The sequence below is a fragment of the Gossypium raimondii genome, chromosome 7 (genome assembly GCF_025698545.1).
Source record: "Gossypium raimondii isolate GPD5lz chromosome 7, ASM2569854v1, whole genome shotgun sequence".
Taxonomy (NCBI): Eukaryota; Viridiplantae; Streptophyta; class Magnoliopsida; order Malvales; family Malvaceae; genus Gossypium; species Gossypium raimondii.
This window is the reverse complement of record NC_068571.1, coordinates 44,236,439-44,308,527: the sequence shown is the minus strand read 5'-3', so window position 1 is coordinate 44,308,527 and position 72,089 is coordinate 44,236,439. Positions and strand designations below refer to the sequence as shown.

The 72,089-nt window shown below is 32.5% G+C and overlaps 6 protein-coding genes across 9 annotated transcripts; 2 read left to right on the top strand and 4 right to left on the bottom strand.

The window, feature by feature from the left end:
- Positions 1 to 15,718: 15,718 nt before the first annotated feature.
- On the bottom strand, positions 15,719 to 27,200 carry LOC105789042 (beta-glucosidase 44). Of its 3 annotated transcripts, XM_012616244.2 has the most exons (11): positions 26,944 to 27,199; positions 25,371 to 25,429; positions 24,343 to 24,418; positions 24,163 to 24,234; positions 19,378 to 19,465; positions 18,928 to 19,180; positions 18,677 to 18,792; positions 18,373 to 18,587; positions 18,255 to 18,286; positions 18,076 to 18,178; positions 15,719 to 16,058 (listed from the first exon to the last, which is right to left on the bottom strand). In XM_012616244.2, exons 1-11 carry the CDS (start codon positions 27,146 to 27,148, stop codon positions 15,787 to 15,789), a joined length of 1,491 nt encoding a protein of 496 aa, XP_012471698.1. In that variant the 5' UTR covers positions 27,149 to 27,199; the 3' UTR covers positions 15,719 to 15,786. The 3 variants fall into 3 exon arrangements, with proteins under 3 accessions (XP_012471698.1, XP_052489649.1, XP_052489650.1); XM_052633689.1 differs by lacking the exons at positions 18,076 to 18,178; positions 18,255 to 18,286; XM_052633690.1 differs by lacking the exons at positions 18,076 to 18,178; positions 18,255 to 18,286; positions 24,343 to 24,418; positions 25,371 to 25,429 and having other exon boundaries at positions 26,944 to 27,200.
- A 696-nt stretch (positions 27,201 to 27,896) lies between these two features.
- Positions 27,897 to 30,935, bottom strand: LOC105789032 (beta-glucosidase 44). The gene is made up of 10 exons (XM_012616232.2): positions 30,651 to 30,935; positions 30,043 to 30,101; positions 29,881 to 29,956; positions 29,713 to 29,784; positions 29,543 to 29,630; positions 29,189 to 29,441; positions 28,990 to 29,105; positions 28,705 to 28,919; positions 28,501 to 28,635; positions 27,897 to 28,420 (listed from the first exon to the last, which is right to left on the bottom strand). The coding sequence occupies exons 1-10, from the start codon at positions 30,853 to 30,855 to the stop codon at positions 28,146 to 28,148; spliced, it is 1,494 nt and encodes a 497-aa protein (XP_012471686.1). The 5' UTR covers positions 30,856 to 30,935; the 3' UTR covers positions 27,897 to 28,145.
- Positions 30,936 to 32,184: 1,249 nt separating this feature from the next.
- Positions 32,185 to 34,519, bottom strand: LOC105789062 (uncharacterized). The gene is made up of 2 exons (XM_012616277.2): positions 34,231 to 34,519; positions 32,185 to 32,884 (listed from the first exon to the last, which is right to left on the bottom strand). Exon 2 carries the CDS (start codon positions 32,875 to 32,877, stop codon positions 32,431 to 32,433), a length of 447 nt encoding a protein of 148 aa, XP_012471731.1. The 5' UTR covers positions 32,878 to 32,884; positions 34,231 to 34,519; the 3' UTR covers positions 32,185 to 32,430.
- A 4,418-nt stretch (positions 34,520 to 38,937) lies between these two features.
- On the top strand, positions 38,938 to 42,183 carry LOC105789072 (probable L-type lectin-domain containing receptor kinase S.5). The gene is made up of 2 exons (XM_012616295.2): positions 38,938 to 40,262; positions 41,142 to 42,183. Exons 1-2 carry the CDS (start codon positions 38,957 to 38,959, stop codon positions 41,972 to 41,974), a joined length of 2,139 nt encoding a protein of 712 aa, XP_012471749.1. The 5' UTR covers positions 38,938 to 38,956; the 3' UTR covers positions 41,975 to 42,183.
- A 16,248-nt stretch (positions 42,184 to 58,431) lies between these two features.
- LOC105789086 (uncharacterized protein At1g66480) lies at positions 58,432 to 61,576 on the top strand. Of its 2 annotated transcripts, none has more exons than XM_012616326.2 (2): positions 58,432 to 59,173; positions 61,141 to 61,576. In XM_012616326.2, the coding sequence occupies exons 1-2, from the start codon at positions 58,535 to 58,537 to the stop codon at positions 61,195 to 61,197; spliced, it is 696 nt and encodes a 231-aa protein (XP_012471780.1). In that variant the 5' UTR covers positions 58,432 to 58,534; the 3' UTR covers positions 61,198 to 61,576. The 2 variants fall into 2 exon arrangements, with proteins under 2 accessions (XP_012471780.1, XP_012471773.1); XM_012616319.2 differs by having other exon boundaries at positions 58,443 to 59,173; positions 61,138 to 61,576.
- A 5,305-nt stretch (positions 61,577 to 66,881) lies between these two features.
- Positions 66,882 to 69,223, bottom strand: LOC105789079 (U-box domain-containing protein 4). The gene is made up of 2 exons (XM_012616307.2): positions 68,829 to 69,223; positions 66,882 to 67,944 (listed from the first exon to the last, which is right to left on the bottom strand). The coding sequence occupies exons 1-2, from the start codon at positions 69,119 to 69,121 to the stop codon at positions 67,128 to 67,130; spliced, it is 1,110 nt and encodes a 369-aa protein (XP_012471761.1). The 5' UTR covers positions 69,122 to 69,223; the 3' UTR covers positions 66,882 to 67,127.
- Between the last annotated feature and the right edge of the window lie 2,866 nt (positions 69,224 to 72,089).

The window sequence follows — 72,089 nt, the reverse complement described above, 5'->3', positions numbered from 1 at the left end:
AAAGCAAAGGGACCTTACGCGCAAATGACCCATTTTAAAAAAACACGTGGATCCTCCAGGCGGGTCGGGTCAAAGTCGGATCAGCCTCCCCAAAATGACGTCGTTTCGGCGCCTGGGGAGGCCAAGTGAAACGGTGTCATTTCAGTAGGCTATTTAAGCCAAAAATCCTTTAAAAATTTTCATTTTTTCTTCCTTTAAAAAAAACTAAAGAAACACTCTCAACCCTCTCTCCTTCTCTGGGCACCAGCCCAAAATCCGGCCACCGGCGACGGTGCCGCAGTCCGCGATGGCCAAAAAAATAAAAGTTCCCTTTTTGAAGTCCGCCACACTTGGAGCAAGGATCCTAGGCCAAAACTCCCGAAATCTCAACCAAACTCGGTGGAACAATGAAAAAATGTTTCGTTTCTTCTCCTTTTCAGCGTGGCCTTCGACGGCGAGTAGATCGGTCGACTAAGGTGAGTCTTCCTTCCCTTTTTTACTTTTGTTTATATACCCAGAGAAGAAAATAAAAAAAATAAAAAAGAATATCTAAAACAGAAAAATAAAAGTCACCTTAAACGCTTTTTTTTTATAAAATGTTCGTCTAAAAGGAAGAAGAAACTCTTCTTTACAGCATATTCAGCTTTATAGCCGAAAGAAAAGAAGAAAAATTGAAGCAAATCCTCCCCCCGATACAAAAAGTATTCATTTTTTTATTTCTTTCTACTCTTTCTGTCCTTGCTTTGGTTGCTTTGCAGGTACTTGATAGTGGCAAGTGGGCATGGCGATGGGACGTGCGGCGGTGGCAGAAGGGCAGTTGGCTAGAAGGCCCTAGGTGCGGCGCACCTAGGGTTAGGGTTTCTTTTTTTTTATTTGTGTTTTGGGCCATTTGGGTCGTGCATTGTAATTGGGCTTGGGTTGTAATTGGGCCTGGGGTATTGGGTTTGCTGATTTGTAAATTGGACTGGACTTTAATTTATTTTGGTTTTATTTGTTCTTTGGTTTAATTGGGCCCGGGAAAAATGGGTTTGTGCAGCTGCCCCTCTTTGCTCTGTTCTTGTTTTGCTCGTTGTCATGTAACGAGAACAGAGCAAAGACTAGGAAAGACCAATTTTGCCCGGTCGTGCCGATTCTAGACTTGTTCTGGTGCTTCTCTTCTTCAAGTAGCCTCCTTCCAGTCCTAATGTGTCTTGTTGCTTCAATCTACGCTACTGCATTTCAGAAAGAGATATAACTTGTAGCTTTAATCCTCCTCGCAGCAACTTCAGGGGGACGAGATTTGTGGTTTTAGTCTGCTCCACCGCAACATCAAGGAGATAAGACTTGTTGCTTTAACCTGCTCCACTGCGACCTCAGGGAGATGAGGTCTAACACGATAAGATCCACTATCAACAGTCTGCTCCACTACAACTTTAGGGAGATAAGACCTGTGGTCGGTCTTCAATCTGCTCCACTACAACTTTAGGGAGATAAGATTTTATTATGGTAAATTTAATCCGACCTACTGCAACTTCAGTGGTATAGGATTCATCATTTTAATCCACTCCACTGCAACTTCAGGGATATAAGATTAGCAGCTTCAGTCTGCTCCACTACAACTTTAGGGAGATAAGACTTGTAGTTTCAACCTGCCCCACTGCAACTTCAGGGGGATAAGGTTTATGACTTCCATCTGCTCCACTGCAATGCCAGGAAAACAAGATTCACTGTTGTAGCTTCAATCTGTTTAACTGCAATGTCGGGGAAGCAAGATTCACCGTTGTAGCTTCAATCTATTTAACTGCAATATCGGGGAAGCAATATTCACCGTTGTAGGTTCAATCTGTTCCACTGCACCGCCAGGGAAGTAAGATTCATCGTTGTGGCTTCAATCTTTTTAATTGCAATGTCGGGGAAGCAAGATTCGCCGTTGTAGCTTCAATCTGTTCCACTGCACCACCAGGGAAGTAAGATTCGCCGTTGTGGCTTCAATCTTTTTAATTGCAATTTCGGGGAAGCAAGATTCGCTGTTGTAGCTTCAATCTGTTCCACTGTACCGCCAAGGAAGTAAGATTCGCCGTTGTGGGTTCAATCTTTTTAATTGCAATGTCGGGGAAGCAAGATTCACCATTGTAGCTTCTATCTGTTCTGCTGCACCATCAGGGAAGTAAGATTTGCCATTGTGGCTTCAATCTTTTTAATTATAATGTCGGGGAAGCAAGATTCACTGTTGTAGCTTCAATTTGTTCCGCTGCACTGCCATAGAAGTAAGATTCGCCGTTGTGGCTTCAATATTTTTAATTGCAATGTTGAGGAAGCAATATTCACCGTTGTAGCTTCAATCTGTTCCACTGCACCGCCAGGGAAGTAAGATTCGTCGTTGTGGCTTCAATCTTTTTAACTCCATTGATTTGCTCTCTGGGGAACGTAACCTGTAAAGTCCATTTTATGAACCTATTTATGCCTAGTGATTAGGATGTTATGATCAGAATGAATCAAATGCTCCGAACTAGGTGTGTATGAATGAATGTAAGATGAAAATGATCCCTTAATGCTTGAGTTGTTATTGCTTATTGTTCAATAAGACTTTATTGCCAACACGTCAGAATGCTATCTTGTCTGGTTGGTAATGCCCATATCTTACTTAACCGGCTTGCCCTCATTGTAATCTTCAAGGTCTGATCAACTGTAATTTTCAAAGTTAAATCCACTGTAACCTCTGGGGACCTAAAATTTGAACCATCTTCTTTCCACTAAGTATAAGATCTGGCTCTTTCTCAATCCTTTCCCACTGCAATTCAGGGATACAGGACCTAAATCTCTTTGGTCCCCTGCACCATTCCCAGGGTGTCGTACCAAATATTTATGCACAATTGTAGTACCCTCTCTTCTGGGGAACCTATTCTTATCACTCGGTGATCATTGTTTATTTGTTCATTGAAGTTTTGTCACCAACACGACATTTTGTCGTTTTGTTCAATCCATGTGTGGACAACAAAATCCGAAAGGATGGTCTTAATTTAGACTTTTCCTCCTTAGACATTTCGACCTTTAAACTTGGTGTGTTCCAAACAATAGTCCTATTTAAGGTTCCTGTATTATTTAGAAGCTTTCAGAGTAATATGCAAAACTCCTTTTGCTTGAATATTAACAGCCCATTAATCTTTATTTCAACGGAAAATGCTTGAAAAAGATTATCACAATGTACAAGATGAAATTTTATTGAAAGCAAAGCTCTAAACAAATAAATTAACCAGGATAGCAAATTTTGCTAAGATTCAAAATGAATAAGATGAAAAAGATTATCACAATGGACAAGATGGAATTTTATTAAGAGCAAAACTCGAAATGAATAAATTATCAAGGATAGTAAGAATAAAAGAAGAATCGATTGAGAACACGTATCTTGAAAAAGAATGAAGTATTCCAAGACAACAAATTCAATATAAATAGTATGAAGATTAGGTGCCCCAGATATCGTAGCTTAAACTTCTCTGTACTAACTCTTTGAAAGACCATTCTGAGTTTGACATGTGTTTAGGAGATTTACAGGACTTTGTCGATGCCCCAAGACGTTGCCTACCCTTTCCTGTTGATTCAGGTATAACAAGATCACGACATGCCCCGATCTGATCAAAATTTGAGCCTCTTTAATCACCTCATATCCCATTCTAGTCAAAATTTGGGCCGCTTTTTTTTGGGTTTTCAACTCAAATCCCATTTGGTCTCAAGACTCCCTTTACAGGTTTTCACCTTGGCCTCTCCATTTTACTTTTCATTTCTTCATATTTTATTTTTTGGACTTAAAGCGCCCTTTGCGGGTTTTCACTTTGGTCTTTTTTCTTTTAGAACTTAAGGCGTCCGTTGCGGGTTTTCACTTTGGTCTCTTTTTTTTAGGACTCAAAATACCCCTTTGCGGGTTTTCACTTTGGTTCCTTTCTCTCTCCTCAAGTGAAGTATTTCTTGACTGAGTCTGAGTTTACAGGATTTGGCAGGTTTTTACCATCCATCTCGCTCAAAATTAAAGCTCCTCCAGAGAAGGCCTTCTTTACAACACAAGGTCCTTATTAATTTGGCATTCATTTTTCTTTAAAATTTTTTTGTATAAGAATAATCTTTTTCAACATCAGGTCCCCCTCGTAAAATTCTCTAGGATAAACCTCTTTGTCGTAAGCTCGTATCATCTGACCATGATGGATAGCTCTTAACATTCCATAAACCAATCGGCCAGGTGTTGCCCAGGCAAAGGTCTTGGTCGACATTTGATGAGCATAGAGGGTAAATGATAACTTCTTTATACCAATCTTTACCAGTCTCAGTCATCTTTCCCACGATCCTTGTTTTATTTTTTTTTAGCTGTCTGTGGCGTTTGATCTTTGAACAGACTACAAACTTTTGACATTGTCTTTTTTTTGGCATTCTTCATTGGCGCCTGATCATTTTTTTTGAAATTAGAATTTAATGACTTCGACCTTGTAACATTGGTATATAAAGCTATTTCCACCCTCTTAGTAAAGTAATCGAAGACAACAAAGATGAATCAATGCCCGCTAGAAGCTTTTGTTGAGATCAGCTCAATGACCTCCATGCCCCCACATAGAGAAAGGTCATAAAGAGATAAAGGAGGCACATAAATCTTGTCTCCATAAATTTGGCACTTATGAAATTTCTTGGTATAACTGATGCAATCCCCTTCCATGGTGGACCAGCAGTACCCATATCTCATGATTTACTTGGTCATTGCAAAACTATTAACATGTGTTCCTCAGACACCCTTATGGACCTCTTTCTAAGATTTTCTTTGCCTCAACAATTTCCACACGTCTTAATAGCTCAGACATATATTGAGACGATTGTGCGAAATCATCTTTGAATTCTTAGAATGACGTTTCACTTTGCTTCGATGGCGAGACAAGATCCAATCTCTTTCTTTTCTCCTAGGCTCACTGCCCACTGACTTTTGTAAGGTAGGGTGTATTTTTTCATTTTGTTCTACCATCCTCAACAAGTCCGAAGATAGGCTACAATCTATGTCATTTTCAAAGTAATGAGATCCCTTTAAACACATGTCTCGCTCAAAAGGAAATTCTGAGTCTGTAGCAGTGTCACTCATGTTATTAATATCTAGGGACCCATTGTAGGTACAAAAGAATATATAAAGAATGTATGAATTTATGAATAATTATTTGTACAATATAATTATGAATGAAAGAATGATGTGGAAGAAAATCCAAAAGAATGAAAGAATCAAACATAATTATTTGTAAAGAATGAAAAAATACTAGCTCAAAATGATCACAATAATGTATTTCATGAAAATGATAATGTTCAGACATGAGCATATTTCACATAGACATTCTTACTGCCTCTAGGCCAAAAGCAACAAAAGTGTTTTGAACATTACTCTAAATAAGCTCTAAATGCTACAGATTTCTTCTGCAGTCCGATTTATTTAGAACACTTCCAAGTTTAAAAGGGTGGATATCTAACAAGGTCCCTTCTTCAGTTGTTTCTTCGTATACGGCGTTGATGTGAACGTTTCCCAACATTTCTTTATTCATCGCATTCACCCCGATTATCAATATGATTGCGCAACAGATTTTCTGTATCGAACTTGATAATGCCCATACTGATGAGTCTTTCAACCATCTTTTTAAAGGCAGTGCAATTTTCTATAAAATTCCCTGTAATTCCCGCATGATAGTCACATTGCACATTTGTGTCGTACCATTTGGGGAACGGAGGTTGTAAAGGCTTTAAGTAGAAAGGGGAACAACGTGTGCATCAAATAAACTCTGATACAGCTCTCAGTATGACATTAGGATTGGTGGAAATTGGGACTTCTCAATGTTTTGCTTTGTGCCGGATTCTTGTCTCTGATGGATCTGATGGCTAGAAACAACCGTCCTTGGCTGGCTTGCGGTAATCGGCTTTGAATAACCCTCGTTATACCTACTTGCATCATTCACCTCATTTTTCCTCTTCCTCGGGACCTTCAAAGTATTGATTTGGGGCTCTACTCTTGCCCTTTCCGTTTGTAACGATCTCCAAATTGTTTTGAGAACTCCACTCTGGCCTGCTTTGTTCCCGCTAGATCATCAAGGACAATAGGATTAGTTAGATTGCCCCTAAGGTTGGAACCTGAGCCTGTTTCGAAATTCACCGGTGTCAAGGTACTAGTCTGGTATTATGGTCGGATGTTAACAGTTACCCTTTGTGGATATGTATTCGGTTGTGCTTTGATGTTTGTTGGGGTAAAGCCTGAAAAATGAGCAGGGTTTTCATTATCATCTCTAAAGTAGACCGCTAGGTTTTTTCCTTTTTCTAACCCTTTATCCAATAACTGGGTTAACTGGCTCATCAGATTTCTTTGGACTTCTAGCATCTAATCCTTCATATTTTGTTGAAATTTGGTCAATTGCTCTAGCATCTGTATTTGCATCTGCTCTAATCTTTCAAACCTTTGGTCCATTCATTTAGTTTCTGTTCGAGTACCTTAACGGTGTTGGTTTTCCATATTAACTGAAATAATTTTAATCAATTAGGCTCTTTGGTGGAGTTTAATGCTTATGATGTAATGTAATGCAAATGCATGAAAAGAATGTAAAAAGAAAGAGAGGCATTGATTCTGAATTCAATTCCATTAGAACAACTTTTCTAGAGAACAAATTTCTTTACATAAAATGGATTACATATGCGGCTTTGCCCTCATATTCTAGGCGAAGACATCGATCTTTTCTTCGTATCCGGATGTTAGGATCAAATCTCGCAAATTTCCCAAAATCTATATCTACTATCTCTTTTTTGTTTGATCCGAGCCATGACCCATTGCTCCCCTGCGATGCTCTTTAGTTTCGTGACAGCTCTCAAATAATCCTCGTCGGTTTGAATCCTTAGGCAGCGAAGCATAGTCGTATGTTCCTCCACGAACTTCCAGCCTTCCTTCGTTATGTTTAATCAGTCCATATTCGGGCAGTCGCATTATATTCTACTTTATCAATAAATTCTTTTTCTATGACAAGATTTTCTATTTAGCAATCAAATTTGAATCAACACCTCTTTTCTATGTTGAAAATGCAAAGCAATCATAAACAAAACAAAACAAAACGGGTTAGTACAAAGCAAAAGTAAGCAAGAAAGAAACAAAAAGAGCACCTATTCAGGTGACCACTAGGGTTTGGTGTGGTTCTACTTAAGGTAGGCTCTTAGGGCTCACCATATGCAGTTTGGTTCTAAAGTAAAGGTACTTGAACCAGCAGATTCTTCAATCCTCACCCATTATAAACTCATATGGACCGAGTTCAGTTCAGGGGAATACATTTCCCTATGGCTGCATGGAGATGAAAATGTCACGAAGACATAGGTAGGGATGTATCCCGAAAGCGATCCACTATCCTGCACGGAGGTGAAGACCTCACGAAGGACTAGTTTCTCACTCCCACTTAAAAGGGTGCGACCAACGGTCATGCAATGCAGTGTGCAGAAATATATCAAAACTTAAACTAACACAGCAATTATAAACCACAATGATAAAGACCGAAATAAAGACGAATGAAATGCAATGAGGGGATCGTAAATTTAAACCAAATTATCAACTTTCGACAAAAAGACAAGAAATAATCAACTCGTGGCTTGACTCTCTTATTTTAGGTCCCCAGTGGAGTCACCAAGCTGTTGACACCATTTTTTTGTAAAACGGGGCCAACTTAAATTTTAAAAATGAAAACAAACACGGGAGTCGCCACCAATCCTTTTTTGATAAGGTGTGATTGGGTCACCTTGAAAAGTGGTTGTTTTGAATAAATAGTTCGATTTATTAAAACAACGTTTTTTGGTCTACGAAATTCAAAAAGATGGGTTCGGGAGTCTGTTACGCACGAGGAAGGGTTAGCACCCTCGACACGCCCAAAATTGGTACCTTGTTGATTAATTGGTGTCTTAATATAAAAAATGTGCAAAGATTTTAAAATACGATCCTTGTATTAAAAAACTTGTACAAATCAAATTACCCGTTAAGACCCTCTCATTTCGAAAAGAGAAAATGTCACACCCAGATATTTCACCTCCTAAAAAATGAGCTTGTCCAAAAAAACTCGTGCAATAAAATTTAAAAGGATATTCAATTGTTTAAGTCAGATGAAGAAATCGCAGCCCAATACGTTAGGGCACGATTTCTCAAAAGTCTAAACATTGAATATTGCCTTTATTATTTTTTTAGAAAAAATCTTCTTCTCGAGAAAACAATGTGCCATATCTAATGTGTTAGGACATAACGTATTGAATTCCCGATAATGAGCTTTTTATTTATGTTTTTTGATTAAAGAGCATTCTCGATTATTTAGATTCAACGAAAAAATTGAAACCCAATACGTTAGGGCTCAATCTTCTCGAAGATCCCAAATACCAAGTATTACCTTTATTTTCAAAATTTTCTTTTTTACTTAATTTGGGTAAAAATTGATGTAATGTTAAATTATGATAATGTAAGTAAAAATAATACGAGCAAAAAAAACGATAAATAAATAAGAAAAAATCAATCATGTATACACAATAACAAGTAATAAACAAATTAAAGCTAAAGCATTAAAAATAATAATAATAATAATAATAATAATAATAATAATAATAATAGGCATGTAAATAAATAAATAAATGAACACCAAGTGAAACAATTATAACAACAAAGAATATAGATAAAATTATAAAATATAAATATATATATGTACATATAAGAAAAATATATATGTATGTGAATTTTAAATATATATATATAATATACATATTTTAAAATATAATATATATATAAGTATGTATATAAAATTATGAAACATAGAAAATATATAAAAGTATGTGTATATATATATTTATAAAAATTAAAAATATGTTCGTACATGTATATATAATTAGATCTAAAATTAAAAAGTATGAATGAGCAACCAATAATAATAATAATAATAATAATAATAATAATAATAATAATAATAATAATAATAATAATAATAATAATAATAATAATAACAACAACAACAACAATAACAATAATCATAATAAAATCTAATTTGCTTACAAAATAACTAAAATAACAAAACAAATAGGCTAAATCGAATCTTGGAACAAAATTCCGGGTTCAAAACGCAAATAAACAAAAAAGGGATCCCCAGGGACCAGAATATAATGCGCCCAAAGAACAGAGGGTTGATTGAGCAAATATCCCCAACGTTATGCGCAGCGTTTTTGGCGCGGGCTAAAATGAAAAGCGCAGAAAATTACGTGGCCAAATTTCAAAAAAAACCGAAAAGGACCCCATTGCACGACGGCGCGAAAGCAAAGGGACCTTACGTGCAAATTACCCATTTTAAAAAAACACGCTGATCCTCCAGGCGGGTCGGGTCAAAGTCGGATCGGCCTCCCCAAAACGACGTCGTTTCAGCGCCTAGGGAGGCCAAATGAAACGGTGTTGTTTCACTAGGCTATTTAAGCCAAAAATCCTTCAAAAATTTTCATTTTTTCTTCCTTTAAAAAAAACTGAAGAAACACTCTCAACCCCCCTCTCCTTCTCCGGGCACCAGCCCAAAATCCGATGACGGTGCCGCCGTTTGTGGTGGCCAGAAAAAACAAAAGTTCCCTTTTCGAATCCCGCCACACGTGGAGCAAGGATCCTAGGCCAAAACTCCCGAAATCTCAGCCAAACCCGGTGGAACAATAAAGAAACGTTTCGTTTCTTTTCCTTTCCAGCGTGGCCTTCGACAGCGAGTAGATCAGCCGACTAAGGTGAGTCTTTATTCCCTTTTTCACTTTTGTTTATATACCCAGAGAAGAAAATAAAAAAAAAGAATATCTAAAACAGAAAAATGAAAGTCACCTTAAGCGCTTTATTTTTTTATAAAATGTTCGTCCAAAAGGATTAAGAAACTCTTCTGTACAGCATATTCAGCTTTATAGCCGAAAGAAAAGAATAAAAACTGAAGAAAATCCTCCCCCTGATACAAAAAGTATTCATTTTTTTTGTATTTCTTTCTGCTCTTTTTGTCCCTGCTTTGGTTGCTTTGCAGGTACTTGATGGTGACAAGTGGGCATGGTGATGGGACGTGCGGCGGTGGCAGAAGGGCAGTTGGCCAGAAGGCACTAGATGCAGCGCACCTAAGGTTAGGGTTTCTTTTTTCTGATTTGTGTTTTGGGCCATTTGAGTTGTGTACTATAATTGGGCTCAGTTGTAATTGGGCCCGGGGTATTGGGTTTGCTGATTTGTAAATTGGACTGGAAGCTTATGCGAGCCAATAACAGGTAGCTTCGAAGAGCTATTAACGGGAAGCTCCAGATAGCCATATATCGAGAAGTTCAAGCGAGCCATATCGAGAAGCTCCAGAGAGCCATTAATCAAGAAGCTTACAAAGAGCCTTTAATCGAGAAGCTCACGAAGAGTCATATATCGAGACGCTCATAAGAGTTGTGGTGTGTTTACAACACATGCAGAATCACAACCAATTGAGATGCTCCGAAGAGCTATTAACGGGAAGCTCGCAAGAACCATATAACGAGAAGCTCAAGAGGGCTAATATCGAGACGCTCTTTGGAGCATGTTGTGTACACAACATATGCAGGGCCACTACCAATACGGGAAATCCTGTATCCATCAAATTTCATTTATTCAATCGGGACTTGATGTTTGTCAGGGATTGTCAGATATAATATTAATTTCATATTCATAGCAACAATACAACCACATACACAACATTCAATTTAAGCATATAAATATACACAATTTAGTTACACAAACTTACCTTGACAAGTGTTCGTGAATTATAATCCACTAATCTGATACTTTTTCTTTTCTTTGATCCAATCCTATATTTGGTCTATCCGGATTTATATGAGTAAATTTAACATCAATTTAATATAATTCGTATTCAATTCAATCCTATTCAAATCTTAGGCAAAATTACCTTGACAATTTTGCAATGCGGTATTGAGGTCTTCTATCTTTTCCTTCAACTCTTCAGTCTTATTTAGGCTTGCTTTCAACTGAATAGCGGAGTTATGACTACGATATTGATGCAGTGATCTTTCTAATTCTGTTACCCGGACTCTTAATCCAATCTTTTCATTTTGGCTTTCTAACAAATCCTTTTCTAGAGCATCTTTTTGAACTCGAGCATCTTGAAATTTTATTTCCCACTGATCAGCTCTAATCTTTTTTTCTTTGATTTCTTGCTGCCATTATTCTGATGTTTTACCCAACCCAACAGTCCTCATTGACAAATGCAACTTCTTATAATCTGTTTTTAGACTGTCCAAGTCTTCCTCAGCCTTGTTCTTTCCTTTTCTCATTTTCTCGGCCTCTAACTTCTAGACATCGATGTCTAATCCTAGATGCATCTTTTCCACTTCCAACTGTTCTATCCTTTCCCCCAACTCTGAACTCCTTTTTTCAAAATCTTATTTTACGATCTCTAGCTCGGACGGGATCACTTGTAAGTGTTCTTCTTGTTGGGATCGACCCGATTAAGAAACAAGTAAAAAAATAGCGGAATAAATTAAGAAATTGAACACACAAATTTAACGTGGAAAAACCCCCCAAAGAGGGTAAAAAATCATGGGCAAAGATAATTTTACTATAATGGCAGAAGAATGAAGAGTACAAAAGATGAAGATAAAAACTAAACCCCAAAAACTTGAAAACAAAGAACCCTCAAAACGTAAACACAAAATTCTCTAAATGTGTTATGAATTCTAATCTCTAATGGTGTATTTTCTAAGGTTGAAAAAGAACCTATTTATAGGCTAAATTAGTAAGTCAAATAAACTATGCTAATAAATGCTAAATATATTATACTAATAAATACTAAATCTTCTAGAAAGAAAATACATTTTGTTTAACTTGACTTGCAAGCAATCTCTTAGAATTTGGGTCACACAACTTTAACACTTCTATTGGCCAAGTGTTTCCTTGGCTTGACACAGGGACATTGTCATTGACTTTTTTACCCCACCACCAATCATATTTGGGGATTGTCATGGGATTTGCGGCAAATCCTTTCATTTTTTGGGTTTGGTTCCAAGTGTTCGATATTTCACAAACCTTCATCTTTTAATTGTCACCCTCGTACGCATACTCACACTGAGCCAACCCTTGCGTTGCTGGTATAAACTGCCTTGACCTATACTGTCTCAGTTCAAGTAAAGGGGCATACCCAATAGCTCCCCATATCCCGAGTAGAGGGACCCAATCGAAGTCTCTACATCAATACAAAATCTCATCAAGGATCATCCAAGACGCTCTCCATTCAATGTCTTCGTCTTGGAGACCCTAGAGAATTGCCATCCACTTTTCTTTCGAAATATTGTCTTGCCTTGGGGTAGACACGAACTCTTTCAACAGAGAGTAGTTCTAGGAGAATACTCGATAAGAGACCTTTTCTACCCTCCAAAAGTGGGTATAGGACCATGCTAATAAGAGTTGTGCACACCTGATAAGCCTTCCTTCACCCACTCTCCAAAATGCACTCAAAAATCTAAAGGTTTTGGCCAAAAATACCAGGACGGGCGTGACCCTTTTGTCAAGTCAGTCAAATAGATCTAAACCTGCCTCATCTTTTTGCCCTAGTGCTTTGGGGAAGATGACCAACCCGTACATACTCAAGGCGAAAACGTCAACTCTTTTCTTCGTATCCGGATGTGCCAAGATCAAATCCCGCAAAATTTTTCAAAGGATGCATTCGCTATCTCCCCTTTGTTTAATTTGGGTCGCGACCCATTGTTTGTTCATCCCATTTTTACTCATTACCTTTTTTAAGACAATCGGGATGCTAGCAGGTCTAGAATAAGCTTTGTCAACTTGGATCCTCGGGAAACAGAGCAAAATTGTGTATTCTTCTACAGTAGGCACCAAATCTACTTTCCCAAAAGTAAATCAACTATAGGCGGGATTCTAATACTGGGCAAGAGCTCGGAATAAGTTCTTGTCCACTTTGACATCGAGTAAATAAGGCAAATCACTATAGTTACATTAGAATAACTGCTTGGTTTCGTCTTCCATTGGCCTCAAACCTCTTTCAACTCTTGGAGATTATTTTGAGTCACACTGATGCGAGTGAAATTCCATAATTCTGACATGTACCCCTCTGTCAGACTATCACCCTTCTCTTGTTGTTTCTTCTCGGACCATATCCGGACGGCCGCATTGTCTTCCACTTTATCAAGAAATCTGTTTTTCCATGACAAGCTCACTATTTAGCAACTGAACGTGAATCAACACCCTTTTCTATGATGAAAATGCAATGCAATCACAGCCAAAACAAAATGAAAAAAAGTCAGCATATTTCATACAAAGCTAGAATTTAAAGCAAGAAATAATAAATAGAGCATCTATTCGGGTGACCGCTAGAGGTTTGGTATGGTTCTACTTGAGGTAGGTTCTTAGGGCTCATTATATGCGGTTCGATTCTAAAGTAAGGGTACCTAAACCGATAGATTCCTCGATCATCACCCATTATACGCCCATACGGACTGAGTTCAGTTTAGGGGAATACGTTTCCCTATGGCTATACGAAGATGAAGATCTCACAAAAACATAAGTACGAATGTATCCCGGAAGTGATCCACTATCCTATACGGAGGTGAATACCTCATAAAAGAGTAGTTTCTCACTCTCACTTAAGAAGGGAAAAATTGAACGACTGTGCAATATGCGAAAAACACACAAAAAGAGACTTTTGAACCAATAAGACAGATATACTAGATCGATATACAACCCAAGATATCAAAACATGAAGGATGAAATGCAATAAAAGGATCGTAAATTTAAACCAAATTATTAATTTTCGATAAAAAGACCAAAAAGTAATCAGCTCGCGGCTTGACTCTCTAATGTTTATTCCCTAGTGGAGTCGCCAAGCTGTCGAAACTTTTTTTTTAAATTGACTTTTTATTTTTTAAAACAAAAATGGGAGTCGCCACCAATCCTTTTTATGATGTGTGATCGGATCACCTCATAATTTGATCGTTTTAATAAAAAGTTTGATTTACTAAAACAATGATTTTTTATCTACAAAATTCTGGAAATGGGTTTGGGAGTCGATTACGCACGAGGAAGGATTAGCACCTTCATGACGCCCAAAATTGGTACCTAGTTGATTACTCTATGTCTTAGTGTCAAGAATAGAAAATTTGAAGAGAATTTAAAAACACGTTCCCACCTTACATAACATTATTTTTAATTAAAATCACTTGAATAAATCAAAACGTATGTAAAAGGCCTTCTTATCTCGAGGTAACAAAAAGGTCCTATCCCGTAAAGTCACCGGCGATGACATCGCCACCTCCGGTAGCCGAAGTTGCAGAAAAGGGCCCTTTTTCGTCTCCGTATCACGGGGTACCAGATATAGGGCCAAAAACCCTAAAATCCCCACCAAAATTCAAAAAAACAAAAGAACCTTTCAGTTCTCGGTCTTCCTCCGATGCAAACTTTCGGCAAATCTCCTAGGATCCAACGGTCTTTCAAAATGGAGGGAGAAGACGGAGCGGCGAAAAAGGTAAAAAGTTTCCCTTTTTATTTTATTATTTATTTTCGAAATAAAAGATAAAAAAGTACAAAAGAATCACCTTTTTTCTTTGAATCCAATTTCTATTTCTCTCTCTATTTTTTAAAAAAAGTCCCCTAATACAATTTTTTCTCTCGTTTTTATAGCCATTATACATTGTTTCTTTTTACTATTTTTTCTACTGTTTCTTTTGCGTGTTGTTGCTGTTGTCCTTGTTATTTCTTTTTTACAAGTGTCCTTGGAGTCAACGACGGGACGAAGATAGTTGACAGTGGCAAACCTCGGGCGACGAGACCGCTGGCGAGGTGGAGGTGGCGGCGCGCAGGCTAGGGATTAGGGTTTCTGTTTCTAAAAAGTTCTTTTCGGCCACTGAAAGTTTGGGCCTCGGGGTTATTGGGTTTAGGGTTTGTATATTTAGGCCTTGGTTTTTGTGTATCATTAGACTTTGGTCTCTTTTATCATTATTATTATTATTATTATTATTATTATTATTATTTATTTTTGTTTATTTATTTTTGGTTTTGGGCCGGACTAAATTGGGCCTCTACACGGTTAAAACAAAATTAATCGCCTAATTGATCTAATTCGATTAATCGATCTGTTGCTAAATTTAGTTCGATTGAAAGTCGGTTAATTTTTTTAGAATTTCGGTTATTGCTTAATTCAGTTCGTAATCGGGTAATTAAACGAATTAACCGAAAAATAAATCGTATATTGTATATAATATATATTTTTGAACTATTAAAAAAAAAAGAAAATGAACATTAGCAATGTATTTTTTAAAATATATTTTGTACTTATTTTAACCAAAAGACAACAATATATAAATTTCGGTTAACCGATCGAATTAACCAAAATATTTTGATTCGATTAATTTCTTTAAAAAAAGTTTGGTTTGGTTAACGGTTAAAGATTTTTACATTTCGGGTAATTCGATTAATAGTAATTCAATTCAGGTATTAATCGAACCAACCGTTTGAACACCACTAATTCAAACCAAAACTAAGAAAATATGACTCGTCTTGTGAAATTTATACAAATACATGATATATATTTTTTATTATTAACCGCAATAACATTCATTACGTTCATAATCACAATAAAACTAAAAACATCATCCAAAAGATACAACGGTTGGGTTATCATTATGAAACAAAACCTAGGATATAAGCTAATTATTTGTATTTAAAAAACAAACTAAGACCTAAACGAAGATCTCAAAAAAAATAAAACTTGTAGCATTTTAATGCTAATTCCCCTCAATGAACCAAATTTTTTCTACAACTCATTACTTCTTTTCAAGTAATTGTTTGAACCAAAAAGCAGACATCTTGGGGTACCTCTGGAGATTGCTGTAATCAACATAAATGATGCCAAACCTTGAAGTATATCCTAATAACCATTCAAAGTTATCTAGCAATGACCATGCAAAATAGCCAGTCACGTTGGCTCCTTCATCAATAGCTTTCTTCAACTGAGTCATGTAATCCTTGAAAAACTTTATCCTTATTGTGTCTTTCAATCCATTTGGAAGTGTAGCATTTCCTGGATCATCCATACCTATATCACAAAATTCATCAATTTTAGTTCATTCCGCAAAGAAAACAAACGCATAAACCTAAACTCTTCCCATTTTGTTCATTCAATCATCGTTATGAGCCAGAATCTTAAGATCCTTTCTATTGGAAAATATTGCACAAAGTTAATAAACCAAGAATACGAATTGAATAGCTTGAGGTTTATTGGTCTTAATGATATTTCTTTGTATAGTTTATCTCGCAGGATTCAACAAGCTCTTCTGTTATAAAATGGGAACAAGAATCAACAATAGATCACAAAAAAATACTCAATAAACTCAAAAGGAAGAGAGGAGAACGATAGAGTTTTTAAGTGTGTTTAGAGTGAAAGTGAACCATGGTCTATATAGAAATTTTACTGGATAAAAATTGCAAAGGGAAGTGGATTTGACTTAGTGAAAAATAGTTTTAAAAAGGTTCAATGAACCTGGGATTGACTAAATATAGCTTAAACTGGTTAAGCTAATGCTAAATATAGGTGTTACTAGTTAAGTAATTTATTTTTCCTGAACTTTTAAATATTCAGTAAAAAGAAGTCCAAAAACAAAAAGTGGGCTCGATCACCGCGATATATCACAATAGGGAAATCCATCAATTTACACTACACTAGTAATTTAGGCCCAATTCTCACGTGTGTGAGTCCACCTTCTCTCGACTTATAAACAATGGTCTCAAAGTTTTTCTTAAAGAAGTCTAAATTTTTTCAACTACCCCCCACATATTTCAAAAGAACCAAGGACAAAATTTTGTTGAGTATCTTTTATTTATATATAATGCATTGGCTTTGGTATCTTTTAAACTATGAACCAAAATTAGAACGAATGAAACATAATTTACAGAGTAATTGGTGAAACAACAAGTTTCTATGAACCAATAATTCTTCACATAAATTAAAATTCTCATAAATCACATTATACATATACTATTGTTGTTTGACGTGGTTGTGGACTAATAGGCTATGTGCTTGCCTGGTTTTCATGAGTGCTCTAGAGACTCAACCATAAATCTCATATATGCAACCCCACTTCGCACTCATATAGGTTAATCCATGAAGTGTACTATGCAAATTAATACACCACCTATAATAATATGGATTTGATTAAGAGTTTTTACTCATCCTCACTTTCTTTATAGTTTTAGCATTATTTACACCATAGGAGGGACATAATTTCTATAATGTTAAACGAATCAACTAATGACTTCATTATTATACATATAAAACTAGTCCATGGGGTCTTCAATCACATAGGTTGGGTTTCTATCACTTTTGATATCACTATTTGGTTGTAGTTATATCCCCTTCAATATTTCATTTACTAGTTTCTTCCCCAAGGGATTTAGTATGAAAATTAGCTAAATTCACTTCTAACTACATAATCAATTGATATAACTCCATTGTGCTTTATCTCATCTCTATTAGACAAATGTGTCTATTTTTACCATGAAAAATTTGATTCTTTGCAATGGTTCTTGTCGATCAGTAGTCACAATGCATAGACACAGAAGTTGTTAGCTTTGTGCCCAATGAAGTACTTACTAAGAAAATTTTCAATGAATCATCCTCATTACCAATTCTATAGCAATAAATTGACTCCATGGTGGATTTTGCTCTAATAGTTGTTTGACTAATCTCCACAATATTGTGCCACCATCAAGGGTGAATATATAACCAATAGTAAATTTTATTTCATCTAAATTTGTAATCTAGTTAATAGTACTATATCCAAACTTCTTTAGAAGTTTCTTATCTCATTTGAATTTGTAAATCCACTAATTTACACTACACTAGCTATTCGGACCCAATTCTAATGCATGTCAGTCCACTTTCTCAACTTGGTTTTTACTAGCCCTATAAAATATAATGACTTATAAACATTAAGAAATGTGAGATTTGGTTCCTTTGAAATATTTCAATTTCCTACACCTTCTTCATACCAAGAAAATAGACTCTTATAAAATAATCATAAACTTTGTATATACCATTCCTAGTATATACTTACCATTTTCTGAGATAATAATATTCAGGTTCCCGTACTGCTCTTTTACATAAGTCATGGCTTTGTACATACCCCAAGGTACAATATAAAGCCACCCAGAATTTGCCTACACGGAGAAAGTTAGAGGCCATAATAAAAGGGAAATAATGAAGAGTGATGGGTTCTAATCCTATTGAAATTACCCTTAGACCAATTTGCACTCCATTCTTTGTGGCTATAAATTGTGAACACGATGTAAAACATCAATTGCGAATAATTAAATAAATAAATTTGTTCACTAGTTATGATAGAAAAACTAACTAGCAAAGGTTGCATTCCAGTCTGTCTGGTAGCTTGTGACATTTGATGGTGTTTTAGGGCTAGAAATATAACGAGTAGTATATTGGTTAATGCCTACATAATCAAATGAGCCATTCACCATCTTAACCTCTTCCTCAGTAAACTTAGGTAACCTTTCTCCAATAATTTCTTGCATTGTTTTTGGATATTCATCGTATCGAATGGGATGTAGAAACCTGTTCGAAAAGTGAATTACATTTAAGAATTTTTAAACCACGCATAAAAAGTCTATATAATAGAATTTTTAACATAATATTGAACATACCAACCAACATGAAAATCTCTAGCTCTTTGAGCTGCATAGTTATCAGCTTTTGATCTTGTAAGAGGTTCATACCAATTAAAATCCAAGAGAATGCCAATTCTCCCTTTCTGCTTTGCCTGAAGATATATCTAACTTTATATAAGTTTATAATCCTTAGGATTATCATAATCGAACAATTATGATATATATAAATGGTGAATATAAATGAAACTATCACCTCCTATTTTTTCACAATGGAAAGATGAATAGACCTGATATTTTTCACGATATTTTTTCACTGCTTTGGCATGGGATAAGATCAAATTATGTCCAACAATGTAAGGTTCAATGGCTGAGTTTCCAGTATTGCAATTTCCAACTTCCTTGGAACACCTTAAGGGAGGAATGACACCATTATCGAAGCCAAGAGCAGCCACAATCCTTGGTTCATTAAAGGTAAACCAATTCTTAACTCTATCACCAAATGTCTTAAAGCAAAACTCTGCATAATCGACATAATCCTCTCTACAAAATCACAAAATTAAATGTTAACCTCTTAGATCAAATTTGAGATTACACAATTACAATATTACTTAAGTTTCATCAACATAATTAATATTCAACTCATTCAACTTTTTCTAAGTTTCTTTTCATATATTTGGATCATCGAATCCCATATAATGAATTTGTGTCAGAAATAGGAAAAATGTTGTTCTACTTACACAAATTGGTGGTTCAAGAACCCATTGTACTTCTCCTGAAGAGCTAGAGGGAGATCAGAGTGGTATAAGTTTCCATAGGGAGTAATGCCTGCAAAAGCAATAAATTAGATAAAGTGTTCAATATTTCATAGAAATAAAAAGCCAAGGTCTAGAATCTAGGTGCTTAAGGTCCCAAAACCTCGACGCAATAAAAGATAATTGTAATGACTTGATTTTTATCGGTGTTGAAAATTTCAGTATTAAATTTGAATTGGTTAAGTCGAGCTGTCTGAAAATTTTAGATGAGAATGTGATGATTCGAACACAAAATTAGGAAATAAAATTTATTAGTAATTAAATTTATTAAGCTAGTATATAAATAATACAATGACTAAATTGCAAGGTGAGTAAAATGTAGGACGTAATTTAAGCTTAGAGCAAGCCTTTGTTGGGCTATTAAACATGCCCTTAAAAATAATTATTCCTTAATTATATAAGGATAAGGGCCTAACAAGATCATGACCATAGAATTTGTTAAGTCGAAAAAACTAAGAAAAAGGTGAATTGGTATTTTAAAAATCTTTGCAAACTTTTCTAAATAATGAGGGAAGAAAAGAAAAGTTTGGACGATTCAATTTATAGTGGTGCTACCTCAATCACTTACTTCCACTACCTTGGTATACCTCAACCAATGATTTACCAACACTTTAGTTGAAATTATTGCCTTTTAAGGAGAAGGTATAACCTTTACAATTGTTATTTTTTTCACAAGGATAAGATAGAACCTTCCCCTTAATTTTTGTGGTTAAATTAGAACCCTCTAGTTTTTACAAGGTTAAACTATAACCCTTTACAAATTACTTAAGGTTTTATACTTCAAAAATTTTAAGTGGCTCTTGCAATACAAAAGAAAGATGTAAATAATAAAAACCTCTCAAAGGTGTGTGTTTACAAGTATTAAGTTTTCTCCCTTAAAGAATTGAAATGACAATGATAAAAAGATCTAACAATAAGCACCTAAGAGATATCTACAAGAGAAAATGAAGAATTTAAGGTTTTTCTCTTGATTTCTATGTTTGAATGTTCATCTCTTGTACCTTGAAGTGTTCTTGTGTGTATATATAAAAAGGGAAAAATTTGTGACCGTTTATAGCCGTTACGGATAACTGATCTGACGTCAAATGTAGTAGTAATTTTAGTATTTTTTTTGCACTTAAAGAGCTTGTTTTTTAGCAGTTTTAATATTAATTATTGCATTTTCAGCAATTAGTAGGCTAGTAGTAAAAGCTAATAAAATAAACATTTTTACACATTTTCTGATGTGTTGATAACTTGTAAGGTCGATTCGGGGCTCAAGAAGTTCTAATAGGTTAATTAGGTGTGCAGGAAGTCATTTTGGGCCCAAGACTGCATGGAATGAAGGTCGACACAAGCATCCTGTGGCGCGACACGACAACTGCAAAGCATCCGAGGTCTGAATTATGTGCAACATCCCGATGAGGTAATCCTTGGCATCCTGATGTGGCATAGTAGCTTGTGCGTGGAATGACATCAATAGCCTTATTTGTAAGCAGTCAAAGGTACCGTTTGATATCAAGCATTTATTAGTATTGGAGGCATATCAAGCATAAAGTGCACATATTTTAGCCTATAAATAAGAGGCTTCTATACACAAATTAGGGCATCAAACACAGATATTTCTATATACAATTTTCTTTCTTCAGTTCTTTAGTTTTAGTTTATTTTTATTCTTCCGTAGTCGGAAGATTCTATTCCGATGTGAAACGTTTGTGAGTGGAGATTGTTCAGAACTCGCAGTTCAATATATTTATCCATGAGAATTCTCTTAACTCTTATCTTCTATTATTTTATTTATCTTCCGTTAATCTAGCTAATTAATGTTTATATGAATATTAGGATAGATTATTGTGATTTATTTATATCTTGCATGATTCGGTTATTAAACTGATTTATCTGTTTAGTGATTATTTATTTGAAATTGGTTGTTTATTCAAGAGTACTTAGTATATTAGGGAGTGACACTCCTAGTAGAATGCTGAAACAAGTGAGACCGAAAGGGTATCCTGTCAAGTATAACTTGTGCCAAGTGGTGAGACCGAGAGGGCATCCATATGCCTAGGAAGAGACTAGAAGGTTGACTTAGGTGGTAATCTTTAGTGAAGATGAGACCGAGAGGGTATTCTTAGCTAAGGGTGGTAAATAACTCAATCAATGATAATTAAATATTTAATTAGATAATTAGGAATTTAATCGATCATAGGCTAGAGGCTCGCATCACTGACACTAGGAATAGGAAATTCTAATAGGTTAATTCAAGTTAGTTAATTTAATTATTTTAATTAATATATTAATTTGGATCAACACTACTAATTCGTGACTTGATTAGATTAATAATTATTTTTTGTAATTAATTTAATAATAATTTCTCCAATCTGTATTCCTTTAGGTACGATCCTCAGAATACTTCTCACGTATTTTATTGTAAACAAAACGATATTACAATTTGACTTGTACGCTTGCAAATACCGCACTTAAATATTTTTATTTTTATTTGCACGATTTTTACTCTAAACATTCACACATTTGGAGGCGATCAATAGTTTCTAGCCATTGGAAGCATTGCAGATAGACCCGTATTAATACAACTCACAAGAAGTATAGATAGAAGCAAACTTGTATGGGTAGAAGTCCCCTTAAGTATCGGTAGAAGTATGGAGGTATGCTTGAAGTGCTCTCTGACTTACTTCTACTGGTAGAACTTCCCCCCAAGTATTGGTACAACTTCCTAGATTTATATAAAATGAGTTTAAAAACATTTTGGGTTGACTCAAAAGAATTTAGATAAATTAAAACACATTTAAACATGTTTTTAAGTACTTTTACAAGTCTTTGAAATGATTTAAAAATGTTTAACAAAATTTCTAATAATTATTTTCACCAAATGACTCGAAAATATAAATAAAATTTTATCTTAAATGTTGTTATATCAAAATCTTGGACGTCAAAACTAATAGGATTCCACTAAATAATGTCACATTAGTTGATGCCATAGGATTATTAGATTTTTCTTAATTTAATTAATTTATTCATGTTAATATGTTGGTGAGTGGGAGAGAGAACCAAATTAACTCATTTCATCTTCTCTCCCATCGAACCAAAAGAGAAAGAAAGGAGAAAAACTTTCCCAAATTCATCTTTATTGTCAAACCAAATTATTGAGACAACGCTGGGACATTAAAGGTTAAAGGGAAGATGAGGGTCGTAGACAGATAACCTTAATTCGGTATGTGTTAACTTAATATATTCTTATTCCATGTTTAACTTGATGTTTAATTGTTGATTCAAATTTATCATAAATGAAAGCATGACTTAACTTATATGTTTGTTTATGAACATAGTTAATGACAATCCAAGGTATGATAAGTGAACAGGTAAGTTACTATGCTTTATGCTATGTTTCAAATAAGATGGTTATTAAGTGCTATAGTTATTAAATCAGTGATATAAAGTTGTGATGGAAACTAAAGTGATGCTAATTAAGCTAGATGTTTTGAAGAATAATTGATGTCATGAAAGAATAGAAGTGAAATAAAAACAACATCATGAAACATATTAAATTACTTGGGACATGAGATTGAGATGCAATTCTGGAAGGCACATTGATATATGGTAATGTATGAAGTAGGAATTTTAATGTGTTAAGTCGAATCAGTTCGATAATTAGACTTTAATACTATTGTTATTTGTCATTGTTTTATGTTTACCTCTTTAATTCAAATTATGATAACACTACTGAACTTCTTTGCTCAACGTTCAATTTTGTTTATCTCCGTATGTAGGTTTTGACTAGATCTCAATAGTGAAGAGGTCGGCAGCATTCAGGACTCAAATTCCAACTCAACAAAGTTTTTTTTATAGTTTTGTTCCATTTTGAAGCAAGTTGGCATGTACCTAAAGTTGTTATTTAGTCTGGAGTCCATATTAATTTTTTAGTACCTATAAGCTAATGGCTTGTGATTAAAGTGTGGTTATATTTGTATAATGATAAGTAATCATGTAATGCTATACCTATGATGAAACACATGACCTTAATGACATGTTTAAGTTATGTTTGGTGTCTTACTTACATGCCAAGTAAATGGAATTGATGCAATAAATTGTGATGTTGAGTACAGGATTGTAACCATGTGTTTGAATGCGGTTGACTATGCTTAGACGGTGTTTATAACTTGATTTTAGTGTCTCCTAATGTTTGGAAATGATTTGGTATTGTTTTGGTTCAAATTAGGTGTGTTTTGGGGTCATTTTTGGGTCTTGACAAACTTCTACCAATACAAGTGGTCAAATGTATCGGTACAAGTCAGTAGCCAAAAATGAACAATAGCAGGGACTTCTACCGATAAAAGTCTAGACTTCTACTTGTACAAGTATGTCAGAACAGGGTTTCTCCCTGCTTTGACTTGTTTTGACCTAGGGATACCCAAATTTGGTCTAAGATAATCTCCAAACACCTAGAACTTGTCTAAAAAATTATTTTAAAGTGTTTGGAATGACTTGAATTTATTTATAATTAAAATGAATGGTTCATATAATATGATAAATGCTTGATGCTTGTGTTGACATTGAAAGAGAAGTTAGTCCGAGTTGCTCTAGTAACAAATGTGGTGCTTCACATTCAAACTCAACAACTGAATTGATGTAGGGTGTCACAATAAATATTTGATACGATTACTTTATTATAAAATTGAAAATTGCTATCAAATAATGTAAATTCATTTCATTTACCTTTCTTAACCAAGTAATTGATCATCCTATTGTAATAAGCAACTCCTGCCCAATTCACTTTTCCAACTCCCTCTACAAAAATATAAAATAAATCATACGATTAATTTAAAAATGGTAATTAAAGAAGAAGAAAAGCAAATGGAACAATAATTAAAAAAAATTGAGCCATTGTTGCAATACCAGGAAAGATCCTTGACCACGAAATAGAGAACCGATAAGCATCAAAATTGAACTTTGCCAGTAAATCTACATCTTCCTATAGAAAAATAGTGGGGCATGAATTAAAGCAAAACATCTTAATATTAATTAGATCATATTATGATTATATTCTAATTTATATTATGTTAAAAAAGAGTGTGTTAGGAATTTTAACTATCTATGCTCGAACAACAATTAGGATAGTTGTTTTTGGGACAGTCAAAAATGACATATTTGGGTATTTTAAATGTTCTAAGTAGCAAAAAGAAAAAAGAACAAAAAAAAAAGAAGAGAATTTTGTGCTACACTATAGAATTATCATTTTATCTTTTAAATGGCATGAAGAAGTAGAGAAGCTTGAGATAATTGAATATGTTTATCCTTATCCTTTCTTTTTTCGTAAGAGAGTATTTGAAGTTGCTAGAAGATTTGTTTATGAGTCTTTTATAAAATAATTACTCAAGATAATTTAAGTGATAAATCCAGCTTTTAGATAAAAGTTTAAAGTCTATCAAAACCTTGTTGAAAGGACTCTTGTATTAATCTATAAATAGACTATTGATTGACTTCCTCTTTAGTCATTTGAGTGTATTTAGACATTCTTTGTTTAGGAACTCGCTCCTTGTTTAGGAATTTTAATAGGGATTGTTTATAAAGAGATATTGGATGTAATGTGAGATATTTATGGAGAGTAATTTATTAAAATTTAGGTTTGGGGCTATAATTATCCATTGAGAGAGAAGATTGAGTTTTAGCCGGTAGTTATACCGAATGAATTGTTAAATAGAATCATTTTTTAAGTAAGGTTCCACAGACGTAGGATTGGTGAATCTGAATTGCATTAATAAAAATTATGTATTGATTTTCTCTTTACTTATCTCTTTGACTCACTTACATTTTAGATTTGTTATGTTTATCCCAATTTTTGTTTCAACAATAGCTAATACAAAATTATTTTAAATGAGTGCAAATGGAAGATTTTTTCAAAGTGAAGCAAAATTTTAAGTTACCTTGTAATGGTGGTACTGATCATCAGCCACATCAGCAGTATCATTATTGGCAATGTGGCCTGTTCCAACATTTGCAAACGAACAAAGTAGTAACACAATTTACCAAAAATATATATTAATTGTAATTAATTGGGTAATGTTTGACATTATAGTGGGTTTTGTAGGACTATAGTGAAAAGATAAAATTGAGGAGATCACAGTCATTTAATTAAGATACATCAAAAATTAGGAAATTGTGATAGTGACTTGGATTGAATATGTTGATTTTCTCTCTGAAATTGATTTAATTAGTTAATAAAAAATCTATATTTTTCAATGCAAATCCTTTTTCTCCTTTTATTTAAACCATTAACTGCCAATTAATTGCTAATTTTCTAAGTAGAAACAATTAATTATATAATAAATGACGCCAAACAGTAGACATCCCACGACCAGTCTCTTGGGCACAAGCATTTTATTTTAAAATTGTGATTTCTTGATAAATTTAGGTAAAAAGATTTTTCTATCTTTCTCAATTTTAATATTTAGTAAATTGATCCCTCTAAAAAGGTGAAATAATTTAGTTACCAAGTGAATAACTAAAGATTCTATCATTTATTCTACTTTTGATCCGTATAATAATAATTTATTTCTCAATCTTTAAAAATTCTATTAACTTGATTCTATTTATAAGAATTTTATGACTAACTAATAATTTTATTATTTTTAGATTTTTTTATAATTGGAATCAAATTGACAAGATATGTAAATATTAAAATTTAAATTTGTTATTACACCAATAAAAAAGATAAATTGCCATAAAAAGTGAAATTATTAATTGTCCTTAGTTACTTACTTTTAAAATTAACGAAATTGCTCCGCTTTTTGTTAGAGAGAACAATTTTCTAAATATCAAAATTAAGAGGGATTGAAGAGGTCTTTTACCCTAAATTTATCAAGTTTCACTTAAATTTCCAAAAAAAAGAAAAAAGATAAGCAACACCCAATGTCACTAAACTATCATTAAGTTGACTTTGTTGTCACTCAATTCTAAAAAGTTACAAAATGATCATTGAACTATTCAAAAGTTTTTTTTAAGTCCAATAACAAGCACCAGGTGACAATTCGATGATTGGTGCTCTAGATCGATACCCATCGATGAGGAGAAGTACATATCTTAGATTCAAGTCGATCAGAGAGATAGTGTTAAAGATTAAAGAAGGAAGTTGTTTAAATTTTAGTTCGTAAATTTGTGACATTTAAAGTTATTGTATAATAATAAAAAAACTGCAATGCAAAAGAGAAGGGAAATGAGAGCTTTTAATTAGTGCAGACAACGTGAATTTGAACTAGATCATACAACAACGATTTTAACAGCTCATTGACTTAAATAAAAGACTTTAGAATAGCTCAGTGACAATTTTGTAACTTTTTGAAATTGAATAATCAAAACATAAATTTACTAATAGTTTAAAAACCTTATGAAAAAAAGAAATCAGCTCAATTTGAATCCACAAAATAGTCATATAAACTCAAGTTGATTTGAATTAGAATCGATTTCAATTTTAGAGGTATTAATTAGTATTAGTATTACCTGGTTGTTTTACATAAACATCCCAAATGCTAGGTCCTCGGCCACCCTTATTAGCCATCCCTTCAACTTGATAAGCTGAAGTTGAAGTTCCGAACACAAAGCCCATCGGAAAGCTCTCTCTGCTAAGCCCTCCAGTGTCCATCACCGCCACATTTCCGATGCCGATGATCACAGCAAAAGCGAAGCATAACAGCATTCGCTTCATCACTGTAACTTTAACTGTGAAAAATCAAAGAAAATGTAGAAAAATAACATTCAATGAATGAATGAACAGCTATTTATAGATAGGATTTTTTTTTAATGGCATAGAATGAATGATGGTCCACACAACATTTAATGGATTTGATAGTTAATTTTCACAAATTTAGATTTTAGTTTAGTTAATTTAAGATAACAATTAATATATTTAAAAAAGTAATAATGATATGATTTTTTATAAGTGAAATTTAATAATTTAAAAATTAAATTTAAATTGAATCGAATATATTTTAAAATATATTCATTTTATTATTTATGTTCGAATTCGATAACAACAAAATATATTTTTAAAAATATTACGATATGACTTTCAATAATCTTCCTTTTATCGGATTATTGCTGATATAATCATAAAAATATGTTTTCAAAAATTTTAACTAAATTTCAGCCAATCTAAACCTAATACTAACCCTTCGTATATTCTTTAAACAATGTATTACATCTATTTTAGAGTCTCTATGTTACAACTGATTATTTATTCAAATGATTAATAATTTTAAAATTACTCTTAAAACCTACCAAATTCTTTCATTTATTCAAATCTTTACTTTCAAGTCATATTTCTTTATTGTTTATAACTAGAAAATGAAATAAAGTTATCAAATTTAATTTTCAATGTACTTCAAAGTTTTTTTTGAAAAATTTTGTCTAGTAAATATTAATAGAATATATTGTAAACCATGAATATCCATATCTATCTCGCAATAGCATTTATTACGTCTATAATCATAATAACCACATCCAAAATACACAACCGTCGCTTTATCATTATGAAACAAAACCTAAGATACAAGCTAATTATTTGGATCTAAAAAGGAAAAAAAAAAAAACTAAGGCCTAAGGAAACAGCTCAAAAGAAAACTTCTAGCATTTTCAATGCTAATCCTCCTACTTTTTATTTTGTTTCCCATTATCCCTCTCAATGAACTGATTCTTGCTGCAATTCATTGCTTCTTTTCAAGTAATTGTTTGAACCAATAAGCAGACATCTTGGGGTATCTCTTGAGATTGTTGTAATCAACGTAAACGATGCCAAACCTTGAAGTATATCCTAATAACCATTCAAAGTTATCCAACAACGACCACGCAAAATAGCCGGTCACGTTGGCTCCTTCATCAATGGCTTTCTTCAACTGAGTCATGTAATCCTTGAAAAACTTTATCCTTGTGGTGTCCTTCAATCCATTTGGAAGTGTAGCATTTCCAGGGTCATCCATACCTACATCACAAATTTCAACTCAGCTCAATTGGTTCATTCAATCACCGTTATAAGCACTTAAAAAATAATCGTATACTTACCATTTTCTGAGATAATAACATTCATGTCCCCGTACCGCTCTTTTATATAAGTCACAGTTTTGTACATACCCCAAGGGACAATGTAAAGCCACCAAGAATTTGCTCTTGGACCAATTTGCACTCCATACTTTGCATCTACAAATTGTGAACACAATGTAAAACATTGGTTTCATTATGTTCTCTAGTTATGGTAAGAAGACTTACTGGCAAAGGCTGCATTCCAATCTGATTGGTAGCTTGTAACATTTGATGGTGTTGTAGGATTAGAAATATAGCTAGTAGTATATTGGTTAATGCCTACATAATCAAATGAACCATTCACCATCTTAACCTCTTCCTCAGTAAACTTCGGCAGCCTTTTGCCGACTATTTCTTGCATTGTTCTGGGATACTCGCCATACCGAATGGGATGTAGAAACCTATAAGAAACTTGATTAATAAAGTAGACAATAATCCTTTTTCACTACAAAAAAGATTCTAGAAACATACCAGCCAACATGAAAATCTCTAGCTCTTTGAGCTGCATAGTTATCAGCTTTTGATCTTGTGAGAGGTTCATACCAATTAAAATCCAAGAGAATACCAATACTCCCTTTTTGCTTTGCCTAAAGATATATCCAGGTTCATATCAGCCTATAATCGCCAAGATTATCAAAATCAATTATTACAATTGGATAGATGAATGGACCTGGTATTTTTCACGATATCTTTTAACTGCTTCAGCATGGGATAAGATCAAATTATGTCCAACAATGTAAGGCTCAATGGCGGAGTTTCCATCAGTGCAATTTCCAACTTCTTTGGAACACCTTGAAGGAGGATTGATGCCATTATCAAAGCCAAGAGCAGCCACGATCCTGGGTTCATTGAATGTAAACCAGTTCTTGACTCTATCACCAAATGTCTTGAAACAAAACTCTGCATAATCAGCATAATCTTCCCTGAAAAAAATCACAACAAAACTTTCAAAATTACACAATTACAGAGTATTTGAATTATCATATCCTCACATAATGAATGTCGAAAACACGTTGTACTTAACACAATTTGACGGTTCAAGAACCCATTGTACTTCTCCTGAAGAGCTTGAGGGAGATCGTAATGGTACAAGTTCCCATACGGAGTAATACCTACAAAAGCAATGAATCAGCTTAAGACAATGCCAAAATGCAGAAATACGAATATTTTATAACTCAAATTCATTTTATTTACCTTTCTTAACCAAGTAATTGATCAACCTATTGTAATAATCAACTCCCTCCCAATTTACTCTTCCAACACCCTCTACAAAAATATAAAATAAATCAAAGGGCTAATTTGAAAAATAGTAATTCAAGAAAAAAAATCAAATTAAAACAAATAGAGCCCTTGTTGCAATACCTGGAAAGATCCTTGACCATGAAATAGAGAACCGATAAGCATCAAAATTGAAATTTGCCAACAAATCTACATCTTCCTATGGAAAAATTAATGGAAACACATCAATGTTTTGTTTTAATTTCTATTTGTTGGAAAAAATAAACAAACGAAATTTGAAGTTACCTTGTAATGGTGGTACTGGTCAACAGCAACGTCAGCAGTATCATTATTAGCAATATGGCCTGAAATTACGAGACAAATTTTAAATACTGTAATAATTAATCACTAATTTTCTGGGTAGAAATAATTAATTATATAATAAATGATACCAAAACAGTAGACATCCCACGGACAATCTCTTGGGCAGGGTGATACTGATATCCCACGTGCATTTTGTTTTTGATAAATTTAGGTATAAACATCTTTTCAATCTTTAAATTTTGATTCTTAATTGATTTAAAATAATAATAATTTTGTTTTTTATTTTTTCGATGCTATAATAATAATTTTAATTTTTAAAAAAATCACAACAAATTTATACTTTTTGGCTTACAAATTTTTAAAATCAAAAATATCAAGATATTAATGTCTAAATTTGTTATCAATTGATGAAAAAAGTGAACACCAGTACTAATCGTCGTTAGTTGCTTATCATTGAAACTGAGTTGTTCCATTCTTTGAAGAGGGACCAATCCACTAAATATCACATTTTGAAGCAATTTTGACTCAAATGCCAATAAATAAATAAATAACGAAATGACTGAAATCAGGTGAATTAGTACCAGTATTACCTGGTTGTTTAACATAAACATCCCAAATGCAAGGTCCTCGGCCGCCTTTATTAGCCATCCCTTCAACTTGATAAGCTGAAGTTGCAGTTCCGAACACAAATCCCTTCGGAAAACTGTCTCTGCTAAGCCCTCCGGTGTCCATCACCGCCGCATTTCCGATGCCGACGATCACAGCAAAAGCAAAACATAACAGCAACGGCTTCATCACTGTAACCTAAACTGCGAAAAATCAAAGAAAATGTAGGAAACTAAACAGTGAATGAATGAATGATTGAGATTGTGAAGAAGGACTCCGCTATTTATAGATAGGATTTTTTTTATTTTACTTGGTTCATGTCAGAGTTGGTTATTTTTCTTTTTCATTATCAATTATTTTAACTTTTTGTAAATTCTTTTTTTATCTAACTATTTAATTTTATTTTTTTGTTGTGCATCCTAATTTTATCTTTTAAAATTTACATAATAACAACTTTAATTCTTAATATTTATAAATTATGTCAATTTAGTATTAATTCTCTCACAATTACATAATATTATTTGTTTATAAAAATATATTATTTAAAACTTAGTCAACAAGCATGGAATCAAAATCACATATTATGATGGTAGTAAATCATAGATTTTCTATTAAAAATAATTTCGAGATTCATAATTTTTAAATATCCTTAAGCTTCTTTTTGTTTTTTTACGAAAAGGAATATTCAACTTCGAAGATTATACTTCATTTGTAAGTGATTTTAGAGTCCTCTATAATATTAATTGATATTGCATTCAAACAGATAAAACAATCGCCACTAAATTCTGTTTTTCATTTGAAATGAAATATAGAATTTAATTTTCAATGTACTAAAAAGATTTTTTATTTTCTAAATATTAACTGAAAATATTTCAGATTCAACTCTCTTTTGCATTTATTTGCCAAGTCTAGGCTTATCCTCAGATTCCGATCCGGGATTTGGTATAAAATAAATCCCACGTCATACTTTCTAAATAAATTTAGGATTAATTTCATCACATATTCCAAACTCTTTAACCGTCGATTCAATAATAATTAAAAAAATTATAATTCAATTTATTCAATTTTTTTATTGATTTTAAATGTCCTACTTAGTGATCGGTTCAATCCCGTTATTCAAATCGGTACACCAGTCGATTCTCAATCCAACTAGTTCGGTTTAATTCCAATTACATTGGTTCTAATTAAATCGTCAAAGTAATAGTATCATATCAAACAAGTCCTTCTAATCATCATCTTGGACATTAAATTCTATCTTTGGATATGATGACATAGATCTAATATGTTAAAAATTACAATAGCTATCTTTTTAAAATTCATTTTCCATCAAGCATAAAAAATTTCAAGAATTGAATTAATTACGAGTGTTGTTTTCTAAAAATTGATTTGTAAATCATAAACTGTTATTTTCTCTAAATTTTTTGTAAATAAAGAGAAGGAAGAAAACAATGGGATTGCTATGAACTGAGGGAATCAAGCCGAGGTATAGGGTTCTCATTCGCTCCTATTTCAAACATATTACGAAAATTATACCATATTTATAGCAAATCTCATCCACAAACTATACCATAACTAGTTACATTTCATAGAAGCAGCTCAACTCTACTATCACTCCAGCCAGACAAACTTCAGTTAGTATAATGTAGGTTACACCTGCACAACAAAACCTGGAATTCCCTTCACGATCTCATGTCTTAGTATTTCCAATTCTTCCCTCGAAAGAACTACGAAAATCACATACACCAAGACTAGTAATGTATCGAGCTAAGCTCCATGAGTTTGCATTTCAGAAGGATCCATTAAACCTTCTAATACGACAAGTTGATCCAGTAAAGCAAGCTTCTCGTCTTCAAGTGCCTTGACTTCATCTTCAACATCTTTAAGCTCTTTACCTAATGTAAAGCTTTCTTCTTCCAATAGCAAGTACTTACGCCTCAGTGCGCGGTACTCATTCCCGGATGTAGAAGAGTCTGGTAATGAATCTGAGTTAGATCTCTCGGGTTGCTGAAATATAGGAGAGATTTCATTCTTCGAGTTCCTTTTCGATGTCTTTTTCCCTGTTCTTAATGGTACAGATCCCTGTACCTGTTGAACCCCTTTGATATCATTCCTTTCCAACGGAAACAGCGGTGCCTTGTTAGCAGAGCTTTTCTTTTTCCGTATCTTAGGATTCAAATCTTCCTCTAACAGCAGCACCCTCGGATCTTGCATTCTCTCACTGATGAAAACACAACACAAGAATTAAAGAACAAGCATATAAGTTTTTCTCTATGGCAACTTAGAATAATTTAAACAAGCATAGCTTTAATGATCCTCACCGATATTGTACTTATCCAGAAACAATTCTAAATGCATGTACGAGCGAGGCACAAAGCATAACAAGCATATAGGCACAACATATGGCTAACGTAGTATCAAACCTTTAAAAAGCTAGAAAAGATCATTCTATTTCAGTTTATGCAATACTACTATGATCATCCAACTCATCCCTGAATCCCATTTCAACTTTCTTTTTCTTGATCATAACCAGGGTATCCACCGCCAGCAGCAGTGACTAATCCCCTCACCACAGGTGCTCTCCGATAAGATAAATGGCTGGCCATGAAATGTGTTCCATTCCCGTGAGTGGGGATCAAACCTCTGACCACATGGTTAAAGGATAAGGTGAGCAACCACCACACCTCATGGTTCCTTTTCAACTTCAACGGTTCAACCCTCGCTACATAGAAGCCATAACACATGATAGAAAAATGCATACGTACATATATATATATATATCTCATCAATGTCCTATACCTTATCGGTTTATCCACCCAGAATCAAGATAGGATTAAGGTTAAATCGTCTCATCTTCCTCTTAACTTACCCTATACTCTTGAGGTTTACGAATGATTCAAAGTTCATAATATCAAAGTCGCCAAGGGGGCATTCAGAACAGTTAAAAACCGATATGTATTAAGTGCCCTCTGAAAGCTACCCGAGATCATACAACATCAGTTTATGCAATATCCCTACGATTAACCAACTCATCCCTGAATCCAATTTCAACTTCAAAGCTGGCTATGCAGAAGCCACAACATATGATAAAAAGATACCGTTAATATCGACCCAGAATCAGGTCTCACATTCTTCCTCAATTACTGGCTCAATGATAATTCAAAGTTCAAACTAATATCGTAGTCCCGAAGAGGGTGTTCGGAACAATTAAAAACAGATACGAACTAGGTTCAAATACAGGGGAACTACAAAAAGACATTGTGAATGAATTATAATACCCAAATTAACACATAAACAACCCAGATTTTAATCTATCACAAATAGAACCATACAACCGCTCAAATCATTTGACTAAACATCCAAAACTCCTCAATTACAAAACAACAAACCCTATCCATCGTATAAGAAAAAGCTAATTACGCCCTAATTTTCAGGTTACAACAGCATAAATACAACAGGAAAAAAAATACAACCCATGAATATGAACAGGGATTTGATCATCAAGAACCCAAGATTCAAAAACAGGAATTCATAAAAAGTGATAATTTTTAATGAGAGAAATATTACCTTGGGGATTGGATTAATAACCAAAGGGAGGGGAATTGGGTAAGTTTTGAAATTGAGGGTTTTGTTTTGGGGGGTATAAAGAGAAATAGAAGAGGGAAAATATGATATAAAGGGAAGTTTTTTTTTAGGACGAAACCGTAGTACCTTGTACTACCAGGACTGTTCGTGTTTGGCTATGTTCTATTTTTCTGAATGTTTTTTTTTCTTTTTTTTAAATTCACAGTAATAATTACAGTAATGGTTGATTTATCTGAATAAAGGCGTTTAAGGATTCGACTATTTCTCTCCTATTTTTTAATATAGTTTTTAAAAAGTAAATAAATTCAAACTGATTATCTCTACATTGCCTTAAACACATTGGAACAAATCATTTCTAAGTTGCTATAACAATAAGCACATTGGCGTGAGCCTACTAATGGGGACCCAATGCAACCATTTTTCTACAAGATGAAAAGACTTGAAGCTGTGTTGAAGGAGATCAATATCCGCTCATTTTAGTAAAGTCTCAAGGAGAGTGATTGAGAAAAGGACTGAGCTGGAAAATTTGCAAATGCAAATGTCAAGTGAACCTACTCAAACACTGATTAAGACACAGAAAAAGGTTGTTGCTGAAATATACACTCTTTTAGTAGCAGAGGAAAAACTTTATAAGCAAAAATCAAGAGTGCAATGGGTGGAGGGGTATCAAAATACTGGCTTTTTTTCATAAGCAAGCCCAGATCAGGCCAAAAAAAATTTTAAGTACTATTCAAACTCTCTGTGACTCTGCTAGAAGGAAATTGGATTCCATAGATGGAACTTCTGAGAAGGTAATTTGTTTTTTCAAGGATAAATTAGGCGCTAAGGATGTAGGAGTTAGTGGAATCTCTATTAAGTTAATGGCTGATTTATTACAGGTTTCAGTGGACGAAGACCATAAGAATGCTCTTGAGGAAATAAAAACTGTAGTTTTCTCTATGCACCCTAACATACCTCCTAGCCCTAATGGTTATTCAGTTGGTTTTTTGAGAGAATTTGCAGGATTGCGGGCTCAGCCTTTGTGGAAGCTATTAACTGCCTTTAATTCCACAAAATCCTAGTTACATGACAGACTTCCTACTAGGAGTAGGCTTTGCTCTTAGGGTTTTCAAATTTGTGTTTTGTGTGGTGAAGCTCATTACGTACTCTTTTTCTAAGCTGCTAAGGGAAGGCATGTGGTTGCCTTGATGTTCGCTGTTCTTGGCAGAATTTGATTCGATGATTAATGGAAAATTGCAACGCGTTGCAATTTGTCCCTTTTTCTTTCTTTTCTTTTATTTCAATTTAGTCTCATAATTTTATTTTTGTTTCATTTTAGTCCCGCGTAAAGTGATACGTTTTTAAGGGCGGGATATTTCCTTTTTGGTCCCCCTTTTTTTCATGTGCATCACAAATTAAACCTTTGCCTTATTTTATTTTTGATTTCTCCCCTGAGATTTTGTTTTGTTTTCAATTTAGTCCCGTTATTATTTTTATTTTTATTATTATTAAACTAATTAGTTTTATTATTATTATTATTATTATTATTATTATTATTATTATTATTTATATACATATACTTACATATATATAAACAAGTAAATATATATATATATTAAACTTTGTTGTATTTATACACATATATTTTTATAATTTTATTTATTTTCATTATTGCTATTATTGTTTTACTCAACATTTATTTATTTATTCATTTACATGTCCATTATTATTATCATAATTTTCGATACTAAGACACTAATTAATCAACTAGGTACATATTTGGGGCGTTACGAGAGTGCTAATCCTTCCTCGTACGTAACCGACTCCCGAACCCGTCTTTCTAAATTTCGTAGACCAAAAAGCGTTATTTTAATAAATCAAACCGTTTATTAAAAATAGCCATTTTCTAAAGTGACCCGATCACACCTCATCAAAAAGGATTGGTGGTGACTCCCGTATTCGTTTTTGTTTTTAAATCCAAGTCGACCCCGTTTTACAAAAAAAAAAAAAAAGGTTTCAACACTATGAATGGTTGATACTATATTTTTTCATTCCATAAGCAACCTTAAAAAATTAACACATATCTAATTTTTTTTATAGAACATTTGTGAACCATTTAACTCTGCTTGTAAAGTCTAAAAACTCTGACGCTGATATACCAAATGTTTTTATATTATATTAAACCAAAAAAATACATACAAAAGTTTTAACTTTATTTGAAAATGAATTTTAAAAAGAAAAGCTGTGAATGTATAAAGAGCAAGTCTTAAATATGTAAAGAAATGAGAAATCAAAATCATAAAAGTGCATGGGCGGTGTGGATTACAGAACAGCATGGGTGTGAGAATAAAACATGATTAGCAACAATTCCTTACAATAATGAATTGATGTGTTCGTCTTAATTATTTTACAAGCATTCCTACTATAATATTATATGCTTTTAATGTTGATAGTCTAATGTGCGAATAAAATGTTTTTCTTAATTAAGTTTAATTATAATATCATTTTTAAAAATATTGAAAGAACTTGACTAAGCAAGTCATTTGGATGAGTTCATGAATAAGTACAAATAAGATGTATGCTTAGTTGCTCTTCATAATTTTATTAGGACAAATTGAAAGTAAGATTTAGTATAGTTGAATAAAAATTCGCAATTAAATTTAAACTGGTGTTATATGTTTTATTATTATTTATTTTATAAGGATATATGTTAATATTCTATTTATGAACCTTTTTATCCCGGTAAAATGTATTGAATAATTATTTTGCATATATGCATATCAATATAAGTAGATGAATTTAAAGGTCGGATATTCTAACTCGATGGTTAAGACAAAAATAATAAGTTTGAAAGATACATTTGGAGAAAGATGAGGTGGGATCATGACTCCAACTTGACTTTGAGACCACAACTTAAGATCCAAAAATTTGAACCCATCATTATAAACACATATTATATAACTTATATATTTTGGTACCAAGTACCGACAAAAGCATACAAATTTTACATTGGGTTGAGGGATGTCCTATTCCATTAAACATTTATGATATTATAGTGTAAGAAATATGTAAAGTTTTTCTATAACCAAAAATATGAGTGGAGGCATGTGTTATCGCTCAGTAGACTTCAGAAGTCATATTTTAGATAGTGTCGGAACAAATATATATAAATATTAATTGGTTTTAAAACTCATGACAACTAGATTTGAAATAATGAATAATTTTAATATTTGAGTATCAACATATGCTTTCTTAAATATAAAAAATAAAATGCAAATCTATAAATCACATATATACTTTTTTAACCTTATTTATATAAACTGACTATATCTAAATTTTTAAAAAATAAATAAAAGAAATCATGGATTGAAAAGTGAACAAAAAAACATGCTAATATGGTAGAAAGCATATTAAATTATGCAAAGATGTAGGGAACTAGAACAAAGATAACTAAATTATGCAAATAAAAATAAAATAAAGAAGAGTTATTATAAGTAGGGTAAACATTATAAACTTATGATATTGATTTACATGGAAACAAATGTAAACATCACAAAATTAAGAAGAAGAAGAAAAGTCTATTAAATATTAGTTTGATTGGTATTATTGTTGTTGCGATGACAAGAATATGAAAAATTTTGGAAGTTCTGAATGGAAATTGATTTCTCAGCAAGATATGATAAAAAATTTAAATCAAATCATTAAATATTTTAGAATTAACCATAAATTGAATATGGTGGTTGCTCACTCATTTTTTATTATTATAGGAATGAAGCACTTTTCATTAGTTATCCAATAAAAGAGAACGTACTCTTTCAATACCAACCGTTAGGGGTTGGATTGACTCCCAACAAATAATTCTTGAAAATATTTTTTAATAAAATTAGTCTTCTCACCAAAATTACTACAACTTTCTTAAAACATCATACATTAATAAATAATTGTTACTAAAACAAATCTTAATCTGATTTCTTCTTTTTATTGATTGAAGCTTTGAAATATGAATTGGAATTTAAAGGTAACATGAATAAAGTAGCGATTATCTAATAAAGCAAAGCATTGAAATTATGAAAGCATAAAGTGACAAATTATGGAGCAACGTAGGTTCTTATTAAATCAATTCCAATGTCATTTTTTTAATGTAAATTTGCAAAAAGACCAAAACACTCAAATCAGCGTTCTTTCTTGATGGAACAATTTATAATAATTTTATTTTTAATCTACATTTATATTTTTGAAAACTCAATTTTAAAAAATTATAAAATAGCCATTAAATTATTTAAATTTTTTCATTCAAATCATTGGGTTGTTAAAATCGTTATGGTTGCCTTCGCTATTCTCACCACTTACACTAATCAAAAACTCTATTTTCCCTTCTCCTTTATAGTTCAGTTCTTTTATGAAATAACTTTAAATGTCGCAAATCTATAAATTAAAATCTAAACATTTTTCTTCTTCGATTTCCGATATTAATCATCAAATCGACTTGAATATAAGATTTGTTCCTCTACTTATTAATGGATACTGATCAATTATATCAATTTTCGAATCAGAGCTTGTTAGCTGAACTTTCAAAAGAAATTAACAGCCTAGTATTTAAATAAAATTTTTAAATAATTTAATGACCATTTTATAACTTTTTAAAATTTAATAACAAATATATATATTTACTAATAATTTAGTAACTTTGTGGAGTTTACCCATATAACAAATAACATTCCAAATATCTATGCTGAATATTTGCATCATCTTCTTCATCTTCTTCTTCATTTTTTATTTCCTCTGTACCTTCAGTTTCAGCAGCTGTGGTTTTTCAATAATGAAGGTTCAAGTGTTAAGGCTTATTGGGTTCTTGATTTTACATTCAATGGCGACTATAACAGCAAAAACCCAGACCCTAAAAACAATAAGCTACCAGTTTGGTCCATTCGACAGCTCTTATTACAACACTTTTGCTGTAATGAAACCAGCTACAATCAGCAACGATGCTCTTCAAGTCACACCTGATTCCATTGGTAACTACAGTCTCAATCACAGGTCTGGTCGAATCTTCTTCAACCAAACATTCAAACTTTGGGATGGAGATATGAAGGTAGCTTCATTTAATACCTCTTTTCTTATCAATGTTTTCCGAGTTAATAACTCAGTTCCCGGTGAAGGTGTTGCTTTTTTAATTGCCCCCGACACCGCCATTCCACCGAACAGTTCCGGCCAGTATTTAGGATTAACAAACTCATCCACCGATGGATTACCGTCCAACCACCTCGTAGCCATCGAATTGGATACATTGAAACAAGATTTCGATCCAGATGATAATCATATTGGTCTTAACATCAATAGTATCCGTTCTAACAAGACGGTCTCTTTGTCTAAATTCAACATCCAAATTGCTCCAAATGGAACCAAATTTTACGTTGTTTGGATCGAATATTACAACAGGTCGTTACAAGTTTACATGGCGGAACAAGCACAACCTTCTTCACCAACACCATCCAAGCCAGTCGTGCCAGTTCTGAACACTGATATCGATCTCAGTACCTTCGTCAAACAATACTCGTATTTTGGTTTTTCAGGATCGACAGGAGACCATGTTCAGCTCAACTGTGTGCTCAAATGGAACTTGACAGTCGAAATCCTTCCCGGACAAAACAAAAGAAATTGGTTCAAGATCGGGTTAGCAATTGGTGTCCCATTGTTACTTATTTTCTTACTTGGAATTGCTGGATTAAGTTATTATTCTTACAAGAAATGGAAGGCTAGATCTGATCCTAATATATTAGGAGCACTCAAGAGTCTTCCGGGGACACCAAGAGAGTTCAAGTTCAGAGATCTTAAAAGAGCAACCAACAATTTCGACGATAAACACAAGCTCGGCCAAGGTGGATTTGGTGTCGTCTTTAAAGGGTTGTTACAGAAGGAGAATCTTGAAATTGCAGTGAAGAAATTTTCCAGAGACATTAAGGGAAAAGATGATTTCTTGGCTGAACTTACCATCATCAACCGGTTACGCCACAAGCATCTTGTCCCATTATTAGGTAACTTTTTTTACATTTACAAACCCTTTTTCTCCATTGTTTTCATTAAGATTTAGACATTGCCATTAACTACTGACTTTTATTCTGAACATTGGCTAAAAGTAGGTAGAGTAAAATACCTTACACTAAAAAATGGTTGGATAAAAAAGTAAATTAGTTATTTCAATTAAAAATTTCATCTGCTTGTACAGTTAAAAATATGTGTGTTTAACAAAATAAACAAACAATTACACATGGCACCTCACCGGATCGTATAAAAACTAGTTTTAAATAGTAAAAATGGCTAAATTTTTTAACAAAAAGACTAGTTCACTCTTTAATCTAATGTACATGAACTAATTTGCCATTTTTTTAAGTAGATAGGACAGAATGCAATCCGATTTGAGGCCCTTGTACTAGCAGTCAGATTGCATTTTGCCCTCTCTACTCAAAAGATGGATAAATTTGTCCATATATATTAGATCAAAAAGCAAGTTAGTTCTTTCTGTTAAAATTTCATCAATTTTTATGGTTAAAAATTAGTTCCTATACATTAGAATAACTAAATAATTACGTATAGAATACTATGCATACCTCATTTTGATGTACAGTGATTCATTTAATAGGAAAAATTGATGAAATCTTTAATAGAAATGACCAATTTATTTTTTGATTTAACGATAAGAACTAATTTTCTTTTTTTTTTAATAAAGAGAAAAAATACAACCTAACTCTAATACAAGAATTAAATAGTACTTTTACCATAACATTGAAACAAGAAACTTTTTTTTTTTCGTTTTGTCCAATGAAACATCACATGGTATAACATGCAAGTGTTAGGTAGATGCTCTTCTACGAACAGAATAGTTTATTTTACTACAATTTTAAATGAATTTGCAGGATGGTGTCATAAAAATGGTATGCTGCTATTAGTATATGATTACATGCCAAATGGTAGCTTAGATGCTCATATCTTTTGTGGACCGGAGAAGACAACTCTCAATTGGAATTTAAGGTACAAAATTATATCAGGGGTAGCCTCAGCTCTACACTACCTTCACAATGAATATGACCAAAAAGTCGTACACCGTGACCTCAAAGCCAGCAACATCATGTTGGATTCCAATTTCAACGCTCGATTAGGCGATTTTGGGTTGGCACGAGCAATAGAAAACGAGAAAACGTCATATGCCGAGCTTGAAGGAGTGCCTGGCACCATGGGGTACATTGCCCCCGAGTGTTTCCACACAGCAAAGGCCACTAGGGAGTCTGATGTGTACGGATTCGGTGCGGTGTTACTAGAAGTAGTGTGCGGCCAACGTCCGTGGACCAAAATAGGCGAGTTCCAACTATTGGTGGATTGGGTTTGGTGGCTACATAGAGAAAGGAGGATACTTGAGGCAGTCGATGAAAGGCTAGGCAACGACTACATAGTTGAAGAAGCCGAGAGATTGTTGTTACTCGGTCTCGCATGTTCGCATCCTAATGCAAGTGAAAGGCCTAAAACTCAAGCCATTCTTCAAATCCTATCGGGGTCTATGGCCGTGCCCCACGTTCCCCCGTTCAAGCCGGCGTTTATTTGGGCTTCGATGCCAGGACCGGATAGTTTCAGCATCTCGAGCAGCTTGACGAACACGGCCGATATCACTCCGGTCTCATCAGGATGGACTCCACATTATATTAATAGAGATGTCCATGGTGGTGAATTCAGTGATGCTAGCTCTCTTATGTGATAAAAACTAATTATGAATTTCATTCAACATTTATGCTTTAGCTTTTCTTTGTATTAGGAAAATGGGGAAAATCCATTTCCTTTTACTGTTTTAAACTCTTTTTTTTCCCTTTTTATGTTTTGTTGATTTATCTTTTGGGGAGAGATTGCAAATGTACATTTTGGATTACAATATAAATTTTTATAATATTTTGATTCTGATTCGATTTATATATTCTTTTTGTTTTTTCCTATTCCGATCTCGATTCGATATTTTCTTAATATAATATGATCTCAATCTAATTTGAAATTAAAATTAATTTATCTCAAATATGACTCAAAAATTAAAATTATACTCGATTTCGATATGTTATGTCACAATTTTTATCTTTTATATTTTTAATCAAAATAGAGTAATAATATATTTTAATAATACTATTAATTATTTTTAGGTATAATTACACTAAAGAAAATATTAATATAAATTTTATTATCATATATTTTAAACTAATATTATAAAAAATATTTTGGTTATTATCCTAGGGGTGGTAAGGTGAGATAGGTTTTTCCTAAACCCGATCCCAACCCAAATAATTAAAAAATTAAACTTACTCCGACCCACTTTGAAACTCAATGTCTAACAAAAATTCAACCCTATCAAATTAAGTTGGGTTGAAAACCGCCAAGCTTGATTTTTTTTTAACCATCTTTAATCAAAGTTATTATCAATAATATTTAAATTCAAATCTCAGTTAAAAATATGTATCCAACATGGGCATACTTGCTTTTTTTTTTAATTTCATATACTTAATATTATATTTGTACCCATACCTAAATATATGCCGAAGAAATATGTGTGTATATATATATATAAATTTGTAGCATAAACATGAAACTGGAAATCTAAGCAACATTCGATTAAATTAGAGATGGATATGGATAGTTGTTGTCGTACTCATGCTGCAAGCTGGATTTGGTCATGTATGCTAACTATATATATATATATATGATTATGTTGATAAATTGCAACTTGTACATGGAATCTCATCAAACATACCAAATCATTGTGCTCATAAGCCAACAAAAAACCAGCAGGATCCATCTTCTTTGTTGGCGAATATATCTTTATCCTTATGTCCCCATGTGCATAATGTGCAAACTTGTTTTCCTATCAAAATTCTGATCATCCCTCACCCATGTCATGTCCATTTTTGCTTGTATTATAGTTCATGCAGTTTCCAAGATAGGGGCGAAGTCAAAAACAGGGCAGCCTTGATCTCTCTTACTTTGACCAAGCACACACTAATTCTTTTTCCAATATTATTTTCTTCGAGAAAAGGTAAAATTTTTATCTTGTCTGGAAATTTAAAGTCAACATGGAATTCTTCACCGGAATCACAAGTTCAAAAAAGACGAAAAAATTTGGTAAAAGTATTATGGAAGTTTCTGTATTAGAAGTTGAATTATATTTTGTTTGTTCTATTAAAAATGGATAAATTAATTAGTTTTTGTATATTAAATTAAAGGGTAAACTAATCCTTCTATTAAAATTTTTATTCATTTCTATTGTAAAGTATGGGTGTGGCTGACGGAACAACTAGATAATTACACGTGGAGTGATGTGTGTATCTTATGCTAACTTGGAATGACTAATTCAAATAGAATGTATGAAGTTTTTAACAGAACAAATAGACGAAATTTTTAATAGGCAATGAAATTGATGGAATTTTTTACATGGAGAGACTAATTCAAGTAACCAAACAGTGACACGTCATCACTTAACAATAAAAATAGTTAAAAAATTTTTAACAAAATGACCATTACTTCGAGAAATGATAAAAAATGGATAAACTAGTTCATGTACGTTAGATCAAAGAACAAACTGGTTCTTCTATTAAAAATTTCATCCATTTTTACTATAAAATATTAGCATGATTGATAAAACAACTAAACAGCTATACATGACACATGTGCCTTATATAGACGTAGAGAGACTAATTCAGGTAAAATTAATAGAGTTTTAGCAAAAGAAATAAATAGAATTTTTTTTTATATGAACGAAGTATTTAAACAATCAAAAAGTAACATATTAATACTTAACAGTAAAAATTAATACAATTTAGAATAAAATACGGATTTAGCCATGTAGTTTTAAGAAGAAAAAAAAAGTAGAATTTCCGTATTAGGTTTCTTCACATCAGGGTGATTTATGTAGTATCAAAATCCAATTTTGTTGTACATTGGTCGAAGGGAAAGCCAAGTTGGGTTGTTCTTACATGTGAAGATTTTTGTCTGGTTACAGAGACATTGAAATTTGAATCCAACCGGTGCTAATTACTGTGTGACCCACCGCAACTTTTGCAAGGACCACAACCCAGAAAGAGTGATTCAATTTAAAGAAAATAGCAAAATAGCCAGCAAGTTAAAGAGAAAACAATAAATGACTGAATCAACGGTTGTGAAAAATGATAGGTTGAGTGGTTTCATTCTTTAGGAGTAGAGAATCAAAAACAAAGAGGAAGAAGAAACCCCCTAATCCCGTGCCTTAAAATTTTATTATATAAATCAGGTTGGATTCCGGGTCAGATCTCGAATTGAATTGTGATTATCATATAACAAACTTCAATAAAAAATGGATAAATTAATAGGAATAAAATATAATTTCATTATACTTTAATCGTCCAATTGTTAGGATACTCCAACATTGATCTCGATCAACGAGATTAAGTCAAGATATTACAAAAGTTGTAATAATTTATATAATTAGATAATAGTTTCTGAAATTTGTGTTTCACAGAACATTATGAGATTTGGATAATTAGTTAATGTTTTATGTAATTAAAAAATTATAATTGTTGTAGAGCCAAAATTTTGCTCGGAGTCCAATAAACAAAATCACTAAATCCAATTACAATAACCCTAACCCAAATTACCAGCCCAAGCCCAAATAAAAAATTACAAGCCTAAAAAACAAACAAAATCAGAAAAAAAAAAAAACCTAAGGTTCCCTAACCCTTTTTGCGCCGCATGCCTCATGCACCCCCGCCTGCTCTCTGCCACAACTCCGTACATGCACACCCTTGCACCTGCAACGACCTACAGCAATCGCAACAAACGCAAGCAGCAGCAAAGAAAAAGAACAATAGCAGAAGACACGAGGACAACATAGAAAAAATAGCAGAAAAAAACAAAAAAAAACAAAAAGAGAAATGTCCTGAATTTTTCTATTGTATTTTCGGCTATATAAAGCCGTTTTCGGTTTTTGTAAAGGGCCCCCTTTTTTAGGCATTCAATAAACAATATCAAAAAATGAATACAAAAAAAAACGAATCAAAAAGAGAGAAAGAAATCGGAAAGCTAAAACATTTATTCAAAAGGTGATTGTTCTTCTTATTTTCTTTTTCGGTTGGGATTTTGAGGCCTCGATATCGGTTAATCGTGGGTAAAAAGAGAAAGGAAAAAGAAAATGGAGGTTCTTACCTGTGGGTACGCCGTCGGAGCTCCGTTTCCTCCGCCCAAATCGGAGTTAGACGGAGTTTTGGGGGTTTGAGGCCGGCGAAACATGAGAGTGCCTAGCGTTTTCCGTTTTAATTTTCGTTTTAAAATGAAAGGAGGCTTTTTTTTTAGATTTTTCTTTAATCTTTGTGCAAAGGAAGAAACGTCACCATTTGATACCGGTCTAATGGTTTCAAAACGGCGTCGTTTCAAGACTTATTGGCCCATACCCGATGACCCGACCCAGAGGAGGCTGTGACCCACGCCTTTTGGGTCCGATGGGTAATTTGCGCTTTCGGTCCCTCCAGTTCTTCGACTCATCCAATGCAGCCTTTTGTTTCATTTTAATTTTGGCCACATAATTTCTCGCTTGTTCCAGTCTAGTCCTGCACAAAACGCCGCGTTTTGGGGATGATAAATACTCGTGATTAGTCCCTCGAACTTTTGGCGTGTTTCATTTCAGTCCTCTGGCACCTTATTTTACTTATTTGCAATTTTGAGCCTTATTTTTTAGCCCGATTTTAATCTGATCATCGGCCTCTTTAGACTTCAATTTTTGTTTTTATTTATTTTTTATATATATACAAATATATATTTAAAAATCAGTTTTATTTAATACTTTATTTAATATTATTTACTTATTTATACATATTTTTTAAATTTCAGATTTTGTCATATACATATACATGCATACATTTTGTAATACACATACATTTTTAATTGATATACATACTTATATATGTTTATATTCTATAATCTATATGCATTTTTATATGTATATACATACGTCTTTTATACTTTATAATCTTTAAAAAATATATATGCATACGTGCGTTTTATAACCTATACATATATTTTATAATTCCTAAATACAATTTTTTATGTTTTATCGTTTTAAAATATGTACATGCATCCATATATTTTATAATATTGACATATATTTTATAATATATATACGCATTTTTATTTTATAAAATTATCCGCATATAGATATACATATATCTTCTCACATTTGTAATTTTATTCATCTTCTTTCTTGTTATTATTATTCATTTACTTATTTACGTTGTTCATTATCATTTCAAAAGGACATTTTAATTCTATCCGTTTATTTACTTGTTATTATGTGATTGATTCGTCTCTTATATTTATTTATTTCATTGTTGATGGTTGTTTGTATTATTTACGCTTAACTTGTCGTATTCATTATCGTTTTGTTATACATATTAACACCATACATCAAAAAGAAAATTTTCTAAATAAGGCAATGTTTTCCGTTTGGAAAATCGAGAAACGTGCCCTAACTTCTTGGGCTTCGATTTTTTTTCGTTGATTCTAAGTAACCAAATACCTTTTTTAATTCAAACATACAAATTTCAAATAAAAAACCCATTCTCGGGAATTCGACACGTTGTGTCCTAACGCATTGGATATGACATGTTATTTTCTCGAGACGAGGATTTTAAAAATAAAGGCAGTATTCGATATTTAGGAATTTTGTGAAATCGAACCCTAACTTATTGGGTCTTGATTTTTCATTTGACCCAGATAATCGGAAATCCTGCTCAAAATGCATAGGTTTTAAAAGTCAAGAGATAAATTTAATTTTGAGGATTTAAAATGTTGCACTCTAACTTACTGAGTGTGGCAATTTATTTCTTTGAAATAAGTAAGCCTTATCATCCAATTCATTTTATTCAAGATAAAAGGATCGTATTTTAAAATCTTTTCAAAATTTCGACATTAAAACATTAAACAATCAATTCGGTACCAATTTTGGGCGTCACGAGGGTGCTAACCCTTCCTCGTGCGTAACCGACTCCCGAACCCGTTTTCTCAAAATTCGCAGACCTAAAATCGTTTTCAAGGTGATCCAATCACACTTTCAATAAAATATCGGTGGTGACTCCCATTTTATTTTCAAAGTCGATCCCATTTTTTACCAAATTTTAAAAAATGGTTTCGACAGCTTGGCGACTCCACTGGGGACGTAAGAGAGTCAAGCCGTAAATTGATTGTTTTCTGTCTTATTATCGAAAATTGATTTGAAAAATTACGATCCTCTTTTTGCATTTGTTTGTATAAATTACTGTTTCATACCTTAGCATCATACTGCATAAGACTTTTTAGTCTTGTCCTTGTAAGTGAGAGTGTGAAGCTACTCCTTCGTGAGGTTTTCACCTCCGTGCAGGATAGTGAATCACTTTTGGGATACATCCGTACCTATGTCTTCGTGAGATTTTCATCTCCGTGCAGCCATAGGGAAATGTATTCCCCTGAACCGAACTCGGTCTGTATGAGCCTATAATGGGTGAAGATCGAGGAATCTGCTGGTTCGGGTACCTTGACTTTAAAACCAACCCTTATATAGTAGACTTAGGAACTTAACCTAGGTAGAGGCACTCCAAATCCCTAGTGGTTACCTGATTAGGTACTTTCTGTTTTCCTTATTTGCTTCTATCTTGTACTAACCCCTCTTGTTGTGTTTTGATTATGATTGCATTGCATTTGCATCTTACGAAAGAGATATTGATTCAAGTCCGATTACTAAATTAGAAAGCTTGTCATGGAATACGAATTCATTGATAAAGTGGAAAACAATACGACTTCCCGAATATATTCTGAGAAACACAAGAAGAGCGATGGAAGAGATCGTGACCTTGCTTCGTGGCCTGAGGATTCAAGGCGATCGTCTGAGAGTCTTCGATGTTCCAACCCTTTAAAGAAGCTGGCGGGATTTATGAAGAGGGGCAGGTGATAGATCGCGACCAAGATCAAGAGAAGGAGCTAGCAATGACATCTATTAGCGAGATTACCTCAAACATACGCATGAAGAAGAAGATAGATATTGTTTCTTCGAATACGAGGGAGAAGCCGTACATGTATCCGTTTTATGTAAAGGAACTTGCTTTCTAGAAAAGTTTCCTAAATGTAATTGAATCAAAATCAATGTCTCTCTAGGCATTCATTTTATGCATCTGCATTACATGCATTAGAGTCCATTGAAATGTGCTAATTGAGAAAATTTATTTCAGCTAATCTGAAAACCGACAAAAGCTTACCCATTAAGCATCAATACGGTACTTGTCGAAAGACTAAAGAAATGGACCAAAGATTAGAGAAACTGGAGCAAATGTAAAAGGATATGCCAGAACGGTTACAAGTGCAAATGCAAGAGCGGTTAGATAAAATCCAAGAAGACATGATGGAAAAATTGATCAAGGCTCAAAAAGATGCAATGGCTGAATTGACCCATCTACTGACTAAGGGAGTAGATAAAGGGAAAGGTCCTATGGTAAATGATGATGAAGAAGACAAGGAAAGACCTATCTATCCTCTAGGCTTTACGCCTCTGCATGCACAGATTCAGACCGAGGTACCTCCGCGCAGATCTTCTGTTTCAATTGAGCCTCAACGGTTTCAAACTGATATTTTAATGCCGATGAACTTTCAGGCTGGATCAGGTTCTAATCCTAGAGATAACCCAGTGAATCTTGTTATTCCTGATTTCGATGAAATGACTGAAAAAGAGAAGGCAAACGTCGAACTGTCAAAACAATGGGAGGACAGTAGTAAATGGTTGGAGGAAAAATTCAAAGCCTTGAAAAGCGCCGATAGTCACCATGGAATTGATGCGAAAGATCTGAGCTTGGTTCCAGACTTAGTACTCCCTCACAAGTTTAAGATGACTGAATTTGAGAAATATAGTGGGACCAGTTGCCCAGAAGCCCATATCACCATGTTCTATAGGAGAATGACTGGGTATATTAACAATGATCAGCTATTAATACATTGTTTTCAGGATAGCCTCATTGGGGCAGCGTCGAAATGGTACAATCAGTTGAGCCGTACCGAGATTGGTTCATGGAGGGACCTAGCACATGCATTCATGAAACAATACGGTCATGTAACGGATGTGGTTCCCGATAGAATCACCTTGCAAAACATGGAAAAGAAATTGAATGAAAGCTTTAGACAGTATGTACAGAGGTGGAGAGAGGTTGCAGTCCAGGTTCAGCCCCAAGGATTGAGAATGCTATAAGAGCCGAAAAAATTGAGGCGGAAGAGAATGATAAGAGGTCAGCCCCAAGGAGAAGAGAAAATGAGGTGAACAACATAGGTTACTCAAGGTCAGGGGTCGCTAGCCAACAAGGTCCATCAAGACAAGAATCTTATGTGAAATAAGGTACTGAGAACCTCCAGTTCACGTCAATTCCGATGTCGTATAAGAACCTGTATCAAAGCTTATTCAACGCGCGCATTGTTGCCCCTCTCTACACGAAACCTCCACAGCCTCCGTACCCCAGATGGCACGACGCAAATGCACAATGCGAATATCATGCGGGAAATATAGGGCATTCCATAGAAAATTGCATTGCCTTTAAAAAACTGATTGAAAGGCTTATCAGTATGGGCGTTGTTAAATTTGATGATTCCTCCAGTTTTGAAAATTCGTTACCAAATCATAATTGATAATAGAGTGAATGCAATGCATGAAGAAGAGTGGGAGGTGTTCACATCGATGAAAAGCAACTGAAGAAGGGACCTTGTTGGATATCCGCCCATATAAATTTGGGAGTGTTCTAAGCAATTCGACTGCGGAAGAAAACCCTATAGTCTCTAGAGCTTTTTAAAGTAATGTTCAGAACATTTTTGTTGTTTTTAGCCTAAAAATGATAGAAATTTCCTTTGTGAAATAGGCTCATGTCTGAACGTTATTATTTTAATGAAATACATCTTTGTAATTATTGCTGAGCTAATATTTTCATTCTTTACGAATAATTACAGATTCTTTCATTCTTTTGAATTTTCTTCTAAATTGTTATTCATTCATTCATAATCATATGGTACAAATAATTATTCATGAATTTATACATTCTTTTGTATATTATTCGGTGCTTATTATGGGTCCCCGGATATCAATGACATGAATGACACTGCTACAGACTCAGATTTTCTTCTTGAGCGAGGCATGTGTTTAGACGGATCTCATAACTTTGAAAATGACAAAGATTGTAGCTTATCTTCTGACTTGTTGAGGATGGTTGAACAAGAGGATACACAGATCTTACCTTACAAGGAATTATCAGAAATTGCAAGCTTGGTGAAGATTAGAATTGACCTGACCGCAAAAATGAAGTGAGACCTCATTAAGTTACCTCTAGAGTTCGAAGATATCTTTGTAGGATCATACCAGGATATGCCCGGGTTAAGCACTGATAATGAAATTTGCACACAGCACGATGTCAAAATTTGTATGAACGATGTAATTCTTTGTCGGGGCAATGCCTTTCTTGTTAACTCAGTATAGCTTTGCCCGTTTGAAGTCAAGTTTTTATCTCTTCAAGTTTTGTTGGATTTTATCCTGATTGAAGAGGAGGATCCAAAGTTTTCTATCGTAGTTGCGCCCCAAAACGCTCTATGAAAGAAACCTAATACCAAAGAGGGTTTTTCGCATACAGGATAAAAGTGAGAAATCTTATTCTGATCGAAAGGGTTCAGATTCGAAAAAAAAAGAAAAAAATCAAAGTCAAAAAAAAAGGAGAAATCAATCAAAGTTAAAATAAAAATATGAAAAAAAGAAAAAGAAAAGAAAATGAGAGGCCAAGGCGAAAACCCAAAAAGGGCGCTTTGTGACCAAATGTGGTTTTGAGTTGAAAACTCGAAAAGGGCGACTCAAATTTCGAGCAAAATGGGGCATGAACATCACCATTATCGAAGACTTCTAATGGGCACTGCTTCACTATTGAGATCATTAATTACTTCATCAAATGGATAAAAGGCTACTGCATGCGTCAATGTCATCATATGCCGATATAGAATTCCAGAGAGGATGATATTAGAGATTGCATTGAACTCGAATGACAGCACGATAGCTGAGGGCTGTAATCAGTTTAAAAATCAGACACCACGGTTTGTCACCGTACTGCAAGATAATGGATTTCAAAAAAATGAAATGAAAAATGAAAATAAAAAATGACGAAAAAGTAAAAATAGAGAAGCTAAGTGGGGAAAACCCGCAAAGGGCGCCTTAGGCCAAAGGGGATTTGAGTTGAAAACCCGAAAAGGGCGGCTCAAATATTGATTAGAATGGGGCATGAGGTAATCAAAGCAACTCGAATCTTGACCAAATTGGGCATGTGGTGATCTTGCTATGCCTGAATCAACAGGAAAGGATAGGCGACATCTTGGGGCATCGACAGAGCACTGTAGATTTCCTAAACACATGTCCAACTCAAAATGGTCTTCAGAAAGTTTGTACAGAGAAGTTCAAACTGCGATATCTGGGGCACCCAATTTTCATATTATTTGTTGTTCTTGGAATATTTTTTTCCTTTCCAAGATATACATTCCCAATTAATTTCTTTATCATCATTCTTTACTATTTTCGATAATTTGTTCTTTCGAGCTATGCTCAGAACCAACTTTATTCTTATCTATTGTTATGACCTTTTTGCAAACATGTTGCATTGGAATAATGATTAATGGACTAATAAAACTTTCACAAAGGAAGTTTTGCATATCACTCTGAAAAGTTTCTAAATAATATAGGGACCTGAAACAGGACTATTGTTTAGAACACACCAAATTTAAAGGTTGGAAATTTGAGAAGGAAAAGTCTAAGTTTGGGCTATCTCTTTGGATTTTGTGGTCAAATACATTGATTGAACAAAATGACAAGATGCCATAAACAAGAAAGCGATGATCATCGGGCAAGAGGAGGAGGTTACCTCAGAGAAGAGAGCCTTCATCTGCGCTTAAGTATTTGGTATGACACCCTGAGAATGGTGTAAGAAACCAGAACGATTCAAATCTTGTATCCTCGAATTGGGATAAGAGAGGATTGAGGAAGAGCCATATTTCTACCCTTGGATTGCAGTGGGAGAATGATGGCACAAATTGTGCGCCCTAATGGATTAAACTTTGAGGTTTACAGTGAGGGCAACCTGGCTAAATGTTTCTTCAGAAAAGCCAGTCAAACGAGAAGACATTACAGCACGTCAGTCACAAAGCCTTAATAAACTTTGAGTAATGACAACCTAAGCGGGATCATTCTCGAAAAAAAATAAAATTCTGCATTCATGCAAACACCATTCACATATGTCTAGTTAGGAGCATTTGATTCATTTTGATCATGCCATCCTAATCATTAAGCATAATTAGGTTCACTATACAGGTCATGTTCCCCAGAGAGCAGATCAGTGAAAATAAAAAACAAAGCCTTGCCTCCATCGGTTGCAGTGGAGCTGGTTAAAGATAGCAGATCTTGCCTTCCTGCATTAACAGTGAAGCAGATCGAAAACAAAACCTTGCCTTCATCGGTTGCAGTGGAGCTGGTTAAATATAGCAGATCTTGCCTTCCGGCATTAACAGCGAAGCAAATCGAAAATAAAGCCTTGCCTCCATCGGTTGCAGTGGAGCTGGTTAAAGATATCAGATCGAAAACAAAGCCTTCCCTCCATCGGTTGTAGTGGAGCTGGTTAAAGATAGTAGATCTTGCCTGCCTGTGTTAACAGCGAAGTAGATCGAAAACAAAGCCTTGCCTCTATTAGTTGTAGTGGAGCTGGTTAAAGATAGCGATCTTGCCCTCCTACGTCAACAGTGAAGCAGATCAAAGATTACAAGTCCTATATCCCTGGCTAGCAGTGGAATAGGTTGGAGAAAACAAGTCTTATCCCCCTGAAGTCACAGTGGGGCAGACTGAAGAATCGAATCCTATCTCCCTGATATTACAGTGGAGTGGATCGAAGCGCCAATTCCTATACCTCTAAAAATGCTGTTGGATGGAATGGAACCACATGAAGAAGAAGAGTACCAAGGGCCAAGCACGACCGGGCAAAATCAGTCCTCCGTAGTCTTTGCTCTATTCTCGTTACACGACAATGAGCAAAGAGGGGCAGCTGTAGGGCCTAAATTTTGCCCGGAGTCCAATAAAAAAATCACTAAATCCAATTACAATAACCCTAACCCAAAATACTAGCCCAGGCCCTAATCAAAAATTACAAGCCCAAAAAACAAACAAAATCAAAAAAAAACCTAGGGTTCCCTAACCCTTTTTGCGCCGCATGCCTCTTGCGCCTCTGCCTGCTCTCTGCCACAACTCCGTACATGCGCACCCTCGCACCTGCAACGACCTGTAGCAATCGCAACAAACGCAAGCAGCAGCAAAGAAAAAGAACAACAGCAAAAGACACGACGACAACATAAAAAAAATAGCAGAAAAAAACAAAAAAACAAAAAGAGAGAATTCCTGAATTTTTCTATTGTATTTTCGGCTATATAAAGCCGTTTTCGGTTTTTGTAAAGGGCCCCCTTCTTTAGGCATTCAATAAACACTATCAAAAAATCAATACAAAAAAAATGAATCAAAAAGAGAGAAAGAAATCGGAAAGCAAAAACATTTGTTCAAAAGGTGATTGATCTTCTTATTTTCTTTTTCGATTGGGATTTTGAGGCCTCGATCTCGGTTAATCGTGGGTAAAAAGAGAAAGGAAAAAGAAAAGGGAGGTTCTTACCTGTGGGTACGCCGTTGGAGCTCCGTTTCCTCCGCCCAAATCTGAGTTACACGGAGTTTTGGGGGTTTGGAGGCGGCGAAACATGAGAGTTCCTAGGGTTTTCCGTTTTAATTTTCGTTTTAAAATGAAAGGAGGCTTTTTTTTAGATTTTTCTTTAATCTTTGTGCAAAGGAAGAAACGTCACCGTTTGATACCAGTCTAATGGTTTCAAAACGGCGTCGTTTCAAGACTTATTGGCCCATACCCGATGACCCGACCCAGAGGAGGTCAGACCTGCGTTTTGGGTCCGATGGGTAATTCGCCTTGGTCTCTCCAGTTCTTCGACTCATCCAATGCAGCCTTTTGTTTCATTTTAATTTTGGCCACATAATTTCTCGCTTGTTCCAGTCTAGTCCTGCACAAAACGCCGCATTTTGGGGATGGGAAATACTCGTGATCAGTCCCTCGAACTTTTGGCGCGTTTCATTTCATCCTCCGCACCCTGTTTTACTTATTTGCAATTTTGAGCCTTATTTTTTAGCCCGATTTTAATCGATCCTCGGCCTCTTTAAACTTCAATTTTGTTTTATTTATTTTTATATATATACAAATATATAATTAAAATCAGTTTTATTTAATACTTTATTTAATATTATTTACTTATTTATACATATTTTTAAATTTGATTTTGTCATATACATATACATGCATACATTTTATAATACACATACATTTTAATTGATATACATACTTATATATGTTTATATTCTATAATCTATATGCATTTTTTATACGTATATGTATATACATACGCCTTTTATACTTTATAATCTTTAAAAATATATATATGCATACGTACGTTTTATAACCTATACATATATTTTATAATTCCTAAATACAATTTTTATGTTTTATCGTTTTAAAATATGTACATGCATCCATATATTTTATAATATTGACATATATTTTATAATATATATACTCATTTTTTATTTTATAAAATTATCCGCATATAGATATACATATATCTTCTCACATTTGTAATTTTATTCATCTTCTTTCTGTTATTATTATTCATTTACTTATTTACGTTGTTCATTATCATTTCAAAAGGACATTTTAATTCTATCCGTTTATTTACTTGTTATTATGTGATTGATTCGTCTCTTATATTTATTTATTTCATTGTTGATGGTTGTTTGTATTATTTACGCTTAACTTGTCGTATTCATTATCGTTTTGTTATACATATTAACACCATACATCAAAAAGAAAATTTTCTAAATAAGGCAATATTTTCCGTTTGGAAAATCGAGAAAACGTGCCCTAACTTACTGGGCTTCGATTTTTTTTCGTTGATTCTAAGTAACCAAATACCTTTTTTAATTCAAACATACAAATTTCAAATAAAAAACCCATTCTCGGGAATTCGACACGTTGTGTCCTAACGCATTGGATATGACATGTTATTTTCTCGAGACGAGGATTTTAAAAATAAAGGCAGTATTCGATCTTTAGGAATTTTGTGAAATCGAACCCTAACTTATTGGGTCTTGATTTCTCATTTGACCCAGATAATCGAAAATCCTTCTCAAAATGCATAGGTTTTATAAGTCAAGAGATAAATTTAATTTTGAGGATTTAAAACGCTGCACTCTAACTTACTGAGTGTGACAATTTATTTCTTTGAAATAAGTAAGCCTTATCATCCAATTCATTTTATTCAAGATAAAAGGATCGTATTTTAAAATCTTTTCAAAATTTTGACATTAAAACATTAAACAATCAATTCGGTACCAATTTTGGGCGTCACGAGGGTGCTAACCCTTCCTCGTGCGTACCCGACTCCCGAACCCGTTTTCTCAAAATTCGCAAACCTAAAATAGTTTTCAAGGTGATCCGATCACACTTTCAATAAAATATCGGTGGCAACTCCCATTTTATTTTCAAAGTCGATCCCATTTTTTCCCAAATTTTAAAAAATGGTTTCGACAATTGTATTTGAAAATTTCTTAATAATTGGATTTGAATGGAGAAACACTATTTTTTAGTAAGATTTGTAATTAATGGTTTCACTTTTTCTATTCTTAAAAAGAGAGGGAGAATTACAGAAAATAATTGGTGATGATGATTTTGGTTTTAAAAAAAATATATATATATATATATATATATATATATATATATTCATGTTATAGTAGTTAAACACCAACTTAGAATTCAGAGAATATAAATACCAATGCACCATACGAAAGTTGTATAATAATTTATGTAGCTTTTTCTCCTTTTGAATGGTGGTCCAATTAGCTTTTTGGACCTCCTTCCATTGGGCTATTTTTTAGTTCTGTTTTAGGCCTCGTGTGGGCTTTGCAAAAGCACAAGGCTTAGTGCTGTTTTGCTCAATTTCCCGTTTACATTTTAATTTTTAATAGTTTTCTAAATTTAATTTTAAATTTATTGTTCATAAAATTTTCATATACTTTAATTTTTTTAATTAATCAATTTTATTAATTAAAATATATAAAATAATTGAGATTAAACTTGGAAAAAATTATTTAGATAAATATCAAAATTATAATGAATTTTGATCGCGGTAATCTTACTATCTACATTTTTTAAAATAAAATAAAAAATTATTCTAATTCCAAAAGTTTTAGAATTAGATATTTTTGTTTAATATATAAAAGGTTGTTTTATTTTTCAAGCAAACAAGCCGGCAGATTGCTTGATGAAAAAAAAATCAGCTGGCAGCATTATATGAGTTACAATTACAAGTCTAAATATTGACGAAGGTTTTGTATTAAGTGTCAAATTATATTATATTTTATGATTGTTGTTGTTAAAAAGTACAAATTATGCACACCACACACACCATCACTCTTTTCTCAAATATTCAAACTTGAATTAACCATTAGATTCAAAACTTAAGATGGTTGGTCCATGCATGTGAAGCATTTAATGTGTAAATAGTTGAAAGTTGATGGATGGAATCCGAAACCATTTTTTAATGTATAATTAAATAAAATTGGTTTTGTAAGGGATGAAGCGCAAATTTGTAAAGATTTTCCATCACATTTAAACAATTTATGTTCAACATAAAGTGCTTCTCATTTTATGAATGTCAACTAAACTTTTTATTATGTTTCCTACATTAAACCTATTTTGATCTGGTTATTCTTTAATAATAAAAACTACTTTTGAAACTTTCTAATATATTTTAATTAATAAATCCAGTGAATTACTCACCAAAAAAAAGTTATAATTTAATTCAAAAATTTGATCTCATTTTAAAACTGTATAATTTTATCTCGATTTTAGATTCATCAAGAATTAGAAAACTCATATTTTTTCCCATAAAAAAATCAACTTTTGGCATTATAAAGTGATAATGATGGAACAACATATTATTAATTAGCGGACTAATTAAAACATATATAACAAGAATTGTATGAAAATATTGACCCTAATAGGGCAGGCCATCTAGAGGCAAAAAAGCAAATAACCTGAATTCGCTTTGTCACCAAATTAACGTATAATAATTGTTTTCAAAAATAATTAAATATTGTTATTATGACTAAAAACCACTTTTTAGCCCTTTTTTGATTCATCCTTATCTTTAATTCAAGGGTTATCCTTTCATGAAAGCCCACCAATGCCAAGTCCCCCAGTTCTCATTAAGACCCACAATCTCTTTGCACTTTGATGGTAATGATTGTGACATTTAATTAATATGAAAACCCTACACCCACTATTTCACCTTATTGCCCCCAAATCAAATTAAAGATACCAGAAAAGTTGATGGTGATTTCAACGTTGGTTTGGCCAAATCATTTACTTTTTTTAAATCATTTTGTTACTCTTTTTTCGAATACTCTTCAATTGAATCTACACAGCATTTGGCTCATTGGTAAAAGATCTGGGATTAATTTATGGGTTTTGCTTGTGTAATAATTTAGGGTGTGAGTTTTTTATTCGGTTAAATTACTTTTTTAAATGAAAATATTCACATGAATTATCGCACGAGTTTTTACATCAATCCAGTTAAAATTTATGTTATTGAAACTGGACCGATTAGATTGAAAATCGATTGATGTATCGGTTTAAACAAATAAATCGATTTGTCTTTGAACGAATCACGTAAAATTAGTAAAAGAATTGAAAATATGGACAAAAATTGGCAGTGAATTGATTTTATATATTTCTTAATTTTTATCAATTTATTTAATTATTATTTGATTAACAATCAAATCGATGATCTAATTAGTTTAAATACAAATTCATTTTCTAAAACATTGATTAAAACAAAATAATTTAACGTAATTTTAAAGTCCGGAAATAAAAGTAATAAAACATAGAGCCAAAAGGAGAAAAAGAAAAAGGTAAAACTAGCTTTTAAAAATTGCATTTTCCCACTTTAATTTTCCAAAAAGGTCCATCATGAAATCATACATATAAATTTGGAATCTTGTACAAAATTTCACCAAATTCACACCATTCCAATTACCATCATAGCATATATATATATATATATATATATATAAATCCCAACAACAAAGCCAAGAAAACATTAAATTTTTTCTATACTAAACGAGGAAATGGGGAACAGCATAGGAGGAAGAAACAAGGCAAAGGTAATGAAAATCGATGGTGAAACCATCAAATTAAAGACACCAATTCGAGTTTGGGATGTTCTAAAAGATTATCCAACAGGCCATGTTTTATTAGATTCACAAACCGTGAAGCATTATGGGATCCGTGCTAAGCCATTAGAGCCACAAGAGAGCTTGAAACCCAAGAAAATCTACTTCTTGGTGGAGCTGCCGAAGCTTGCCGATGATGAAGTTCATAAGGCGCCGAGGAGGGTGCGGTCAGGAGGGATTCATATGAGTGCTAAAGATAGGTTAGAGTGTTTGATGTTGTCGAGAAGGACGGTGTCGGACCTTTCTATGGTTCGACCGTCGTCGACGAGCATGGTGCCCGATGGGGTTCGACTAGGTGGTGGTGGTACTTCCGGTGGGGGGATGATGACTGTGAAAATGAGGTTGCCTAAGTCTCAAATGGCTAAGTTGATGGAAGAGAGCAAAGATGGTGTTGAGGTGGCTGAGAAGATCCTTGATCTTTATACCGGAAATGGTGGTAGTGGCGGTGATGATGCCGGTAATCGAATCCACCGTGAAGCACCGTGGAAGCCTGGCCTTGGTACCGTTGGAGAAAACTTTAAGCCCAAACGTGAGGTATGCAAATTTTATCCTTTTTCTTATTTTTTTAAGAATTACCAATTCTGGTTAAAATGCACTAATAGTCCCTCTACTTTCACATTGTTTGTATTTTCCATCAATTTTTCAACCTAACTTATTTATTTCTCATCAATCATATATCATGTCGTGTAAAAGGCAACTTAATCAGCATGTCATATTGAGGTCAAAATACTAAGTATTAGATTGTATTTTGTCTTCTCTACTAAAAAAGAGTTCATTCATTTCTATCTTTAAAAAACTAGCATGTTGATAGCATAACCAAATAAGACATGTGGTGTGCCACGTGTACCTCATACTGACATATAGGGATCAGTTTTTAATAGTAGAAATAGAAATAATTTTTCACAGAATGGTCAATTTACTCTTTGATCTAACTTATAGGGACTAATTTGCCTATTTTTTTAGTAGAGGGGGAAAAATGCAATCCAACTCCTAATACGAGAGCCTCCATAATACTTTTACCGACATACCTATAAAATTTAATGGAAAATACTAATGATTGTAAAAATACAGGGACTAACAACATAATTTAACCATCAAGCTTTTATGTTCCATAAATTACTTCAATCAATTTCAAAAATCCTGGAAAATTAGGTGAACTTATTAGAAAACATAAGGAAAGTCACATGCAAAGTATAAGCTAACAACTGAATTTTCAATGGTTTTTGGGCCTACATGTTTGCTAGTACTTAATTGCAAAAAATAAATAAATAAAAAAGGGCTTGTTAAAATAATTTATAAACGGTTTGGTCATTGATGCAATGTTGTTTTGGTAGCTAGCCAAAAGAAGATTGGTCAACTTGAGAGATATGCATTGTTATTGTCTCACTTTACCAAAATCTACAATTTTGTGCAACAATTTAAAGATTTAATCAAACTAATCTTTTTGTATTGTTTACTTAAGTTGTTGTGGATTGGCTTGGATAATTTATTTTATTATTTTTATAATTATACCTAAAAAATATTTTTGTTGTTAAATTTTAAATTTAGATTGAATAACCCGCCCAAGCTTGACTCGAACAAGTTGGGTGATAATTTTTTTTCAATTTATCATGGTTTAGTTGTAGTTTTTGTAAGGACGATAATAGAGTAAGACGGAATAATTTTTTATCAGCCCCGGCCCAATTTTCACTTATACCAGAACTCATCTCGTCCCGAAATTTATTTAATACATTACCACGTGGTCTCAATTTCAGAATGATTTCCTTGTTAAAAAATGGACATAATTTTTATAATTAAAATTAAGAAATTAAGTTATGTTGTAAAATCTTATAAAAAATAAATTCATAAATAAATATTGGTAATTGTAAGTTGAAAAAGAGTAATTAATTTCCTTGTCATTTTTTCAAAGTTGATTGTAAGAAATGGTCAATTAGATAATTAAAGGTCATGAATTCTAGACATGTTAAGAACAATTCATTTAGATTTAACTATTTTTGCTAAGTCAATTTAATTGCGATATCTATAGTAAACCTATCCAAACTGATTGATGAAACTTCTTCACCTTGCATATTGCAAATAACCCAATTTTGACTTTTAAAATATTCCAATTCTACCCATTCATGTTTTCAACCCTTTTATTTGGTCAATTTTTATGAGATATATATCATTGTTTTGATCGTGCAAAACTTTTTCAACCATTTTTCTTTGGTTAAAATACGTGTCAAGTACTCATGCTCTTCGTATATTTAAAATTTAGTCCTCTAATTTTATTTCAAGGAAAATAGTTTCTCTATTGTTAAGATTTAAAATGTAAGTCTATTTGTTAACATTATTAACTTCAATTTTTTGTTACATAGCTACTAATTGAGTTTTTTAATTTCACCCCTAATTAAAGTAGCTAAATTATTGAAAGAAAATAAAATATGATGAATGTTTTAAAAAATGAAAAGCTAAAATTAAGATTTTTAAATTTTTTTTACGATTTTTTTATTTAACAGAAGAGAGTGAGCTTTATTCCACAAGAAGAAGGTGAAATCCATTTAGCAAATCAATTGTAGCAGCCAAATTTGGAGTCAGCATCAAAATCCAGCATTTCAGCCCCAATACTAGTTTTCTTTCTAAATAACTTATTATTTATGACTTCTTTTTCTTTTTTATATAATCACATGAATTTTCATATGTTTTACGGTTCAAGTCTAGTTCTATTCGGTGAGGTGACATTCAGGTAAAGCCCTCCCAACAATACCGACTATAGTGTTCGAACTTGATCTAAATACCTAGAGAAGAAGTCTACTTTCACTTCTTCCAAATGGTTGGTACGATAGATAGTTGAATATGGATTGTAAATACTGAAATTTCAAACTAGATTTATTGAATATCATATCTTAAAGGTGGCTGTATGATTTTTTTTGGGTTAAAGTTTGGTATTAATCTTTATATTATGCGTAAGTTGTGGATCTAATCTTTATATTTGAATTTGGTTATTTTAGATCCTTTACTTTTTCAAATTTTAGAATTCGTTTATGATTAAATCATAGATTATAATTCATTAAGTTAAGATATGCTATGCGACAAACATATTATTATATGTACAGGGGTGAAGCTAAACAATTTTTTATAGAGGGACCAGAATTAAGTTGTATGTCTTTATGAGAGCTAAAATGCAATTTTACTATTTTAAAGCTTATATCTTTCTAATTTTTTTAAAGGACAATCAAATTTTTATTTTTTTAGAGGGCCAAAGTGTAATTTTACCATGTACCAATTAAAAATTTTAGAAACTTTAAAGGACTAAAAATGAGATTTCTCATTTTAAGGGGTAGGGGCCCGTGCCAACCCCCTAGTGTCGTCTCTGCACATGTATAATGCCATAACAACTTGTTTTTTTTTTATATATTACTTTCAAAAAAAGCTAGTTAATAAATTTAAAGATTGTTGTTTGCGTCAAGATTGAATTTTCAAAATTAGAAAAATATATAGATGAAGAATGATCCAATTGGACAACATTAACTAAACCTACAACTTTACTAATAGTACAAGACTAACAACAACATTTAACCAAATATATTTAACTATTATCATTTGGGCTAGGACTGAAATTTCACAATTCAAAAGTACAGAGACTAAAATTGGTTAATTTGAAAAGTATAGGTACTAAAATGACTAAATTAAAGTACAAGAACTAAATTCATAACTTGTGAATAGCATAATTTGAACCTTTTTAATTACAAAATAAATCCACAAATGTAATTACAAATAATACAAATTTAAATAACTATCACTAGAATTAATAATTACAAAACACATGATTATTCTAAAAAACACGAGATCAATCAAAATATAGCTAAACTTATACCAAAAATAAACATGGTAATACCTAATCCAAAAGTGTCTGCACATAATGGGGCTTAAATCAAAATGAGATTTGTTTTTATATTTGTCATTACCTTTTTCTCTTTTTTTTTTGAAAGTTTTAATAATACAAAGAAAATATAATTACAAATATGTACAAATATATTTCTAGACCAACTACAATTCTAACTAATACAATGCATAATGGATGAAGTGTTATAACTTAGAAATAGAATTTAATATACAACTTTATTAACCGAATCTATCATGTCAAATCATCAAAAACAAAATTATATGCAAAGCGTACTTGAATCCATTCATTTTTCAAAATCTTTAATATTGTGGTTTTGATTTTCCAAATTAGCACACAAGTAATTCAGAGAAAGGGACTCTATTTTCTAAAGATGGGATATTAGAAAAGCTACATATGTATAATTTGGGGATCATAACCTAATATATAACATTTGCACATTAACCTAATTTCTAATCATTTCCATCATTAATTAGAAATTAGTAACAAAGTATCTACACATATTTGGCTCATAATTTATTTAGGGATAAATTTTAAAACTATACATGAACTTTAGTCTAATGTGCAATTATATACATGTACTTTGATTTTATGCAATTTTATATATAAAATTTTGATTTGATCCAATTCTCATAAATTATTAACACAATTATTGATATAGCATAATTTTATATTTATATATTGCATACACATATAATTATATTTATTCAATATAAAAACAAATTGACGTGTTTATTTAAATTTAAATGATTGAATCAAAATTAAAGTTTTATTTGTATAATTAAAGCTTGTGTATTAAATTGCACATTGAATCAAAGTTCATGTATAATTTTGGGATTTATCCCTTTTATTTAATAACTAAAGCCCAATAAACCTTAATCAAATTAAATCACTCTTAATTTGAGCTAACATTTTATGATAATAAATAATAACATGTAATTATTCTTATTATATATGTGATGTTCATATTTTCGAACACGAATAATTGGATAAAAGCTAAACTAATTAAAAAAGAATCAGCCAAAACACTGACAAGTCGTGCACAAGATGGGAGTGAGACTCACAAATTACAATTACAAATGGTGAGATTCAAACTCAAGATTTTAAGATTTAGGATCTCAACTTTTACCAACAATACTATTTTTTTTTTTCCGATTTAATCATGATGCTTGGAAAAATGTTCGGATTTAAAGTTATAATGCCATCAAGGGTTTAAGCAATGCAAATCATTTCTCACTTCACCAGTCATTAGTTGTAGAGGCGACACTAAGGGCTCCTCACCCAAAAATGGATATTTTTGTATATAATCCTTCTAAAAGTTCTAAGATTATAAACTAGTACAACAGTAAAATTGCATCTTAACACTTTTCAAATTTTAAATTTAAATCTAGGCCTACTCTCAAATCTTTCACTAACTACTTAGCTAAATCTTTCAATTTCAATAAAAACATAAGAAATATTCTTGTATGGATTTAATTGCATTATAAATTATTTTTATATTTATTAAATATAAAATATTATCGAAATCAATTGATTGCTTGTTACAACAAATTCTTATTACTAGTAACAAGACTAAAGTGATTATCCAGCAATCCATTTGAAATCACAATTGCAACAAATTAATTTGTTTACCTTTTATTTAATCATTCTTCTTTATTCTTGTTCTAGAATGGGATAGAAAAGAAGTGGTTTTGGTGTGGCCCATTCCAAGTTTCCCTTACACACCTTCCTTCTTTGCTTCAAGCTGCCCAAGTAGGCAAACCCTAATAATAATGATTAATGGGTTGGCTTAAGTGAACAATGATGGTACACCTTCATTGTCATCTAACTATGTAAAATTACAAATAGTCACCAAATCATTCAATTTTGTTATTTTTATCATCAACAGGCTAACGATGGTAACTTTTAAAATCGGTATCATAGCAATTTTAACCCTTAATATTTATACTGTGTCAATTTAGTCTTGATTCTAAAAAAATTAACCTTCAACATTTACACCATGTAATTTAGTTTTTTTTTTTTTTTACCTTTTCTATGTGACCCTTTCACCCAAAAAGCTACAAAAACAAATTAACGGCTAAATTTGATTGAAAATATACAAAAATAGAAACACCAAAAATCTAAGATAAATTTTTTATCTTATCTCATTCTTTTAAAATTAACTCTCAATGTCACTAAGAAAAGCAAAACTACAAAAGGCTAAATTACACAATGTGTAAATGTTGGGGTTAATTCTTTTAGGATCAAAACTAAATTGACATAATTTTTAAATGTTAAAGTTGCTATTATGTCAATTTTAAAAGCTACCACCGTTAATCACTAGTGATAAAAGAAGATAAAATTAAATAGTTAGATGACCGAAAAGAAATTTATTAATAATTGGGTGATTGTTGTTTATCGAACATATTAAAAATTTTGTATTAAATAAGTGTCCAAAAACTTCACTAGTCTTGAATAAATGATTAGCAAAGTAAATAAACTATATTTGCAATTTAAATTAGTACTATATCTAATAAAAGTAAAATTATGGTTTAGATTTAGAAATCGATTTATGAATAAATGTAGATGAGTAAAAATACAAGGGGAATGAAGGTGCTGGACCAAAACTAAAACTAGCAACCTTCTATAGTTGTATTAGACTTGGGACATAAAGTGAGCCGACAGCCTATGTTTTGTATTGGTGTCGAAGGGCCCTCCTTTCCAATTTCAAACATCACATGCCGTTTTATTTCCAAGTAAGATTCAATGACTTTAAGCTGTGTTCATTAGAGAAGGTTTGGAAGCTCAGGTAGTTCATCTTTTCTTGCAAAGCTTTCGACGGTCCAAATTTTTTAAAACAATTTAATCACTTCAAGTCTCCCATGATTTTTAATTTTTTTTAATCTCCCTTAAAAAAATTTTTAAAAATCTTTAAAATATTAGTTAAACAGCAAAACACAAAGAAGTAAACAAGCCCTTTTAACATGAGTTTCCGTACCAAAAATAGTAATATTAAGTTTTAATTGCTTTCCTGCAAATCATACAAGAGAGAGAGAGAGAGAGAATTGACCTCTCCACTTTCGGTGGAGTTTCCTAATTGGATTTTAATATACGTGGTGCTTTATGATTTATACAGAAACAATCAAGTGTGAAAAGAAAATTAATACCGAGATCCCAAAAATATCAAAGTTATTAGATGCCATAATTGCTTGAGAAAATTGGAGGGACCCTAAAAGAAAATTTCCAGAAAACAGGAAAATGCTTCCACTTGGGATTGATGGTGAAATTTCCCACTGTTTAACTTGACTTGTCCACCTTGAAGATCCACCAATTTAACATTAAATATCGGATAAGGTTGGGATTAGTTTGAGTTGTTGAATTGGTAAATGTAATATAAAGTTTTCTGTAAATTAGTTTCTATAGGTTAGATCAAAGAGCAAACTGCTCATTTCTATTAAAAATTTTATTCATTTCTACCATTAAAACTGTCATGGATGATGAAATAACCAGAGAGTTACCCGTAACATATAAAGATCAGTTCTTAATAGTAAAAATGTATAGGATTTTTAATTAAAATGTCAATTTATTTTTTAATCTAATATATAAAAATTAATTTACCCAATAAAAAGCCTTTACTTCCATCATTGCAAATAAGAAATCAGAGCCACCAGGGGAAGGTTGATTAATTTCAGTTCCATGGTCAGCCTTTGCTACTTGATTTGACCTATGCCAAAGCTAGTTTCGTGCTCCAAATGCAAATTTGAATGTTAATAGATAAAAATTACAGACTACTTCTAACCATGCCAAGCTGAAATCTTGTGTTAAAGTCAATTTAAATTAAAAGTTGTAACTTTTTTTATGAATCGATCAATTTTGAATTTCAATTATATAGTTTATCAGTTGAATCATATCATTTTATTTTCAAATTCAAGCTGTTGGTTTTTAATGAACAAATCAAATTAAATTAATTCAAATTTAGATTTGTTGATACCAAGTTAAGATTATGGTAGCTAATGACAGTTCCCTCACTAAATGGGCAAATAGCTGTAAGATATGTCAAAGAGGCCCTTATTCCTAGACCTTAACAGTTCTTACAAAGAGCATTGTCAGTCATACCCGGAACACCGCATCCCATTTCCTTATTAGTTTCACATCCCTTAAACCTCAACTGGCCTACTTATGCACTTTTCTCCTAAGTATAGATTATCATGCCAAGACAACGAGTAAATACAGAGTGTGGATAGCACAGTATGTGCTCGCCTTGCCGCAAGGTAAAGGGTTCCCAAGATCTTGATCGGCAGGATTTGGTTGTCACAGGTTTTTAGCTCGTGAGGTCGGCACATCGTGAAATAATATCAAAATCATATATAAACCATGAGAAGAAAAAATAAACAAGAACTTTCATTGACGGTATAATGTATTACATATAACAACAGTTACATCTTTACAAGCAAACTAGAAACTATGCATTCAACATCATATAATTTCCAATTTATTGACAATTTTTTTCATTTACCAGTCACCCGATACCACCATAAACGGCCTGGACCGGCATTTTCACAGTTTCTTTAACTATCAAACACCACCAAGAACATAAAAAAAAGAAAAAGAGGACAAGAAGCAAAATCATAAATCAGTTGGGGTACAAACCAGAGCTCTTTGTTGTAAATGTCTCAAGCTCTGTTCCATACTGACTTGAACCATCTCAGCCAACATCTTCTTTGCTTTACTCGATTGTTCATCGCTATCAATCTGCGATATTATGTTACAAACAATATTCTCTAATGTATCAGGTTGGAACTCAGACCTAGGATACGGTGTCTCCCTTAGTAACCTCAAAAGTGTTTGAGCTTTCGTCTGAGATTTCGGTGTTCCTTGTACTGTAAGTTCAAGTAATCCAGGGATTACACCTTCTTTAAGAATCAGTTCCCTATATTTACATCGGTCACTCTCGCATATCGTCAATAAAGCCCCAACAGCATGTTCCCTAGCTTGACGAGTGCCGTTTTCGAGCACTTCAACAACTGCTAGTACCCCACCATCTTCAGCTGCTAAAGCTGTTCTTCCTTCATCGAACCCCACCATGGATTCTATGACGGAACAACATTTTTCAGCCGTTTTTGATGATCTCTTTGAAGATTTCAGTAAAGTGACCACGGAAGGGACGGGATCGGTTTCAATAATGACAGTGAGATTATCGGTGTACGTTGAGAGATTGGATAAAGCCATCACAGCATCAACTTTTGCTTGTGTGGTTCCATGTTTAAGGATATTTACAAGCAGAGGAATCGCACCGGACGCGCCAATAATCGGTTTATTGCTGATCGAAGCAGATAGAGTTAGCAATGCTGCGGTTGCGGATTCTTGGAGGTTTATATTCTCACTTTGAAGGAATCTAATAACATGATCTAAAGCACCTGCTTCCACAATACTCATCTTATTCCTGCAAATTATGATGCAAAAAAAAAAAAAAAGTTTTTAATCACATTTTCTCTTCATCAAGACACCAAATTGCAACAATTACAAGATCACAAATAATCAATCAAATACACAACAGATAATTTATGTTTTGTAATTAATCCCATAAGGTTGCTTCAGTTGCAAGGAAACAAAAATATTACTTGTTAGATTAAAGAGTAAAAAAAGCTTCCTAAAGGTCAACAAACAGATGAATTTATAATATTCCTCTTTTTATGGAAAGAAAGTGAATATATTTCTTCATCAACAGACAAATTATGATAACTTCAATGAGAAGATGATTTTAAAAATAGTAAAAATAAAGAAGCAAATTACACTTTTAATCAAATTAATAACAAAAAAATATACACCTTGAATTAAAAAAAAGGAAAAGAAGAATCCAATTCTATCTAAAGGCTAAACAAGAATAATCCCAAAATTAAATCCATCTTTACTTTAAACCTTATCCATTTTTTTCTTTGGGGGGTAATAATTAATTTATAAAAGATTATTACTTTATTAAATAAATTTTAGAAATTATTTTTTTGGTGACTAGAAATTATTATTTTGATGGTCCGCTCTGTTGATTTTCTTTCTTTTTTTTTATTCAAGCTCGGTTGATTTTCTGAATAACCAATCAAAGATAAAAAAAAAGTATATTAAATGAACAGGCAAATTTAATTAAAAAAAATTAGAATCCTTCAAAAAAGAAGAAGAAGAAGAAGAAGAAGAAGAAGAAGAAGAAAATAGAAACAATTAAACTGAAAAATCAATCCTTTACGAACCCCAACTACCTAAAAAAATTACCCTGATTCCCAAAAGCACGAATCACTAAAAAAGAAGTAATTTTAAACTTCAAACATAACTTACCTTTCGTCTTTAACGGCGAGATTAAGGAGGGCGAGAAGAGCAGACTCATGGTGGGACTGAGGTGAGTCGACTCGGAGCATAGAAACGAGAGGGATAACAGCTTCAGCAAGTAACCGGCGACACCTTTGGGAAGTTTTGGTGAGCCGACGGATTTCCTTAGCGGCTTGTAGCTTGGAATCGGAATCGTCGTATTGGATTAATTGAAGAGCTCGAAGGACGGCTGAGCTTGCCCCACGTGGCGTGACATCAACGTCCGATGAAGAAGGGCTCTGATTGTCGGCGGCGGCTTCCATTGGATGAAGGAAAATCGTCGGTGGGTGGTGGTGGAAAAAAATCAGAGAGAAAAAAAAAACTTTTTTTTTTCTCGAAAGAGGTGGCGTCAAGCAACAGTTTAAAAAAAGATGTAATAAGAATGAAATGTATATAAATAAATAAGCGAAAAAAAGTATATTTAAATTACCGCTTGTATAAAGTTCGGTATACAATATATTAATTTTTTGGTTTTCTTTAAGTTACTTTAAAGATAATATGTCATTTATTTATTTATTAATTTTTTAGTTTTTCATCATTTAGTACATGAATTAAGTTCAAATAAGAATTTATATTTTTCATATAATATTTATATTTGGTAAAAGCATAGGATTGATTTGATAAAATTTATAATTAACGAATAATATTAATAATTAATTTCTATTAAATTAACTATAAAATTTTAAAAAATTACAACCATCAAAAAATATAAAATTAGACAAATTTACAATTAGAATTAAATTTATTTTATTAATAAAATTATACAGATTTAAATTTAATAATATTAATAAAATCAATTCTAAAACTCAAATTAAATAATAAAAATTAACATAAGTAGTAATTAATGAAATATTATGACTGCTCTAAAATTAAATTTCGAATTCCACATGCGAATAATATGTTGGGAAGAACCAACGTTGATCTTTGAGACTTGTACTCCAATTGTGTGGTCTCTCTTCATTTGAATTTTTATTGGAAAAAGTACATTTAATTACATTTTATTTTGTTATAAAATAAAATGTTTTAATTAAAATATATATTAACATTCATATTGGCACACACCCTTTTTTACGTATTTAAGTTTTAATTAGTTTTACAATATTTTATTAATTTTAGTAAAAGATTTCTCAGAATATTTTAAATTGGTATGATAAAAATATTAAATTTTGGATTGAACAAATTTTTTAATGTGAATGGAATATTATGTTACTATTCTCCTTTCTCTCTTTCTTTTGTTTTCTTAATTACTAGATTTTTTAGAGACACAAATGATGCCTTGGCTATGTCAGTAAAGTTGAGGTTATGGGTCCTTAAGTACTTATGTTTCAATCTAATTTTTATTGTTACTTTAGTTTTAACTCATCATATATTTTGAATTTCATTCTAACTATGCATCGTATTGATTTTATTATAATTATAGTTGTTTAGACATGTATTAGTCCTTACTAATCCTTGTGATTGTTCTTATAAAAAGTAAATTATATTGTAGTCCCCAATTATTAGTATTTTTTTGGTCACACAACTATTTGATTTTTTTTTTTTTGGTCACTGAAATTGAATAGTTGGTGACTATTTAATAACTTTTTATAATCAAGCGATCAAAAAGAAATTTACCAATAATGATGTGGTTTACTCTTAAAATTATAAAAAGGTGATTAATTAATTGAAATAAGTATAAAAATATATTGTAACAAACTCAAGCTTTAAACGTTTGGACTTAACAATCTAATTATGTTGATTTAGAGGTTGCATTGAAATAGAAATAAAAAATTGGCATTTCTATTCCTACCAACCCACATTAAATTTTACCAATAAAATTGAAGAAAACAACAAATTTGATTTTGGGGACATATTCTTAATGTTTTATTAAATATCACGCTTTCAAGTTTAATATTCAGATTATTATACAAATCTTGTGTATACATATGGATGGAATTATTTCTCCTCCTTTTTCTTTATATGATTTAGATAATAGGTTATAGTCACCACATGCAAATTTTTAATTTTAATTTAATAATCTTCCTTATTTCAAAACATTCACCATTTAAGAAAACAAATACATAGTTATTTTATATTAGTCAAACATCATGATCAAGCAATAAAATGTTGCATTATTAAGCAATTACAAAACAAATTTGTTTGTAAATGTTTGATGTTGCATTTTATTTCATTTTCTAGAAATTAGTTTGGATATAGTAGTATACACGATTCTCTTGCGTCTGGCTTTATTTTTCTAAAAACTTGATTGTAAGAACAGTTAACTTATACTTCAACTAATTATGGGTTGCATTTTATTTCAGATTTACCTAATCTTTTTTAATTATTTTTCTTAGTAAACTACATTCAAGGTCACTAATTTATTAGTAAATTTACGTTGTTAAGTTATTTTTTAAAGTTCAATTAGCGAGCTTTTAAGTGATGATTTGATGATCGGTACGATAGATTCGTACCCATCGATTAGTAGAAGAACATACCTTAGATTCAAGTTGATCTGATAGTTCGTGCCAAAGATTGGAGAAGAAAGCAATTTGAATTTTGGTTTGTAAATTTGTGATGTTCAAAACTGTTTTATGAAAAAAAAAAATAACCTTGAACTGTAGAAGAGATAGGGAAGGTCATACATCCATGATTTTAACAGCACAGTAACTTAAATGAAAACTCTCAAATAATTTAATAACCATTTTGTAACTTTTTGAAATTGAATAATCAAAACAAAAATTTCCTCATAGTTTAATAACATTTGATGTGATTTACTCAATAATATAAGTAGAAGAGAGGATGAAATTAATAATGTAAATTTTAAAAAAGAAATCTACACGTTATGAAACTTAGATCGAAATAGTAACATTTTTATATACACTCAAAAATGGGAAGGAACTTAATTTCTTAGGAAATTGAAATAATGAATAGATTGAGCATATTCAAAACGAGTTTTTGAGAGAAGACGACTTAAAAGGGAGTCTCATTCTCAGTTCAAAATATTTTTTTTAAAAGAATGTTCAAAATCTAACTTCCTCTCAATTGCTGATGAGAGAAGTCAATAAAATATGTTTCCACGCGTCCACTTGAAATAAATCTTGACTCACGATTTATTAAAATTAAAAGTTAGTCTTTTAATTTAATTTATCAAAATTTTGTTATCATATTTTATAAATTTTAAAAGTTAATCTAATTATGGGTGACCACAAATTGTTGATTTCACGTCAAAGTTTAATAGTGTTTCTAAATTAG

Bases quoted from the DNA above. Each gene is read 5' to 3' on its own strand.
- LOC105789042 (XM_012616244.2), bottom strand. From the start codon at position 27,148: ATGAAGCGAATGCTGTTATGCTTCGCTTTTGCTGTGATCATCGGCATC. The intron at 24,235-24,342 runs GTATTGCAACAA...ATATTTTTGTAG, and splicing joins GTGGTCAAGGATCTTTCCTG to AGGGAGTTGGAAAAGTGAAT. The intron at 18,588-18,676 runs GTATGTTCAATA...CTTTTCGAACAG, and splicing joins AGAGATTTTCATGTTGGTTG to GTTTCTACATCCCATTCGAT.
- LOC105789032 (XM_012616232.2), bottom strand. From the start codon at position 30,855: ATGAAGCCGTTGCTGTTATGTTTTGCTTTTGCTGTGATCGTCGGCATC. The intron at 29,631-29,712 runs GTAAATAAAATG...TTGCTTTTGTAG, and splicing joins CAATTACTTGGTTAAGAAAG to GTATTACTCCGTATGGGAAC. The intron at 28,636-28,704 runs GTAAGTCTTCTT...CACAATTTGTAG, and splicing joins TTGGAATGCAGCCTTTGCCA to ATGCAAAGTATGGAGTGCAA.
- LOC105789062 (XM_012616277.2), bottom strand. From the start codon at position 32,877: ATGCAAGATCCGAGGGTGCTGCTGTTAGAGGAAGATTTGAATCCTAAG.
- LOC105789072 (XM_012616295.2), top strand. From the start codon at position 38,957: ATGCTGAATATTTGCATCATCTTCTTCATCTTCTTCTTCATTTTTTAT. The intron at 40,263-41,141 runs GTAACTTTTTTT...ATGAATTTGCAG, and splicing joins GCATCTTGTCCCATTATTAG to GATGGTGTCATAAAAATGGT.
- LOC105789086 (XM_012616319.2), top strand. From the start codon at position 58,535: ATGGGGAACAGCATAGGAGGAAGAAACAAGGCAAAGGTAATGAAAATC. The intron at 59,174-61,137 runs GTATGCAAATTT...TTTATTTAACAG, and splicing joins ACTTTAAGCCCAAACGTGAG to AAGAGAGTGAGCTTTATTCC.
- LOC105789079 (XM_012616307.2), bottom strand. From the start codon at position 69,121: ATGGAAGCCGCCGCCGACAATCAGAGCCCTTCTTCATCGGACGTTGAT. The intron at 67,945-68,828 runs GTAAGTTATGTT...CATAATTTGCAG, and splicing joins CTCGCCGTTAAAGACGAAAG to GAATAAGATGAGTATTGTGG.